The 72,089-nt window shown below is 36.3% G+C and overlaps 1 protein-coding gene and 1 pseudogene across 1 annotated transcript in view; both read left to right on the top strand.

Annotated features, from left to right (window-relative positions):
• Nucleotides 1-30,986: 30,986 nt before the first annotated feature.
• On the top strand, nt 30,987-54,056 carry LOC132502495 (elongation factor 2-like; annotated as a pseudogene).
• Nucleotides 54,057-59,354: 5,298 nt separating this feature from the next.
• CCDC178 (coiled-coil domain containing 178) overlaps nt 59,355-72,089 on the top strand; it is a 394,667-nt gene continuing 381,932 nt past the window's right edge. Inside the window, 3 exon segments of the mRNA XM_060118365.1 lie at nt 59,355-59,412; nt 59,931-60,020; nt 68,910-69,049. Coding sequence (XP_059974348.1) covers nt 59,355-59,412; nt 59,931-60,020; nt 68,910-69,049 — 288 coding nt within the window.

Here is a 72,089-nt window from a genome sequence, read left to right as displayed (position 1 = left end):
TTGAATTTCTATGTTAACTTTGGGTGAACTGAAATGAAATATATTAAAAATGCAATCCATAAACATGGTATATTTACTCATTTCTTTAGCAACATTTTACAGTTTACAGTGTGGATTTCTGAGTTATAGATTCCTTAGGATTTTCTACATAAAAGATCATGTCATGAATAAAGATAGTTTTATTCTCATCTTTGTTATGTATTATATTTTTCTTGCCCTTTTGTTCTATTTTCTCTAGTACACTTTTGAAAAGAAGTGGTAAGAGCCTTGTTCTCAATTATGGGGAAAGTACTCAATATTCACTTTTGTGTATGATGCTATCTGTAGATACTCTGTAAATGTCTTTATCAGATTAAGGAAGCTTCCTTCTCCAACATTTTTGCTGAGATGTTTTCATTTTAAAAATGTTAATAGATATTGAATTTTATCAAATGCTTTTTCAACATCTATTGAGATGGTAAAAGATGGTTTTTTGTTAAGTTGAGGAATCATAGTCTTGATTTTCTAATGTTGAACTGACCTTGCATTTCTGAGATAAAACCTACCTGGTTATGATTTATTAATATTATAGAATTTTTATTTGTTGCTAGATTTACCCTGTTTATATTTTGTTCAATATTTTATATGATTATGAGATTTATTGGTATATCAGTCTATTTTGATGTATTTGTTTTTGGTATCAGGTTAGTGCTGCCCTCACAAAATGAGTTGAGATGTATTTCTGTTTTTTCTATTTTCTAAAAGTATTTGTGCCAATTATTATTATTTTTTTAAGTTTCACAGAATTCACCAGTGAAACCATCTGGATCTCAAGTTTTCTTCTGGGGAAAGTTTTTTATTATGAAGTCAACTTTTAAAATAGATACAGGCTATTTGGATTATCTGTTACGTTTTCTGTCAGTTTTGCTAAGACTTAACCTTCTCCCCCAGAATTTTCCCATTTGAACCATGTCGTCAGATTTATTAGCATAAAGTTGTTTATAAATTCCATGACTATCCTATTAGTATCTATAGGATGTCTAACAATGTGAATTTTTCAATTCTGATACTGGTAATTTGTATTTTCTCTTTTTTCTTGATCAGACTTGCTAGAGATTCATAAATTTCATAACTCTTAGGAGGACCAAATTCTGGCTTTGTTAATCTTATTATTTGATGTAACTTTATAATGACTTTAATAGAGGCTAGCTTATAGTCATGTAAATATGAACTAGTAAAACTGGAGGTACAGAGATTCAAACACAGTTCTGATTCCAACGTCTGATCTCTTTCCATTTCTCTATTAGATCTCCTATTTCTCAACTAGATTTTAGTTGTAGAAATTGCAGCTCTGTACTTTTTATTTACAGCATAAAGATTGTTATATAGAATTATTTTCTGAATAGGTGTAGCACAGCTTCACTTTAAAGAATTCATACAATTATCATTGTAGCTCATCATTCAGCATGAATAAACAAAAGAATAATAAGAGAAAAATCACAAGACTCTTCCCTAATACCATCTACCATTTATTCTCCTAGAGCCATTGGTTGTCAACCTGCTTATGTAAAACAATTTAAAATTTCTATTCTCACATGGAGACAGCTAGGGAAAAGAAGTGGTTCTCAACCAGATAAGGCTATCAAGCTCAATTTAGGAAGTTTTAATCTGATGTCTGCTATTCAATCCATATCTGCTAAATCAAAATAATAAGGGGTGAGCCCCTGACATGTATGTTTCGGAAAAGTTTCCCTGGTGAGTATAATGTACTCCTCTGGTGAAGAATCTGCCTAATTAGTTAAAAAGTTATGTTACGCATGAGGTAAATTATATGTGCCATAGGCTATTATATGTTATTAATAGTATTTATTCCTTTGAGTTTTTGGTAATATGCACTGGGTGGGCTAGCTAATCTAGGTTATTTGTAGGGCAATGAAGGACTAATTAGTTAAATTCTTTGGTTAATACATATATCTTCTATTATTCTACAAAGTATGTCAGAATTGTTGATATTTTATGTTTTTTAACTTGATTTTTGCTGTAAAAATGTGCATATTTCTGTGAGAGAATAAAAGCTCCAGGAACCAGGGGCCTGAGTGTGATGATATGAACAAGACTGGATGCAAGATTTAGAAGAGGCACAAAACTGGCTGGTCTAGCACAGGGGTTCTAACGCTGGGACTATTCTAGAATATTGATTAATATTGATTCTGATTCACCAAGAGGTTACTAAACAAAATGGAACACCCAAACTAATCTTAAGAGTGGCCCAGATAGAACCATAGAGTGAACGTACACTTACCAACTTCTCCAAATGTAAGATAGTACAGGTATACAGTACTGTACACCTGAGATCACCCTTGAGCTGACTTTACTACAAGATGGGGATTTTTAGACCAGTATTGTAAAATTTCCTTCAGGCAACACTTTACCTGGCAAGCCTTTCAACATGTTATCCTCTAAAAGCCACCACTAAAAGTCTCCACATTAGAGTTACTGCTTATAACTTAGAAAACAAATAGTGTTTTAATTAAGAGTACACAAGCTTGCATTATAATTAGTGATACTTCTATTGACTTCATCATAGTTGCAAATGTGAACAACATACTCATATTGAATTACCTGTAGAGTATATCAAACTGTGTTAGAAGGGAATTTTTTTAATATTTATTTATTTATTTGGCTGTGCCAGGTCTTTAGTTGTGGCATGAGGGATCCTTTGGTTGTGGCATGTGAACTCTTAGTTGTGGCATGTAGGATCTAGTTCCCTGACTAGGGATCAAACCTGGGTTCCCTGCATTGGGAGCACAGTCTTAACCACTGGATCACCAGGGGAGACCCTAGAAGGGAAATTTTAAACAATTAATTTCTTTTTAAACATTTAATTTCTTCTTCTTTTTTTTTTTTTTTGCGGTACGCGGGCCTCTCACTGTTGTGGCCTCTTCCATTGCGGAGCACAGGCTCCAGATGCCCAGGCTCAGCGGCCATGGCTCACGGGCCCAGCCGCTCCGCGGCATGTGGGATCCTCCCGGACCGGGGCACGAACCCGTGTCCCCTGCATCGGCAGGCGGACTCTCAACCACTGCGCCACCAGGGAAGCCCTAAACATTTAATTTCTTACTTTCCATAGTCATATAACTTTCAGTAAGTCTTGATAATAAAGACAAATGTAACTGAGGAATAAAAATATAAATGAGGGCAATGTATATAAGATTATAATATTTATGGTTTTAAGTACATATACAACCAAAATAAAAGGGATTATGATTTTTTTTGCTCCCTAAAAATAGAGTTGCCAGTAAAATAAAGGACACCAGTTAAATTTAAATTTCAGATAAACAACAAGTAACATTTTAGTAAGTATCTCCCAAATATTGCCCTGGACACACTTATGTTAAAAACATATCCCTTGTTTATCCGATATTTAAATCTTATTCAGCGTCCTGTTTTTCCCTTCTAAAAACGGGAACCCAGTTGAAAAAGAAAATACCTCATCTTCAAGGGTTACTAAGGATATTTCACAAAGTTTGTTTTAAACTAAAGATTTTAGGTAACTTATTTGAATTATAGTCTTCTTTACCTTACTAATTTGTTCCTCTTTAAATAGGTCTCACTTGTGTTAACATGAAAATTGCTGTCTAAGAGAAAAAAACTTCACAGACTTCTTATTTTCAAGATCTAATTCATCAAGGGCACTCACACTTACAAAAATGTTTCCAAGTGATTAAAACAGATGGGGAAAGGTGCCAACATTCAAAGAGTTACCTTGACACAATTTATAACTTCTGATAAGCTTTTTCTTTGGTTGCTCTCTCTATGTGAGTTTGTTTAGCCATAGTCTAGATGTTAAATGCCAGAGTTCTCTGACATTTTGAGCCAGCCAAGGGAATTCTCTTCCTTTCTCCTATAAAAAGGTTCTGTTGGTGCAAATTTAAGCCCAGTTGAGATGTTTGCAATTAACTGTAGAATGCAGGCAAAAAAGCAGCAAACTAGAATAAAAATTCCTCCTTATACCCCAGTCATAAACTTCCCACAGTGAAATCATTCAACAATTAAATTATGCTCTATACATGCTCCATCTCAGATCATATTTTAGATTTTAGATTTCTTATTCAATATATGGGTAGGAAGTTGAAAGTTAAACAAATTATCTACAAAACAATATTTTCTATGCTAAGCATAGGAGCTTTTCTTTGTAACCCACATAGTGTCTTTGTGATTTGGCTGTAAAAACAACTCATTTTTTTCTATAGATGCAGAGAATATAGCCTCCAGTTCTTTTTCATCCTTCTAATTAAATACTATCTGAATAAACTGGAATCTTACTTGAAACCAAATTATAGTATTAACATTCAAAGTAAAATTAAAGAGCATAATTTAATCACTGCTTGTTGCAAATTTGGTCATCATTCCAAAACTAGGAATCTGTCTAAGGCTGAACTATTTTAATGTTTTGATGTAATCAAAACTGAAAACTCATGAAGTTCAAAAACTGCTTTATTCTTGGGCTTATTTTGGTCATAACCAGCTAAAGCAAAGCATCTAGACTTTAGTAGTACCTCTGTTGACAGAAGTTAGAAGTGCTATGCAAGTGGCATTTCTCTCTCTCAATCTAAGATGGAATTTAAGAATCTTTCAATATAGAATAATATTGACAGTTATCTTTATTATAATGGACCCAGCATAAATTTTGCTTAATAAAATTCTAAGCATCACATCAGAGATCACCCTTCTTACTATACCTCCCTCCTCCTTCTAGAATCACTCTCTATCCAGTCCTAGTTAGATGCACATACCCCTCACATTTATCACATGTATGTCTCTACATTCTAAGTTTTGGTATATTTCTCTATTTCCTACATCAACTCCTAGCTCATACAAGGAAGTGTGTCTTTCATCTACAGTGAAAGAAAAATACATGTTTATGAACCAATCACAAATGTCATTAGCTAATTAATAAGAACAGCTCAATGATAAGTTCAACAGAGTAGGAAAAACAGTATACTGTTAAATCAGAATGAAAAAAGATAACAGATACTTTATGTGAGTATAAAAACAATTATTAGGTCATAATTCTGGCAATTAAAGAAATAAAATCTGGGGAATGAGAATTAAGTTTGGTTTTAATAAAGGGCAGAAAGATTATTTCGAGTTGTAATTATGTTGAAAATTGAGAAAAATATATGTACTTATACATACATATTTACAGATATTAAATATATATTTAATGAGAAACTATTTTTCTTTGTATGTATGTATACATGCATATTTACTCTGTATACATACAGAGGATACAGATATACAGGAGAAACATACAGCTTCTCATTAAACTTGTCTTTCTACATATCCCTCTTTCTATCTCTTATCTCTAAATCCAATGAATTCATGGCATTTTCACAAATTTGTCTAAAAAATTCTATATAATTCTATTAAAATATATTTTAATGCTAATATTTTTCATGGTAGAAAATTTGGAAAGTACTGAAAAATGAAACACAGAATAAATATGGTTTTGACTGATAGAAAGTGATAGCAAAGTGGGCAGACACAGTTATTTGAAGCTCAAAAATGTGTGATCCTTTTACAGTATTTTGATCTAAGTATATTGGACGCTGGGCATGTGTGCTAATCTGGACTAGGGAGTTAAGAGAAACAGTGAAGAGGAAAGTTCACGGCTGGCTCTACAGCCTTTTCTCAAGTTTCATCTGATGACTCCAGGCAAATTCTCTTGCAACATCAGCTAAAGGTATTGTTAGTAGATTACCTATACTTGATCCAAGATAAAAGACTCTTAGGTTAAGTCCTGTATATTAGAACACGCTTTTTTACTTCTTCATTGAGGTTAATGATCAGTGGTACTGATGAGATAAAGCTGCCCAGATAATTGGGACTAGTGAAATACAGCTGAGGAGAAATGCCTGGGAAACTGGAAGCTATGTCTGGGTGTCATGAGACTTCTGCTCTGTTCTTGCTGTGCATGCTCCACCATTTCCTGTCCTTTATCTTTTTTCTAAGTCAAGTGAAGTTGGTGCTGGGTGAAGCTTATTATGCCTCATTAGTTTAATTATGGAAAATTTCAAAAGACTGGCAGGTAATGGTTATCTCTTAATGATTTTTAGCAATGCCCTATAAGTAGATAAACTCAGGACACAGGTAAACTGTCCAGCCTGTTGGAAAACAGAAAGGTCAGAAAATAAAGCCTTTTTTAGTTTCCTGAGTATGTACATTGAAACTGTAAATGTTAGGGAAAACAACAAACAACAACAACCACATTTTCTACTCCAGGCAGAAATTGACACTACCAGAGGTAGCAAAGTCTCAGCCTTAGCAGAATATTAGATTGGGGTCCCAAGTAGCAAAAAATGAGATTAAAGTATTGCCTTCCCACTAAATACTACACTTTAAAAGTGCATCTAGTTAATGGCTATTAAGCAAACGAAGCAGATTATAGATAGGTATAATGGTCTGCTGATTAAAGATTAGATTCTTCAGGTTTATTGACTATGTTTAGACCATGTTTGTAGGTACTTAAAAATGACAAGGCACAAATAAAATAAAAACCTAATACTTTTTTGAAGAGACCATATTGCCCAAAATCGTCAGGCCAGGCTAGCCACAGCTGTGACTTTTAAAAGTTCAGGCATTTCTTAAGGATGAGTTCAGTTTTGGAAGGGATGAGTTTGAATACTTAAGTATCGTAAGTGTACATGTCCCATAAGAGCTATATTTGCTACTTTTATACAAGTTCAAATTTGCTTAAAGACAGAAGTTTGTAAATGTCAAACAATAGATAATTGTTAAAGTATATATAATGTATATATTTCAGTGAGAGTCTGGTCTTTGGAAGGAGTGGTAATGGCAGAACAGAAATATAAAACAAAAACTTAAGGGTCAAGTAGAGGGGGCTATGAAGAAAAAAAGCACGCAGAGGTGGAAGACATAAGAAGAATTGAGCATATTGCATCAAAAGCCACTCAAAGGCATGCCCTCACTTGTGTAAAAAGTTACTAAATTTCCTGAAGTCTTCCAAGATCTTATTAGGGAAGCGGCACTAGGCTCTGCTGTAAAAAGATTGTTTTACATTGATGTTATTTTTGCAGTATAGTTTTAAATTTTTATTTTAAGACATGTATGTATTACTTTTTCCATAAGAATAAAATTATTTATAAAAATAAAAGAAAACCCAACTGGAGGAATTGCTCTAGAATAGGAAGAATACTCATGGTCATATATAAGAAGGAAGAGAGGGAGAAGTGTGTGTGTGGACAATTTTCTGGAAGAAATGGCAGACATTTGAGAATGTGCTGGCAATCTCACTTTTTATTTCAATTAATTACTAAGGAAGTTAAGGAATAACAAGTTATGTAGGTGACTTTAGGTGAGTAGTGGTGATATTCATGAGAAAGGGAGCTAAAATTGGATAAATGAAATGGTTGTTGAGTGGTGTGGAGTGCTCAGCTAACATGAACACCATGACGGGAATTAGCACCTATCCAAGTATGACTTGCTCTTAAAAAGATTTCTATCTCTTACATTGTTCCAAAAAGTTAAATAGAAATGTAGCTATTTTTCTATCTCATTCTCCTCTCCTTCTCTTTTAATTTAACATGGAACACTAATGAAGGGTGACTTTACAACTGTAATATTAAAAATATATATTATAGTTCTGATGAATTAACATTTTTATCATACACAGAAAAACCCTTTTATCCCAAATGGATTTGCCTGGTAATATATGCTCTGTCCTCTTAAATCAAAGTATTTTTGTTAGTGAGCATTGCTGTGAACAGAATAGATTACTAAAGATAAATGAAATTCTTTCTCCTTCTCTTTTTCTCCACACACACATGCACACACAGAGGCATACACACACAATTTCCATATATCTTTGATGATTTTGAGAACAGACAACCAGAAACCAAAGTCTGCTGGGAGCAAAATTTACTATTACATTTTAAATAGCCTGCCATTATTTATACTACTGCCGTTTTGTGCTGTAACTAAATTTGTCTACTGTACTTCATTAGTGGCTTAATAGTACTCAATGCTTTCCTGAACCTAAGTGCTGTGATAATTCAAGGTTCTTGCAACATTACTACCTTTGCTATATTTAGGATTATAAATTTACTATATGAGGCTATTTATTTTTTCAAAGCTCCTCTTCAATTAAAGTAATGTGCACTAGGTGAGGAGTGGTTTGGGAGCAGGGAAATGATGTGGTTAGAGCTGTGCTTTGGGAACATTAATCTGTCAGTATTATGGAGTATGGAATGGCATCTACATGACTTGGCAACCAATTGGATGCTGAGCAGGGTAGGGTGGGAGGTGATGAAGCAAGAAGTCTTCAAAAGTGGCTCCAAGTCTTTTAGATTTTGACTTTTTGGTGTCTTCAAACGTGACTCCAAGGCCTTGAGTTGTATGTACTATGAATATTAATTTGTATTAATCACAAAAGGAAGCAGAGGAATATCAGGTTTAGGGAGGATGTTCAATGTGTTTTGAATATATTCAACTTATGAGTTTGTGGAGATAGAGTATTAGACAGTTCGGATCTGAGTTCAAGAGGGAGACTGGGGGGATACATAGGAGTTGCTTCACTGAAGTTCATAACTTCATGGTATATTTTCAACAAATGTTAATATAATATGTTGCATGGATGGATAACATAGTAAATAGACAATAAAGGAAAAACCATAAAACATGAGATGCAAACATTAGTGTCAGACCATGAAGACTTACAGAAAATGAAATCAGTGTATTAGCTTCCCCACTAATCAACTAAAGGTTATTCTCCCTTTGAATGACAGGTACTACTTGTCCTTCAAAATAAACATTTTTAATATCTAGGAACTCTCTATCAGGGTCTATCAAGGTTCATTCTTTACTCTCTTGCTTCCACCCTATAGTTTTCCTAATTCTTCCCTGGCTAAGCCCTTACTGCTTAGGGACCACTAGTACCTCTACTGTATGAACTCTGAATAATGACTTTTGTGTGTGGCAGTGAGTCTTCTTGGTCCGTTACATTATAATAATCTCTCTCGATGGATTTTCCCAGTACCTCCAACACCTATCGATACCCTGGTGGAAGTACAGGCTTCTGCCCACTTCATGTAGCTTTTTATTTTCTATTACCTTGATCAGCAGATTTAACTGCTCAGTAGCCTTGAACAAGTTCTTGCTTCTCAGCCCAATCACACTTGAGCTTCTGACCCCTGTACCACTACCACTAGAAGGAAAGATCTCTTAGGCAGAGAACTGGGCAAATGTGCAGTTCACCTCCTATTTCTTCCTTCTTTCATGAATTATGATCCTGCTTTGCCTGTTTTCTAATGCTCAAAAAGTGAGATGCTTTATATATTTTGTTCAATTTACAGTTGTATATGGTGGGAAGGAAATTCCTTTAGTGTAGATATGCCATCGTGGCTGGACATAACACTCCCCAAGGTTACACAATTTCAATAAATAAATGTTTCTTAAAATATCCAAATTCATTTGTGTGTGGTGGTTCTCGAGACTACCTGCAGATTCAGCAATCCACCAGGAGGACTCATCATATAGTCATCTCATGGTTGTGGTTTATTGACATTACAGCAAAAGGATACAAAGCAGAATTGGCACAGGGAAAAGGCTGTAGGGTGAAGTCTGCAGGAAACCAGGCACAAGCATCCAAGAGCCCTCTCCCAGTGGAGTCACGAAGGATCACTTAATTCCTCCAGCAATGAGTTCTAACAACAGTAGTGAAATGTCTACCAAGGAGGCTCATTAGAAATTCAATGCCCAGGTATTTTGGATTCAGTTTCCTAGGCCTAGCATGTATCAAAGTTCCAGATTCCCATAAAGAAAGTGTTTAGTATAAACTGCCTTGTTTGCACAAAAACTTTGGGCCCAGTGGGCCACGATATCATTTAGGAAATGGTCGGAACCCTCCTAAAACAGTAGTTCCTCGACGTCAGCCAAGGGTAAACCTTGCAAGTATCTAAGAATAGCAGTCTCAGACTTATGACAACTCTTTTCTGCACAATTTGATATCTCTTTTTCACCGAGATATAGAACTTAACATGATCTACTTATTTTATGAATCATGTCCCTCTATCTTGTTTTTCTGCCTGAAATTTTAGGCTTATGTTTTTCAAGAACAAAATAAACCACATATTTGTTTTTCAAGTAATAGTAAAATATACTGATGTAATTGACTATATATATAGATAGGTATACAGTCCATCTTCATTGTTTCCAGATTCCATATTCGCCTACTCATTAAAATTTATTTGTAACCCCAAAATCCATACCCTTGGCTTTCATGATTATTTGTGGACGTGCACTTAGTGGTGAGAAATTTGAGTCCACCAATACACATATTTGTAGCTGAGGTCACACAAGGCTGGGTTCTGCATTCTTGCTTCAGCTCTCCTGCGAAGATGACCAGAGGATTAAGGGAGTAGGGGGCAGTGCAGCATAGGGCAGGAAGCTCTAGCTCCGAGCAGGTTGGATGGTGTTTAAGTCCCCAGTCTGGCACCTGACAGAGGTGGTGGCCTCAGGCAAGTCACTTAAAACTTTTGAACTTTGTTTTCTTTTTTGTAAAATAAAGAAAATAGAATGTACCGGAATGAGTGATTTTTAGGATTTAAGATTATAATCTATGTGAGAGATATGTGTATTTCCCCTAGGAGCAATTGTTCAGTATTCACGAATTGAGTGTTCCCAGTGACTTTCTAGAATATAACTATTGTGAATGAGAATCAACGATATCTTTTTATCCCATTCCTTCATCCTGTATTGGATTTTCTTCTTGCTGAAGTTCAGGCTTTATAGATTTTATTGTGTGCCCAATACTGGCAAGCTATCTTAACCTTTTTCAACATAGAGTGAGTTAATTTGCCCTCCTTCTAGAGTAATAATTAGTAGGGTATCAAGTTTTAGATTTAGGTTGACAATTTGCATACATTATTCCATTTTTTCCTGGCATGATTGAGCTGATAAGAAAACTGCTGTAGGTATAATTATTGTTCCTTTGTAAGTCATCAGTTTTTTTCCGCAGGTGGCTTTTAAGATTCTTCTCTTTATCTTTGAGATTCTGCAATCATCCTACAATGTATCTATATGTTGATTTATTTTTATTACTCCTGCTTAGCTCTCAGAGTCCTTCTGGGGTACTAATTAATTTATTTATTCCTACAAAGTTCTTTACCTTTACCTCTCAAAATATTGCTTTCTCACTAATTCCTCTATTTTTCTTCCAAATCTCATATGCTAAATCTCTTAACTGACTTCATATTTTTAAATGATGTTGCATTTCTGTATGCGTTCTTGGTTTTCCAATATATTGATTCTTTTAAAGTTTCCAATCTAGAGCTTATTTCTTTTTGCATTTAAAAAATGCTAATGACTATATTCTTATTTCCAGTATTTCGATTAAATAATCTCATAGACTCATTCCTTTTTAATCTATTTCAGAGTTTCTTGCCTACTTTTATGGGTATTATTTCTTCAATTATTCTTACCCACTGAAATGTATGCTCCATGAAGGTAATGATTTTTGTGTGTCTTGTTTTATCTGCTCTATTCCAAGCACCTAGGATTGTGTCTGCCACTGAATAGGAATTTCACAGATATTTAATGAATATCATTTAGGATTCTAAAATATTTAAAGTATTTTGCCCAAACCATTCTAATTTTTTAATGTCACCTGAAATAAAGTCACTTCCAAACTGTTGATGTTTTTTTTCTTATTGTTATTTTTCTTATGTGTTTTGATTTGCAGATTTTTTTTTTTTAATGAAATGTTCATATATTCCTCTCTCTCTCCTGGCAGTTGAGGATCAAGCTATCTTACTTCTTCTATTGCCACTTCAGGCTTTAGGTTGCATGACAATACTGCAGATACCTTCAAGAGCGTCTCCAAGCTAAATGGTGTCTTGGTTCAATTTCTGGGCAAGTGGTCACACTTATGTCCTCTCATTCTCTCTAAAAACAGTTTCATATAAGCCATAGACCCAACCAGTGGTCAACAGCTTTTTTTTTTTTTTCCCAGCACCTGCTCAAAAGTTGAAAAGGTGGTAGGCAGCATTTTAGAAGTAAGCTTGGCTCTGGACACTCTTTTTTTTTAAATTGAAGTACAGGTGATTTACAATGTTGTGTTAATTTCTGCTGTACAGCAAAGTGACTCAGTTATACATATATATATATATATATATATATATATATATATATATATATATATATAATATGTTCTTTTTTATATCCTTTTCCATTATGGTTTATCCCAGGACACTGAATATAGTTCCCTGTGCTATACAGTATGACCTTGTTGTCCATCCATTCTAAATGTAATAGTTTGCATCTAGTAACCCTAAACTCCCAGTCCATCTCTCCCCTATCCCCCATTCCCCCACCCCCTTGGCAACCACAAGTCTGTTCTCTATGAGTTTGTTTCTGCTTAGTAGATATGTTTATTTGTGTCATATTTTAGATTCCACATATAAGTGATATCATATGGTATTTGTCTTTCTTTTTCTGACTTACTTCACGTAGTATGATAATCTCTAGTTGCAGGGTCACTGACTCTTCCTCACCTCTTGGCATGTGGGATCTTAGGCCCCCAACCAGGACCAGGGATGGAACCCGCACCCCTTGGAAGTGGAAGCACGGAGTCTTAACCACTGGACCACCAGGGACGTCCTGGTCACTGACTCTTAAAGAGCACTTTTAGTCCCCATTATTAATTAATATAATTTAATTTCCAGGTGTTTCTGTTGGCTTTTGGAGCCCAGGAAGCTTACACCTTCTGCTCCTAGAAGCATTTTGTATTTCTGTTTTGTTCCATGTCCTAAGGAATATCTAGCTTGTTTATGAGACCAGAAATATTTAAATATTTTTTCTCTTTTTATAGGCTTGGTTTTAGCCTAGTAGTTCTCTAAATGTAAATATATCATGAATTTTACCCTAGTTCTTTATTTTTTCTCCATCCACATTCATTTCCTTCCTCTCTTGCATGTTAAGTGCTCTCTGTGCTGGACTATTTCCATTACCACATATACATGCTGTAAAATTTTCCATCTTACTAAAACCCTCCTTTATCTCACATCTCCCTCCAGCTACAGTTCACACTTTAATTTGGCTTTACATCACACACCTCACAATGGTTGTCTATACTGGCCAACTCCATTTCTTCTCCTATTCTGTTCTCAATGCACTCTACTGCCTCACTGAAACCATGCAGCCCTGCACATCCCCAAGTCACGGATTGTCAGTCTCATGTGGCATATAGAAAGCATTTGACACAGTTGATCACATCTCCCTTCTTAAAACTTTTTCTTTACTTCAGTTCTCCTGAGTGTCCTTTGCCTCACTTTTCACTCATTCTCAGGCTTTTTGCAGCACCCTTATCAAGTTTTTGGATATTTTTATTAATGTCTGTTTGACCCAGGAATCACATTCAGACATCTTCTGTATTTATATTTACTCCCTAGGTGATCTCATGCAGTCCCATGCTTTCAAATGCTATACATATGATCATAATGCAATTATTTATAGTTTTAGGCCTACTTTTCTTCTTCAGTTGGGACTTCACATCCCTTCTTGGATTTCTATTAGGTATTTTAACCTTAATATGTCTAAAATGAGATTGTTGATTCCTTTTTGAGCCCCTGTTAAAATTACTCCTTTCCCCATGTCTACCATCTCAGTAAATGGGACCTATATTCAGTTGGATTAGGCAAAAATACCTTGTAATCTATTGACTTCTCTCTTTTTCTCAGAAACTACATCTAGTCCATCAGAAAATCCTGTTGGCTTTATCTTTAAAAACATATTCACAATCTGACCATTTATTACAATCACCATAGCTCAATGATGTTTAATTCTCCATAATCTCTCACCTGGATAGCTACTTAATTCATTTTCAGTTTTCCCTTTTTGTTCCCTAGATCCTATTCTCCACACAACTGCCAGAATGTTCCTTCTAAAATAGAAGACAGATTACTTTACTCCCCTGCTCATAACCTTCCAATTGCTTCTTATCACACACAAAAATCCGAAGTCCTAAGGTCTGTATGATTAGGATCTGTCTGCCCTTCTAAGCTCTATAGGATTTGGTCCTGGCTACTTAACTACTTATTTGATGTTATTTCCTAGAACTCCTGCTCACTCACTGACTTCTGGACACACTGCCCTAATTTTTCTTCCAATAATACATCAAATTTTGTCTTTTCTCTACATGTGTTAGCAATGCATATTAGCTTCTATTTTATTGGTGAACAGGGTAATGAAGCCAGCACAATGCACTGGGTCTATATGTGATTTTTCTTAGCCAAAGGGAGCCAAAATATCAAGAGGTTACTTCAGCAGGAAAGCTTTGCTTTGCTCAGCTGGTACATTAGAGGTAAGAACCTACGCTAAGAGAGAAAAAGGCTCCTTTCCCAGCATCCCTCACCTAGCCAGATGCACCCCCAGCCTTGGGTAGCTCTCAGCCATGTGGGTTGGACCCACTCTCAAGCCCATCGAATGACTGGCCCATGCTCTTAGAAACTTATTGTCTTCTGCACTCTCTCAGCTCTTGACAGCCCTGTTCTGATATTAAGCATTGCCAACTGATTTTCAACCTATTGTTTTTGTGAACTTTAAATATTCACTATGGTTACCTTCATTCAAACTTAGCTACCTGCCTGGGTGACCCAGTTTGTGGTACCAATGACTTCTACATTCTCTGATTTCACATTTGTACAGATTTTGCATGATCTGCTCTTAATCTTAATTCCCCTTTAAGGCCATATTTTTGCAGAAAGCAGTTCTACCCTCCACCACAAGTATAAATACAGTAAAAATAGCAGAAACACCTCATTTTCCTGCCTCTGAGACTTGGAATATGTGGTTTCCTCAGTCAATGATACTCTTCCAAGTATTTATTCATGATTTATTTCCTCACTTCATTCAGCCTCTTTTCAAACTTCCCCAAAAGACCTTCCTGTATAATACATCTCAATAACACCCACCCTCATTACTCTATCTCCTTAACCTTTCTTAACTTTCTTTCGGCTCCTGACTTTATATGTATTCATTTGTGTATGGAGTAACTGACTGTCTCCTGCAGTAAAATGTAAGCTCCATCAGGGCAGTACCTCTGTGTGTTTTGTTCACTGCAATAAAAATATTTGGCAAATAGCTAAGTGCTCAATAAGCATTTGTTGAATTAATGAAGAAAGACTCAATGCATGGATAGTTTCTTCTTATAATAAACACTTTTTTTCACAAAGAGCTTTTGATGCAGACTACTTTGGGAAAATCATTTCTCATTTTCAACTGCATATTAAATAAAAGAAATAATTTTAGACCTAAAAGTTAAAGTAATTTCATGAGCTAATACATTTAGCCATAAACCAATGCTAATAACTTAAATATAATTGCTAAAATTCTTTTAACTAAAAAGAATTGCTTGAGGATGCTTATTGTTGTCATTAATAATTTCAAGAGAGTAAGTTAAAGTTCTGTGGCATGGTAGGAATGCTGGATCTTTAAATCAGAAAAATTAAGTCTAACTGACTATAGTAATACCCATACATTTGTTTAGTTACATTCTTTATTTTCCAGTGAGATACAAACATTTAATCTCTTCAGTTATTTGTTCCTTTTAAGTTTGGATTTCACAGCCTATTTTTGACAGCTCCCTATTAATCTGCCTTATTTCTCATGTATTAAGTGGAATAGTGAGCTCTCATTTCCCATTGTTTAAAACTCTGGGAAATAACAGGTTTGACCTTTACCAAGCAGAATTGAGCCATCCTGGAAAGGCTTCTATGGAAAGTGTGTGGGAGTGGAGACACAAGCAAGCTTACAGTAGAAACTAAGTAGAGGTAGGTGAGGGAGGTCATAGGACTTGATTACAAAAATTGTACTTAAAATATAAAAGACAGTGATTTTATAGTGAACAGTCTGTATTTTCCTATGTTTTCTCATATGTGAGGTGGTGCAGCAAAGTGGCTAAGAGTATATCTGTAACTTAGCTGCCTGCATTTGACTGCTTTCTCCATCACCTACTGATTTTGTGATATCTTAGGGAAGTGTACCTTTGTTTATTCACCTATAATAGTAAGTACCCCAGAGAATCACTGTGATAATTAAATAAATTAATGAATGTAAAGCATTTACATCAGTGTCTGGTATGTAATAAATATTCAGTAAGTGTAATTAAGTGTTTGCCATATTTCATTCTTTTTCCTAAATGAGGTTGGAAGTCAATGGGATGAGCAGTAAAGCATTTAAGAATGCCAAAAAGAACAATAGCTAAATACAAGCTACTTACTAAATAAGTAAATGGAGAGATCCTTTATTTTTAATAATAAATTAAGGAGAATTTTAATCTTTCTGATGTAAATGTTTCCTGAATGAAGCCTGTAGACCACCATGTAGCCTTAGAAGCACTACTTTTGTTAGTGTGTGTTTCTAGCTAGGTGTATAAATCTCTCAGTGAAAAATACATCTTGAAGCAGATAAATTTAATAAGATAGAAAATATAAAACAACATTTTAGGGCTTCCCTGGTGGCGCAGTGGTTGAGAGTCCGCCTGCCGATTCAGGGGACATGGGTTCGTGCCCCAGTCCGGGAAGATCCCACATGCCACGGAGCGGCTAGGCCCGTGAGCCATAGCCGCTGAGCCTGTGCGTCCGGAGCCTGTGCTCCGCAATGGGAGACGCCACAGCAGTGAGAGGCCCGCATACCGCAAAAAAAAAAAAAAAAAAAAAAAAAAAAAAAGAACATTTTAACAGAGAGCATGGCATTAAAATCAAGAATCATTTTTGAGCCTCTAGATTATTAAAAAAAATAATTAGTGACAAAAGCCTTGAAATTACTGTGTGTATATTAAAGAAGTGACATTTCTACCATAAAAATTTCTTTTTTAGGATCTGGTGACTTGGTCATAAAAACTGTCTTGGGGCTGAAACCTGGCATATGTTGTGTTCATTTGAAGCATAAATGGTTTTTCATTAGTTAGACATTTTCACTGTTAAATTTTGAAAAGCAGGAAAAAACATTACTTTTATATTTCTAATTTATTAAACTCTAATGGAAAGTACAGTTTTCTTAAAATGGAAATTTTTGTTTCAGAAGTCATGATTAAATTTTGAAGACTGCAAGGCAACACATGCACATAAACTTAATGGGAATTCTAGATTATAATTAGCTTAGCAATAGCATGTTGTGTCAGAGGAAGAATTTGAAGACCAAATAAGACATGTGGTAAATAGTCACTGGTTGGGCTGACACACCACAGGGGCTTCATTAAGGCTAATAACTGTACTATTCCTTTTGTAAAATTTGTAAATTTTAAGTACACTCAATTAGAATTAATCTCACATTCAAGTAAGGAAAATAACTGCAAATGTATCGCTGCTTTAAAAACATAACTTCCTGATGATACTGAGTTATAGAAATATGTGTTGAAGAGAAAATTTATATAGCTTAAGCTGAATGGTGTTGATTAACCCTGTGTGCCATTTGGGTAAAATATTTTTTTGAAATTATACACTGAAATGCCTGTTGGTAATCAGAACAGAATTATGGATATTGAAAATTACTTCTGTTCCCCCTAATCTAAACTTTTGCTCAAATTGCCCTTAGTGCAGCACATTATGTGAATATACTATATATAAGTGTGTGTTTACAGGTTTTGGGGTAGGATTTCTCAAGTCAAATATTCAAGGGGCAAATGTAACTTTTTACTTGTTTATTGAACAACCTCTGTTTTTTGAACATGTATTCTGACTGATGGCTGATAACTGACTCTAATCAGCTTCAGGTAAGCTCTGACATCTCATTATTTTTCATTTCAATTGTAATCAGTCAAATCAGAGACATCCAAAACTTCTTCTCATGATGGTTCGTCCAACTGTCGATGATGGGTGTGGCATATCCTCTGTCCTATGCTGCCAAACTGAGACAGGGCTCATTCTAAGGTCTCTGATTGTTAGCATTTTGTCTCACTGGCATCTGAAGCCATGTTTAAGGTCCCACTGTGCCTTTTGTTGGTTGGCTGTGGACTCTCATGACTATTTGGAGGGCTTTTTCAATTCCTCCAGCTATCTCAGACTTTCCACAATCCTCTCGAGGAGGGTGGTGAGTTAGGAAAATTTCATTTATGCTTTCTTCCTCTTCTATGGCTGTAGGAGACTTGAGCACGTGCAGGTTAAGGGACTTTCTCAGATTATCTCCGTGTGGCATTTCTCGGTCACAATTTCAATTTACTGTCATTAAACCATGCTGGTTTTAGAGACTTCCCTCTGAGGCTTGGCATCTTTAACCAGAAAGTGAGGCTCATGTATCCTTCTGCTTTAGATCCTTATCCAAAATATCTGGAATTTCTGCTATTTCCTATTATCTGTTACCATGAGGTTAGGTCCACATTGAGTCATGTGGGTTCAGGGTGCCTTCTTAGATATCATAAGAGCATTTAAAACTCTGCTGGATACTTCTTATTTGCTCCTTTGGATCCATTTCTGTACCATTTACCACTCTGTGCACTAGAAGGCTGAATTATTTGGATTAAGTCCATGGGAACCCTTGCTCTCTAGGTTCTATCTCTTAATGGGGACACCAGTGAGAGACTGGAGGGGTAAGAAGAGAGTACTACTAGGGTAATCATTCTCCCATTTCACTCCTACCAGGTTGCTGAAGGTCAGAACTCTTGTCAGACATCCTCTTCTAGGATTACATCTCAGTTTTCTTCATTCTGCTAACCTCTGTTTCCCATTACATCATCAGGCTGTGGTGGTAACAGCTCCCCTTTTTGTTATTCCAAGGAATTTTCACTAATAATTTGGTTTCCCTTAAACCTACTTACATGTTGTGAATTGTCCCTTTATTTAGCTCTCCACATTAACATTTTAGAATGCCTTCTTTTTGCTGATCATACTTTGTTAGAGTTGACCTTTGAACACCATGGGTTTTATTCAATATATAGGGCACTACAGTCCTACACAATCTAATTTGAGGGTGGTTGAATCTGCATTCAGGGACCATGGATACAGGGGTCTACTGTGAAGTTATAGTGGATTTTTGACTTTGCCAAGGTTGGCACCCCTAACTTCTGAGCTGCTCAAGGATCAACTGGATTTGATAGCAGAAGTGACTGTGGTCCCAGAAAACAGAACTTCAAATTGAACTTCTGAAATTGGTTTTCTCACCTAGCTAAGGAGCACTAGTGAATACTGCTCACTAGAGAGAAATGTAACAGTAATATGAGTCATGTGATGGCATTATCGATATTCAAATTGTTACTAGTGGTAGCATAAGATGAAGTCTATGTGGAAAGTAAGGTATTGGGAGATAAAGTGGATTTTTTAACTAGTCCTGTGGAAACAGTAATGATTATAAAGGCTAGGTGATCACTTGACTTTTCATATGATCCTGTATAGCATATACAGAGAAATGACAAACTGAGGGCCTTGAATGCTAATTCAGAACATGAGTGGAAAATCAGAAAGCTTCTATGTTAGCTTTCAAGGAACTCCTCATCTCCTGAAGCCTCAGGGAAAATATGGCTAAGGATCAAGCCTATGGCTTGACTCTAATGAAGGCAGAGATCCAGCACCAATTAAGAGCAGGACATTTTCAGGGCTCTTATGTTAACCCAAGGGCATTGATGGAGAAAGGATTAACTGAGCAGTAAAAAGGAAAACACTGGACACAGGTGAATCCTCAATCTCCATGAACCTCCCTTCATGTCAGTCATTCCTTTGCTTATAGCACTTTCCTGTCAGATAAAAGGTGAAAACAATGACCATAATGAACAGCACAGGTAGAGTGACAATCAAATGAAGTGTCCCTTAGGAAACTGTGTTGTAGTCCTGTTGTTTTGGGGGTCTCTAGGAATAAAACAGTTGGGCAGCCTATAAGGTGCTGTTTTACAGATATAGGCAGAAAGTCTCTAGATTTATTGGGCAAAAACCAAAATCATGTCTATTAAGGGATTCATATAATCTTACCTACTTTCAGACCTCAGCCAGTTCCCAGAAATAAAATACCTTAACTGAGCAATTGCTAGTACAGACTGACTCTTTCTCTAAACCTTGCACACAAGGACCAATGGTCATTACCACATGCACTGGGTTAAGGAATTTACCCAGAACTTCTGTACATTACTAGGCCCTGCTATCTCTGGAGACCCAAAATGCCATAAAGTATAACAGTCAGAGTGAGGACTACAGAAATTCTAGGTGATACATGGAACTTGTCCTCCTTTCTCCTTCCACTAGTTTCATTGTGACCATATACCAATCACGTGGTTATTATCCTAATCCAAAAATGTATAGTGCAAATGGGATATATTTAGCATTTAGTAGAATCTCAGCAGTGATACTGTGGCCCATGAAGTGGTAGTTATTATGGTGTAAAAGCCAAGTGGAAGCCCCTTTACCTAATCCTATCTCTCAGCAAGAAAATAAACCACAAGTAATAATGCCACATCTCCAGAGGAATTTCACAAAGTAGTTCTTTGATTGAAGACTTGAAGAAACCAAGATACTGATTCCTAACATATCCTCACTTTACCTCCCCGTTTGGTGCAAAAGTCACTTGGGTCTTGAGAATTATTGTAGAATTGCTGAAAATTCAGTTGGTGATTTGCAGCTGTGGTTCCAGATGTGTTATTTTAATGCAGCAAATCAACAGATCCCTTGGTCCATGCTATACAATTATAGGCTTAGCAAATGCCCCCCTTTTCGGTTCCTATCAGCAGATACAATCAGAAACAAGTTAGATTCATTTGGAAGACAGTAATATGCCTTCACTTCCTGCCATAACAATATGACAAATCTTCACCTCTCTTTCCTAATGTAGTCTGGATGACCCTCGTTTGAGAACTTCAGAGCATATAATACAACTTCTTTGTGTAAATGAAATAAGGCTAATTTTACTGGTGATTAAGAAAATGAACTTTCCCTAGATGCCTTGGTAAAACACATGAATTCCAGAGAATGGAAGATATCTTGCAAATACTCAAGGTTTTGCCACAAATATGAAGCTTCTTAGGGTCTGGTGGTCTTAAGCATGTCAAGATACTTTCTACAGAGAGATACAAATGGTGGCACCTCTTATCACTAATCAGAGAAGCAAAACACTTGGTGGACCTCTTTGGATATTGAAGGCAACATATACTGATTTTGTGTGTGCTGCTTTGACCTGTTTACCAGTAACCCTAATGCTGTCAGTTTCCAATTGCACCTGGAGTTGTAAAGTGCTGTGCAGCATCTTCAGGGTGTAAACTATCCTGCTTCTCACCTTTTGTCTTGGTAAATGCAATAGTATTAAGGGAGTTTGTCACAACTTGAGATGTTTTACAGAGCCTCTAGGAAGCTGCACTAGAGCTCATATTGCATTTTGTCAAAGTTCATGATCTACTCTGCTGAAAATTATTACCTATTGGAGTAACTGTTCCTGGATTGTTAAATGGACTTCTTTGAGGATGTACATCTGAACTAGAACACCAAATAATTACTCAAAACTGCTTTGAAAGCCATGGAAATGCCCAGCTCAGATGTCCCTGTGAGAAAGGATATAATGTAGTTAATGTAATTAGCTGGCAGCCTCTTGCTGATGCAACTTTGGGATGCCTCATAGCATTCACACTGAGGCCATGCTCTCCCCAGGATCCAGTCAATGACTCTGTACGACAGTGGTACCACGGTAGCGATACCAGAACCAGGCCATTGCTGCCCAACACAGGACTCCTATAGTGGACAGGTGTTGCCCTGGAGCTCCCCCTTGGCTTGGGTGAGACATTCTTAGGACTGCACTATCGCCTGGGCCTCATCTTACCACCCTCTTTTCACAAATATCAGACCTGAATCATAAGGTGTCTGTTCAGATCTTTGGGCCATAAAAAAAAAGAGCTGCTTGTTGTTGAGTTTTAAGAGTTTTAAAACATATTCTGGATACAAGCCCTTTATAAGATATAAGTTTTGAAAATATTTTCCCCCAGTCTATGGCTTGACTTTTCATTCTCTTAACAGCATCTTTCAAAGAGCAGATAGTTTTAATTTTAATGAAGTCCAATTTATCAATTTTTTCTTTCATGGATTGTGCTTTTTTGGTGTTGTATCTAAAAAGTCATCCCCAAACCCAAAGTTACTTAGATTTTCTCCTATGTTATTTTCTAGAAGTTTTAAAGGTTTGCATTCTGCATTTAGGTTTATGATCAATTTCGACCTAATTTTTTGTGAAGTGTCTAAGATTGCTGTAGAGAATTTTTTTTTTTTTTTTTTTGCTTGTGGATATCTAGTAGTTCCAGAACCATTTGTTGAAAAGACTATCTTTCTCCATTGAATTGTCTTTGCTCGTTTGCAAAAGATTAATTGACGTTGTTTGAGTCTATGTCTGGGCTTTCTATTTTGTTCCATTGATTGGTTTGTGTATTCTTCCACTAAAACCACACTGCTTGATTACTGCAGTTTTATAGTAGTCTTGAAGTTAGGTAGTATCAATTTGTTGAATTTGTTTCTTTTTTTAATCTTCCCCTTTGTTTCTGCCTTTTTGGGGGTTTTAATTGGGCATTTTGTATTATTCCACTCTCCTTTTTTATGATATTAAATATACTTCTTAAAGAATCTTTTTAGGGATTTCCATAGAGTTTGCAGTATACATTTACAACTAATCTAAGACTGCTTTCAACTAATTCTATATTGCTTCCTGGGTAGCACACTGTAAATAGTGCCTTTATTAAGTTTTCCTCTGTGTCCTTACTTGAGTATTCCATCTATTTCCTGACAGGATCTCAACTAAAGAAAACAGGTTCTTTTCTTTCTGACTCTCATCCTCATTTCTCTCTTGATTATCATGACCATATTGTCTGGTTCATGTTTCACAGGAAATAAGAAGAGTAAACAATAATTAAACACCTATTTGGGGATGAGCTTTTATATTTTCCTGTAAAACAGGCTCCGTGAGTAGTGTGTTGTGAAGAGCACAGATTTTAGTCACAGTTCTGTGTGAATATTACTCTACTAATTACTGGGCCAGTAATATTACTCTACTAATGACTGGTCTCTGGGCCAGTCATTTAACTTATTCCAAATGACAATTTCATTTAAAAAAAGGGGGGGGATGATATCTATCCAAGAGGTAGATCTGAGTATAGGAAAGTGCACAGGCTGGCATGTGCCACTGTTCAATAAATAAATGATAGCATAAATATTACAATTTATTATTCAGAACTTTCTCAGGAAAAGCAAAACACAAATGAGTAAACTTAGAAATTATAAATGATCCTTCTCATTGATCATAGATACAGAGGCTTGAGCAAAGATGGGAGATTCTTTTTTTTTCCTTTCACAAGTGTTTTTAGTGAAAGGTACTTCATGAGACCTGCTCGTGTTATGTATATATGTATGTATGTACTTATTTATTCAATTCACCTATATTTTTAAGTGACTTGCTTTGAGGAAGGAACAAAGTTTCCCACCAGAAGATTAGGACTCTACCCTTTGAAAGAGGAAAAGAAAAACCAAAAGAGGGAAAGATGATCAAATCTAAGATGGTGCTTGCTACTAAAAGGACTGCTTTGCACAGGTACTTGAGATAGGGATTCTGGCATAGGTAATATGCCCAAACCACCAGAATAATTCCTCACTATACTGCTTAGGTTGGAGATGCGAGTACTATGTCTTTAGCAAACTGCAAGTCTGCTACTTTTCACTATCAAGATTAATTCTAAGGCACTAGATTCTGCTTTAGTCAATGCTGTCTTATAGGCAATACCTAAGTGTGCTATGACAGTGTTATGGACCAGATGACATAATGACTGTCTTAGAAAATAGCAACTTATTTTCCCTCAATAATGCAGAAATTAATATCTATAGGTTACTGAATGATAGGAATTTCACACGTTATATCTTTATTGAGCATTACTCTTCATAATCACTTTTGATTTATGTTTATATAAATCACTTTTTCTCACAACAAATGTAATGTCCTATACAACAAAAATATATAATGAAAACAAATGCAATGTTAATTGCAATAGAAAATAAACACCAAAGGGCTAACACGGTTGCTAAAATTAAGCTTAGTGTCTGGCAGATAAGATTAAAGGATAAACTCAGATATCTATAAAAATCTCATAATTTATACATGGTTTACACCGATTTCTTGAGTTAACTGCCAGTTTGATCTCACCTAATACTCAATCTCCTCAACTTCTCTCTTTCCCTCCCTCCCTCCCTCTCTCTCTCTCTCTCTCTCTCACACACACACACACACACACACACACCCCAATTTCTTACACAGAATTTTGTACGGGTCCATTGAGTGATATGAAGGACATTATCATCCACCATTAATGTAGTGGTACACTTCATTTGTCTTTTTAATCAGAGGTCCCTTCGATAAAAGTTGAAAGAGTAACGTAACAGTAAAAATGATCCCATTATGTGGGATGCTAATAATGTTCAAATAGGTATTTTCATGTTGGTTCTATCTGATTCAGGAAAAGAGCTTTAAGCATATAGAAAAGGCATACAACTTTACATCTTTAAAACAACAAATATTCTGCATATAGTGTCCTTTTAGGCAAGCTTTTGATAAAACTGCCCAGAGAGAATTTAAGGTTATGTACTCTGATGAAGTACTGGATTGTAGGTATTTTATAAGGCATATGGATTGAAAGCAGATCCATATGCTTTATGAAAAGCAGATGAGATGGATGTAATCTTATGATGAAAACTCAGTGGCACTTGCTTGAATAAATGACTACAACTTACAGAAGGTGGCAACAGAGATATCTGTAAGAATGTGTAGTATTTAGAATCATTGAAAATTTAATTTAGAAAGCATAAATGGTCATCTTTAGCACATGAATAGGTATAAGATTGTGTCTGAATTACATAGCATTGATGATAGAGCAAAATGGTTCTGATCTTGAAATATTTTGAATCATATACCATTAAGGAAAAACATCAGTAATGCTCTTTTTGAATGTCTTATTTTCTCCTTGTACATTAGTGTGTTACAACATAAAAATAAGCTAAGTTGCTATAAGAAGTATTATATTATAATTGGATGTAAGAAAACTGAAATTTGGAGAATGTCTACCAAAGACAATAATTTTTAATTTAGAAAAATTTATATCAAGCCACTCTTTCAGATATAATTATATGCCAGTTCCAGCTGTCTACTGAGGATCCTTCTGGTCCATCTTAATAAAACATTATTATTAATAAATAGGAGTATTCAGCCAATTTTCTATGGCAGGTGTGGTATGCATTTAGTTAAGCTAAAAGTGGCTCTAAGTAATTCCAGTGTAAGTAAGAAAGGAGAGGCCCAGAGCGCTCTGTTGTTAAATCTAATTCTTGAAATAGTCTAGCACTGTCAGGAGATATACTAAAACAGTTGCATGCATGTCTTAAGGACAAATTGGATAGGAGATAATTAAGAAGAGAAAGACAAGAACAACTAGAAGACAGGTGGATGGTTGACTGTTTTCATATAGGCAGATTGCTTAGATTTAACCACACATCTTTCCAATAGCTTTATTATTTTCATTCTTCCTAAAGTACCTAGTTCAGTATAGCTCTGCCAATGGTAAACTTTGTTTTTGTTCCTTCAAAATATGGGTTTTTTGTTGTTGTTGTTGTTGTTCTCATTCTTGAATGATAGTTTTGCAGGGAATGTATTTTTATTTGATCATTATTTTCTCTATGTACGGCTAACATTTCATTCTATCCTTTCACTTTAATTGTTGCTACAGAAAAATCAGCTATTGCTGTTCTATTTTTGTAGGAAATCTGTTTTTCTATTTGCTAATAAGATGACCTTATCCACTGTGTTCTTTATGACAATAGATCTAGTATTGATTTCATTTTGCAGTGTCTAAGTCTGGTCTATTTGAGTTTCACCTACAATCCTGCCCTAAGTTTCCTGAGATACCCCTGTATCTTTATTAAAAAGTTGCTACTTTTGTTTATTTGAAGTAAGTTAAAAGGTATATTAGTTTTCTATTGTTACATAACAAATTGCCACAAATGTAGCAGCTTAAAACAACATCCATTTATTAGCTCACAGTTCTGTAGGTCAGACATCCAGGTGACGGTTGACTCGGTTGTTTGCTCAGGGTTCACAAGGCCAAAATCAAGGTGTTGGCAGGATGTATTTTCATTTGGAGCAAAGTGTCCTCTTCTAAGCCCATTCAGATTGTTGGTAAAATTCAGTTCCTTGAAGATTGTAGGACTGAGGTCCTCAATTTCCTTGCTAGTTGTCAGCTGGAGCCACTTTCAACTCCTGGAGGTTGACTGCATTTCTTGCTACATGGCTTCTAAACCTTCAAAGCTGACAATGAAGAATATCCCTTGTGTCAGATGCTTCTCTGAAGCTTCAGATCTCTGACTCCAGGAAGAGGCCAATCCCTTTTAATGGTTCACCCAATTAAGTCCAACTCACCCTGGATAATTTCCCTTTTTAAAGCCAATTGTATCATGCAACAAGCTAATCACCAGAATAAAATCCATCCTATTAATAGTCCGGAGGATTATGCAAGGCATGTATACCAGGGAGTTAGGGTCCTTGGGGGTTCACTTTAGAATTCTGCCTACCACAATAGGTGCATGTATAGCAATTAACAATCACTGAGTTCTAATTAAGAGAAAAATTTCAAGAATGAAGTTTCTAGTAGGTAAAGTTTTGTTTTGTGATAAAAATCTAGGTATTGCTTTGTTTTAATATACTCACTTAGATGATTTGAACCCTCATGAATATATATTTACTGGTATGCAAATGATTCATTTGGTTTAAATTTAACATTGTATTGCTAACATGTCAAATTTAAATAATTAAGGGAGGGAGATGGGAAACTGGAGAGTGCATTCTGGAATCTAATTTTTAATTACAAAAAAAGCTCTGCTTCTGCATATATGAATTTAAGATTAAGACCTCTCTCCAGGTTGCTTCCTATTGCTTCCTCTTTTACATCTTTGGCTGGAATGATCTTATTCCAGGTATGGCCCTGTGGACTTCCCTTCATTAAAACCGATTAATAATTGAATTGTCTCTTAAGATAGTAGATTTTGCTTCCTTAACCTTGGCAGGCCTTTGCCTGTATACAGTGTTGCCTGGAAATATGATTTGTCTGCATGAGGATACTAATCTTTATCCTAATCCTAAATTTTTAACCATCTTCGGTTTATCATTTAGTGTTTGATTTCATCCAAGAAATACTGAAGGTAAGCATACTGTAATTAATGCACAAGACTTTCTTGGAAGACACTTCTATTTCAGGTCACAGTATACATTCATTGAGGTGGAAACAAAGTTTTGGTATGTATTTTGTGGCACCTGATATTTCGTGAGATGAACCACGCTTCAAAAATTTGTTTTTATTATAAGTAAACCGTTAGACGGCTTGAATTCATCATTTTCCCCACCTCAACCTACAGACGCAGTTTTCCTATCCTCTCCCATAGCTTGTTCAGATTTCTCAATATCAAAGTCACCTTAGAACCGACAATCAAACCAAGCGGAGCTTATCACCTGTAGTCCTTGAATTCCTCTTAAGAGGTGATAATGAGGGTAGCATATCAGAAACCTCCATTTGTGAGTGCAGAAACAAGTCCTACTGTCTTCATATTAAAGAAGTCTGATCCCGATTCTAATCGTAACTACTGCAGTTCACTCGTCCCCACCCCTCCCTCTTCAGTAAGGAGGGAAAGGAGTTTGCCGGGGTTAAACTGGTTAGAAAGGAAATAAAAAAGAGCGGGGAGGTGGCGGCACCGAGAAGGCCTAGCGCGCTCAGAGCCCCAGCAGCACCGGTCTGCAGCGGAAACGCGGCACAGGACCCGCCCGGGAGGCCCGGGGAGCACGAGCCCAGGGACCCAGGCGGCTGCCGCCGCGGTTGCCTGGACACCGAGTAACCAAACTGAGGGCCTCGGCCGCCGGCGCCGTGGAGCCGGCGGGGTGGGCAGGCGGAGCCGGTGAGTCTGGGGCGCCCACCCCTCCAGCCGCTTGCACGGCTCCCATGGGCAGCATAGAGACCCGAGTACCCTGGGCCGCTTCCGCCTGGGTTAATATCCCTTTTGGTCAATCCCTTAGTTGTCAGTCCCTTCCTGGAGGCTGAGGCGAAGCTGTCACTCAGTGAGTATGAGAAAAATCCCCAGGGCCTAGGGAAGGGACGGAAGGTCTCCCTCCCCCGGCCGCCCAGTTGTACTTCACGTCACGTTGTCTAAAACTGCATCCCTAGGGTCTTATTCTTTTAAAATAATTATTTCTACCTTTTATTTTGCTTATAAGACCTCCTTGTGGGGGCCAAGTATTATTATTTTGAATTGTTATTTATATGTCTTCTTTTGATATTTCATCTTACAAGTGCCGGCCCGAATATTGCACGTCTTCTTAGGGAAGAGGCTGGGGATTTTGTCTTTCTTTATTTGCTCTGCAAGACCCCAAATGAGATGGTGCACAACACCTCCCTTCTGCAGATAAGGAAAATGAGGCTCAGGCTGTTACATGACTTAAGGAAGGTCAAGAATTTGCAAGCTTCAGACCGGGAAGACTAAGGGTCTCCTGACTCCCAATTCAAAGCATTTTCTATTGTTTCTATCTTGACGTTCATTGGTTGTTTAATAAATGTGAGTTGACTTGGTAGCTTCGCAGGCCTACTTACTACTGCATGATCTGTCTGGGCATCCTGACCCAAAAGTAGCATTTTGAGATATTCTCCCCCCACCCCAATATTTTTTCTTGGTCCTACCATGGCAATAGCAAATTTACCAAAGTTAGGAGCTCAGACACAAATGGATGGCTAATTGCCAGACACATCAAACAACCTGAAGGATTTTCAGCTGTTAGTTTATGTTGAACTATTACCTAGACATTTGTATGTGAGACTAGTGCATTTTTATCTCGAATATATAATACTTCTCATTTTATTGTATTCTGAAGCCTTATTAACAATATCTGGCTAGTTTTCAGAATTATTAAAAATATGAGTTTGAAGTTAATCTGCGCCTTCTCCCTCGGTGAAGTCCCATCATAGTAGTAACTGCCATAGCTCTTATCCACGACCCTGCCTTCTCTCCTCTGCTCTTGTCCAAGATTCAGCATAATCTCAGACTTAACTAACCTGTAACTACATCCTCAGAGTTAGTTCTTCCTTCTCTATTCCCTAGAGAAGTGAATGATAATATGCATACACTCTTTTTCCTTTTTCTTTTTAAATATGGACTTCATTCTCACACTGGCTTATTCCACCAGGCTAGAACCATGACTTCCAAGAGCTCTGGAAATCTCACAAATTGGAAATTTGTGAGCTCTGGACTAACAAATTCTCAGTCTTGTACCTAACAAGAAAAATCTAGAAATGCCCTAGCACAACTCTCCCTTACCCCAACTGGTTCAACGTGCCTATCCCTAGAGCAGTCATGCTGGGGATGGGGCCACTAGGATTGATAGCAATCTATCAAACCATGTGGATGGCGTGGGAAAACAGTATCTCAAAAGAAAGGAGCCCCCTTTCTGGGATAAAAAGCAAACAATATTTGTCTACCCAGATTACCTACGCATATGAGAATGTTGCTAAAATGCAACATTAGAGAATTGCTAAAACGCTAGACACCAGAGTCCAGACAAAACAGAAGAGGTAGAAGGTATGATCAGGAAGGAAAAGCAGAGAGATTAAGCACCTGAAATACTCAAAGTAGTTGAATGTGTGTTGTGGTAATGATGTAGGGAGAAAATTGGATTGATCATAAGCATTTGTATTATGTACCTGGTGGAAAAGTAGTACATCCACAAGTAGATGGTTGCATGGATGAGCCTTAATGATCATGATGTCTGTTTTCTGCACAATAATAACACTAATGAAATATATATGGCATTTTAAAATTGGCATTGAACTGAGGTTAACCTCAGTTATAATGTTGTGGAAAAAAGACCACCCAAATGAAAAGAAACAGAGAGCTTTTTATTTAGAGCTTGCTATAGCAAGGGAGTCAGACACCATCATTGCTTAGGGCAGAAACTCAAAGGCAGACAGGGGAGTGGGAAAGTTTTATAGTGGAAAAAATAAAGGTTTCAGGTATGCTCTGACCGGAGGCTGTTGACATGGGAAAACTGGAGGCAGACTAACTAGAAGTGGGGCATCCTATGGGATTGGTTTTAGGGGCTTATTTGGCTTTCTCTGGTGGGTCCCAAGTTAGAAGTGCAGGCAAATAATAGGGGAGCTGGATGTCACTGACAAAGCCCTGACTGTTCTGGGATGATTTGCTTAGAGAGGCTGTGGTTTGGCTTCCTGTGCTGTTTGGTGCAGAGACTGTGGGTTGGAATTCTATTTTTATATGTGATCTGGTCATTATCCATTTGTATATTCAGTCCCTCCACGCTCATAAAAATTTAGTCAAGTAAATTTAATTTTACTCTCCTATTAGGAAAAACTGAGATATGGAGAGATCTGGAAAGGTTTAAGTATTATATTCATGAATATATAATTTCTTAATGAACCCTCATTCACTGAATTTAAATCATTACCATTTATTAAGCACTTATTATACACTGGTCAATGGATGAAACAGTTTGCATATATATGTTACATTAATCCTCACAATAACACTATGAAGCATTATTGTTTTCATCATTTTCCAGTGGAGGAGACTGATGCTCAAATACATTAAGTACCCTTCCCTTCTCAAGGTCATATCTAGGAGCCCATCTGGAATTTAATCCCACATCTAACTGATTTAAAATATATGTTCCTTGACACTTTATTAAACTGTCTGATAATCTCCTACTTTCATCACTATATCACTCTATTTCACCTTAGTTTGTATCTATGTACATTACCATCTGGACTCCTTTCCTAGGTACTTATAGGATATTTGTGTGAACAGAGATAATTAAAACTCTTTTCTGTGTGAACTGAAGGGATTCAATCCACTGTTAAGGATGCTGGAAAAACTGTGGCTTTAATCACAAACCAAAGAAATGGATGAGATGCCTGGGCATGTAAAATTACATAGTGAAGGTGGAGGGGTAAAGAAATGGTTGAAAATACAGTGAAAGAATACAACCAAGAGGGTATGAGTACCTAAAAAAGATTGCTTCTCTTAATAAACTAGTCAAATAGTTTGCATGGAAAATCAGTTATTCAAATATCCCTGTACTGATTGTTAGTAAGATGTTTCATGGTTAACTGGACAATTATTTTTCTTTCTTTTAAACTTGTTTTGTGGAATTGAGACTATATTTCTATTTTTTTCCTTTAGGAAAAAACTAGCCTCAGAAATTGTAATTGTTGAGCCCCAAAATTACACTTGTGACAAATTCCTTGAGAGACTTAAAAACTGAGGATTTTTGCTAGTGAAATTATGTTAGCCAGTGTTAATTATGTGTTAATCACCCTTAGTATCCCACTGCTTTATGGAGCTCAGTTTACTCAGTTTATGCTCTCAGAACAACTTTTTTACAGGCAAGGATATAGCACAGACACAACAGAAGAAGACATTCATGGGGAAAGGTCCAGAGATCTCAGGCATAGATTTCTTTATTCTCCCATCTCTGGGTCACACAGCTACTCTTGGTCTGTATAGGTCTGCAACCACTACATGTGCACATCTCAAGCACCTCCTTAGCAGGAAACCCAATCTGTTCATGATGGAGATCTCATAATGAACTCCTCATAATAGGCATATTCTAGGTATGTTGCCAGCCTTTAATTTGCAAGTCCCCTCCTGCAGGCTCTACTGAAATTAAGTACAATTATAAATCCAATTATTATTACTAAACAGTGCTGGCAGGCTGATACATCCTGTTCTGCAACAATTCACAGGCCCATGGTTTCAAAACATCTTTTATCTTTAGTTAGTGCATTCCATAGCATTGGCCAAGGGTCAGTAGCTCTGTAGGTAAGCTTCAGTTAATCCACACCAGCTAAGATGAACCCATTATATGCATGGCCTACGGACACAGCAACTTTTAAACTAAATGCTCAAGCCTTTTTCCATAATATAAATAGCAAATGAGTAAACATCCCCTCTTGCATCTACATATCACTTCATGTATAGCTCTTTCCATCTCAAATCTGTTCAATTTCTGGAAAAAATGGCCTAATTACACATTTCCTTCTTCCCCACTCAATCACTCCCGGGTTTCTTGCTACCGAAATTCTGCTAGTGTCATTTAAGGTATATGTTCATGTTAAGTTCACTTATGACCTATTGGCATGGACATTTTTTTCTAGCTTTTATCTCATATAACTTCTTAAAGCTCTTTAGGTTGTTGGGTTCTTCTTGAAACTCCTTTCTCTTGGTTTCTATGATCACATTCATTTCTGTTTTTCCTGCGATTTTTGTAGAAATTCTTAATGTTAATTTTCTTGGCTTTTATTGTCAACATTCCTTTTTGTTGTTGTGTGATCTCATCCACTACCGGCTCCACAATGTTAATATCAAAAATCTCTAGTTTCAGTCTCAAATTTTCTCATAGATTTTGGACAAACATACATTATAACCATTAAAAACCACCCATATATAAAATTAAAAGGCATCTCTCCTATAAACCCTACTGGTTCTTCCTCACATAGACTCAATTTAATATAATGGTGATAACATTCTTTCATTCCCTCATGATAGAAACTTGGGAGTTATTCTAGACTCCACCTTCTCTGTTACTTACCACATCCAGTTTCTCACCAAATCATGCTATTTATGCCTCTTAGATATCTTTTGGTTCTTTCTTCTCCTCCCCATTTCTACTTCCTCTGCCTTAATTTAAAAAACATTTACCTTGATTACTTCAGTAATGAATCTTTAGTAATCTTCTCCATCATTTTTTGCCTTTCCTCCTATTAACCCTCCATGGCATGGCACTGGACTGTGGATATCAGATCACTAATATCTTCCTACGAAAGATTCTAAATGGTTAAAAAGGGGTCTTGCTTATTTTTGTATCTTCAGTGCCTAATATATAAGGTATATTCAATAAATGAATATAGAGTTTAGAAAATATGTATAGAAAATGATGATCTGCTACTGACATGCTTTAGAACAATGTTGTTCAAAAGCCTTTTCAATGATAGAACTGTTCGATAATGTAGATGCCACTAGCTATCTGTGGCTACTGAGTACTTGAAGGTAGCTAGTGTAGTTAAGGAACAGAATTTTTAATTTCAAAGTTTTATATGGCTAGTGTCTATAGTATAGGACAGCACAGCTCTAGGAAATTGCTCTTTAAAAATTTTGTATTTAATTAACTCTTAAGTGGAATAAATTAAAAGCAGTTTTCTCTTTTGCTCCATTAGTCATCATCACTTAAAACTAAAATTCTGGAGATGTTCTCTCACACAGTGTTCATTCAAGAAATATTTTTGAACACTTAAGATATGCCATACACTGTGGCTTCAAAGAGAAATAAAACACATAATTTCTTCATTCAAAGGTGCAGCAGGAAAACACCAACTGGTAATGGAATTTGATTTTGGAACTGTTGATATTTGGGGGTATTTTTAAGGGTTGGTTTAGATAACAGTGGGGAAGAATATTTTAAATTATTTTTTCTCTTCCTCCTCCCACATCTAGATTTTGAAGCAGCAAATGGGAGTGAACTTGTCAAAATTATACTTGTGATGATGCCGGGACCCATTTTGGATCCCACTGTCTACTCCTCCTGAAGGTGGTGATAAATTTTGCTGGTTTCTTTGACCTATGTAGTTTTCATTATGTCTCCTCTCTTTTCTACCCTCTATTTTATATCTGCTTGATATCTCAACTGCTTTTAGATTTATTAATTTCTTTGCATTCTATGATCTGATGTCAAAGATGACCCAATATCATCCCTTTGGCTCTAGACAATTCCATTAAACTGTGTCATTCATTACAACTGGCTGTTTGTGGTATGACAGCAAATTTTCAATCACTATGATAGCATTTATAGCCAAGATAATTTAGATTAGTTAGCAAATATTATGCCCTGAGATCATGCACAAAATGATATCACTAGGGCCCAGATATGTAGTATATAATGTATTTCTTATTTATTTATTTAACATCTTTATTGGAGTATAATTGCTTTACAATGGTGTGTTAGTTTCTGCTTTATAACAAAGTGAATCAGCTGTACATATACATATATCCCCATATCTCCTCCCTCTGTGTCTCCCTCCCACCCTCCCTATCTCCCCCATCTAGGTGGTCACAAGGCACCCAGCTGATCTCCCTGTGCTATGCGGCCACTTCCCACTAGCTATCTATTTTACATTTGGTAGTGTATATACGTCCATGCCACTCTCTCACTTCATCCCAGCTTACCATTCCCCCTCTCCGTGTCCTCAAGTCCATTCTCTACATCTGTGTCTTTATTCCAGTCCTGCCCCTAGGTTCTTCAGAACCATTATAATGTATTTCTTTACCCACTAATTTGGACACTTATTGCAGAAAAATGCAATAAGAAGCTCTTGGCATAATTTCTTTGTAATAAATTCCGGATGCTGCTTGTTACTTTTGATTTTCTTATTCTCCAGATGGCTACATATTTGCACTCTATTTTTCTGTTATTTCTCTGAGCACAGATTTCTTACTGGGTGCTATTATTTATTTATTTTTATTTATGTCTTTGGTTTGTCTTGCAGCAAACAGAAATTGTTCCTCTTAACTGATAATTTAAGAATAGGAAATTAGTGGAGAGCTTAATTTTCCAGTGTGACAATATTTTTCAAGAGCTATACCACTGGATGAATTTTGATTTCTATACTGAATGTTAACAATTTAAATCATTTAGTAGTGAAAATTATATAATTCCTAGAAAATATACGAAGTATTGCTTGTATTGAGATCTTTCCTAAATCACAGTAATTAAAAAAATCCAAACATTTATATTTTAAAATCTTTCAAAAATAGAATTATTAATGAAAGCATTACTTACTTTCTTGCCCCCCCCAGTGGCATAATGACAACCTCATAGTGACATCCACTTTGATTTTCTTTTTTAAAAGTATAGGAAGTATACCTTTCCATACAAAGAAACCACTCTTGTTGAATTATTGCCCAATCACAGAGTGGGAATCTGTTAAGGTGCATTACTGTTTAGAGTGAAACATGTAATAGGAAACCTCAGCATATTATTAAATTTTTTCAACTAATGGCTTAAAGCTATAGTTAGAGGGAAATAAATCTTCGTTGTCAAACTTCACCCTATTCTTCTTTATTTTCTTATTAGTTTTAGTCTCATATTTCTCTTCCCTTTAGATGACTTGCTGGGCTCTGGTAAAGACGGTAAGAAGAGGAACACTGAGTGAATAATGGGTGATGGGGTGTGAGTGGAGGCAGTACATTACCTGTTTTCAATTTAGTGTTTGAGGACCTCCAGGGGGATAAAATGACCTTTTGCTGAGGTCATATTCAAGGGAGAGTTAGTCTTTCCACTTTTATTAAATTTTAATTTGGTAGCTCATATGAACAAGAATTCTTTCTTATTTAGCAACATATGGTTTGTATTAATTCAGTAGCTTGCATTTGGGGGAAGATCATTTAGGGAATCTGGACGAATACAAATCAGCTATGCTCTGGAGGCTCCATGCCAAGGCACGGATATCCTTCAGCAAAAGCAGAAAAATCAGCACTAGGTAACAATTCTCAGTAGAATTTTATAAGTATCCCTTGTCGGAAAACTCAGGATTCCTCTCAGATTATCCAATCTTTAAACCCTTTGAGGAGTTTACATTAGAAGAATAAACAGCTTTTACTCAGTGTCATTAAAATCTCTAAACTAATGTTAACAAACACTGAGTAGTTTCTTCATTATTCAAATATAACCTCAGAAAAGTTGATAATATTAGAGTCTTTCTTATAAAGGCAATAAATAAACCTCTGGAAAGGTCATAGTTTATGTATCTTAATACCATATTAATCAGTGTAACTGAGTTGTCAACACTTAGTTCCTTAACACATAATAGATTTGAAATTCTTTGTTGTCGAGGGGCCTAGAGTGTATAAAATTAGCAGGAAGAGCCCTTATTGGCTTGTACACCTAGGAGTACTGTATCAGTGTGTGTGTGTGTGTGTGTGTGTGTGTGTGCGTGCGTGCATGCGCACACGTGTTTGGGGAGAGGACATGAGGGGTTAATACTGATATCTGGGCTGGAGAAATATATTACTGCCATCCTGAAGTGAAACTTATTGTTCCCTTAGAAAAACTCTGCTAAAAGGTGGTTAGATTCTACCGGCAGAATGCTTTTATTGATGTAGAAAGCATAGCTCTTAATCTACAAACTGAGCTGTGTAAAGAATACCACACTTAAAATTTTCCTCTAAATCAACTAGATTCCAGCTTGGTGGCCCCATCCCACCAGTTCAGCAGGAAATTTACTATTATTCAGTCTTGGTATCGTCTCTGTCCTGCTCCCCAAATGGAATCAAACCATTTGTGCCAAGTATCTGGGGTCTTTGGATGCACCAGAGCATCTGGAAACGTAACTATCCCACCCAGCAACCTCCTTCCATGTGTCCTCTGGTCCACTGGGAGTCCCAGGCTTTTCATGGTCCTGGTTGATTACACAGGTCTTCTGGCTAGATGCCCCCTGGGAGTGTGGAAGCTGAGCGCAACTGGAAGTCCTCATGCCTGTGATGCAGTCTCTCTGACTGCACCTAACAGTCATCCCCCCAACCCCCAGGTCTGGTCATCTCCTTGGCTGCTGCCACAGCCTTCTTGGACTCACAGACCTCCTCTATCACCAAGTCTTGGGGAATACTTCTATCTACCTTATTGATCCTACCTTCCTCTCCAGGACACTCCAAGAGCTAAAGATCAAAGTCACTCCAGGCTGCCTCTGCTTTTCTCCAGGCTAAAAACCTTACAACAAAGAACTATGAAGTCTTGTTATGAGATTAAAATGGGAGAAGGGGGTGGGGGAGCATATGGGGAGAACAGATACAAGTTAATATTTCAGTAGATTTATCGGATAGAATAATATTTTTAACAAACATAGTGTTATTTGGGGGAAAGGTGGATGTGATTTGGTCACTTGGGAACCTAATCATCCTTTACTGTAAGAGCAGTTCCTAAGAGGGGTATTTATATCACTGGTGACAACAAGATTAATTTGTGACCATCCCTGACCATACTTACAGCTAAGTGATTATTTTAATATCTAGTAGAAAATATATATTAAAATGTGAATTGGTATAAGTTACTTAAATTACAGCATAGGGAGTACATGAACCTAATAACAAAAAAACTGATGGTGGTATACAAATGATCAGGTGTAAAATAATACAGTATGACCTTGTTTCTATGGAAAAATTATGTTCCTAAATTCAAAATCAAAATTAAATTATGTTCATAATTGAGAATGTCTGTAATTCAGATATTCCAAGAAAAATGTGAAAATGCTTTACTACACAGGAAGTATTCTTAGCTTTCAACACACAGAACTTCATAAAATACAAGTGGTCTGTTTTGCATATACTATGACATTGTTAAAGGAGTAATCACTTATAGTTCACTTATGTCAACTTGATTCTTCTAGTTTTGAAGACAGTGAATCATCATTTCAGCCATTTCCATTAATATTGCTCTTTTTCATTTTTAAACAATTATGGTTTTAAACTACTGATCAATATTTTAAATCAGCTAATTGCTTTAATAATGCAACCCTCTATTAGAACAGCTTAGACTATGCTATGTAAAAATTCACAAACCACAGTGATTTAATGAAAGAAAGGCCTCTTTTTTAATGATGTCACAGTGATGTAGACAAGGAAGTTTTCCTGAGTGGGTGTTTTTTAAGAGATGGCCCAGGTACCCAGTTTCTATCACTGTAGCTCTAAGATGCAGAACACGTGGCTTCCAAGGCTGCTGTGGAAAGGAAAAGAGGGCTGGAGGAGCAAATGGAATGTTTATAAGGTCAAGGACTACTCTAATTTAGCTTTCCTATGTACCCAGGAAGAGAAAATTATGCAATGAACACATAGTGTTGACTCTACCACAATCCCCAAATATAATTCAGAATAGTTTAGATATAAAAGAATATTTAGTCAAAAGTGCTTCATTGTGCACTTAATATTTATTTCTGACAAAAAATATTATTTAAGAATGAATAAAGTCCTACACTAGGCTTATTATGGTTAGGTTTAGAAGCTATCAGAGGCCTGTTTTTATTTTTTTATTTTTTTTTGCTATATGCGGGCCTCTCACTGTTGTGGCCTCTCCCGTTGCGGAGCACAGGCTCCGGACGTACAGGCTCAGCAGCCATGGCTCACGGGCCCAGCCGCTCCGCGGCATGTGGGATCCTCCCGGACCGGGGCACGAACCCGTGTCCCCTGCATCGGCAGGCAGACTCTCAACCACTGCGCCACCAGGGAAGCCCCCAGAGGCCTGTTTTTTATTCAAGCAAGGCTGTTCTAGCATATTTCAATTTTGGAAAAACAAAGGCTAATCTTTTGGGGAGATAATTCTTTGTAGGTGCAGATATATCTGAAGTGATCAAAATAAATTCGATTTATGAACCAATACTTTTTCTTATAGTAGCTGTGCCTTATCATATCTCATAATTATCTATACATGTTCCAAAAGTGTTGAAAAATGAAAAGGTTACATTTTAGGTGGGAGAGAAATAATTTTATAAGCAGGTGCTTATCTTTTTACATGGAATGACTGGAAAACCTAGCACATTAGAACCTAACTCTCACAGTGAAGCAATCTCAAGTTCAAGCTTACTTTTGTTAACAAACAGATTCTCTGGTTCCAGGGGTTGCAAATGTGCTATATCCTCTAGTTTGAATGATTAATGAAGATAAGTGATGTACAACGTGGGTACCTGAAAAAAAAGAGTATCTAGGTGAAAGTGATTTTTCTTTTCATTTTCTAACTCATTAAGTATGGTTCCCTGAGTTAAAAGACGTCTGTTTAAAAAAATTTATGATTTCCTTTCTCAAAGAGAAATTATATTATTTATATTATATACTATTTTCTCTCCCCTACAGGATTTAGGTAATCCATTCAGAATGTAAATATGTCATTGCCTTAGGTGACATCCCTTTGCAGTTTGCATGTCTATTACTTTTTCCTACGTGATAACATGATTCTTCTATTACTTTACTGTATAATAACTCTGCAAAAAATGTTTGTTTTTTTTAATTAATGACTGATGGCTAAACACTTTTCCTATATTAATTTGCTCTCTCTCCCCCCAGTGTGTATGAGCATGAGCCTGTGTGTGTATAGGGATTGCCAGTTCCAGGTACTTTGTTAATTTTTTCTGTTTGTATGTTTCATTTCTTAAACCAATTTTTCTAACTATATATTAAGCCAGAAACTACTTTGTTACCCACGTTTTAATAATCTCTTCCTGATTTGAGTAATTTTTTTTATAGCAAGGTGGCTTTAAATTTTTGTGGAGCCATATCTTCTCTAGAACATTATGTGTTTTGCTGCTATGCTCAGAGGACTTTCTCATCTTATTTTTACATAAACAGTGTCCTCTAGCTGTTGTTTTTCTTTTACATTTAAGCTTTAAATCTATTTAATTTTGAGACTAATTCTGTAGTCTCAGAGACTTTGTAATCATTTCCCCTGATTCCAAAGTTCAACCAGGTTTACATTTCACAAATGACTGGAACATATTGCACAGTTTATTCTTATTTTAAAGTCAATAGCACATTAGAGGGTCCTGAGAACTCTTTTCTTACTTCTGTTTCACCCTAGGAACACTGGCCCTCTTTAGCAGGAGTACAGCATGGTGGTCGACTCCAGGGCTAAATCCGGTGTTGCACTGCCAGCTACAAGACACTGGCGAGTGCTTTCTCCTTTGCAAAATAGGGCCAGTAATGTTACCTAGCTCACAGGTTGTTGTGAAGAGTAAATGCATATGTGGTATGTTTTAAGTATAAGCTATCATTTTTGTTTTCCTTGGGTCAAGACCCCTCTATTTCATGAGTCAGTAATATCTCCAAATAAACTGAAACTTTGGGAGGGCCGTCAGTAATATCTCCAAATAAACTGAAACTTTGGGAGTGGTTATTCTCATACTGTTCTTGCATTCCACAAAATGTCTATCAAAAATAGGTAGAAGTGATCTATAAATAGTTATGAAAATTCTAAAAAAATAAAATCAAAAGGCACATTTCTTCAGGAGCAAAAGCTATCTCACAGTAAAATGGAATAGTATTTTCTAATTAATAAAGAATTTCTTCCATAAGAATTTTAAAAGTCAAATTTATAAGAATTTGTTATTTTACATTTGAGACAAAATAGTTATTGAATATGAACGACAAGTACTTTATATTTTGTCAGCCAGTGTTTCTCAGTACACTCACTGTAAAATCATTTGATGTGACTCAGAGGTGAGATAATAATTTAATACATGATATTGACCTATGAAATAATTTAACATCATAAAAACTGACTTGATTTGCTTGCCGTTCTTTATGTCTCAAGTAATTGCCAAAAGGTGAAAGCTCATTTCTCAGACAAATTCAGAATACAGTACGAGATATCTTTATGAATATATGTGTAGAAACTGGCTTTTTCAGTACTAATTTGATTTGTAGAAAAAGATGACATTTAATCTTTCTGAAGATGTGCTCAGCCTTAGTAAAACCATGAGATGTAATATTTAATGCATCTTAATCTGTTGAATGTAATACAGACATAAAGTCAATAGAACTCCATCAAAGAAAGAGAGAAGAGATTAGGAATCAGAGGAATAGAGTTTAAAGATTTATAAAAGAAACTATTACAGGTATGGATAGAAAAAAATGTAGAAAAACGCCTTGCCTTTTTGCAATTTTCATTATTATTTTGCAATAGCCTCAACATGTCACAAAACAATCTATTGTATAACAAAAAATAAAAGGATTAGAAAAACTATGCTGTTTGTGAAAGCAACACTCAAGGCAGAATTTATATAAGAAAGTACAGGGAGAAGGAGTAAGTAAATTTGTTTTGTGATGAGAAGTAAAAGGAGACATTATATATATTACACTATATTACATAGAGACTTAAGGAAAGGAAGAGTAAAAAGAATGTGCAAGGGATGACAGCGTGGAAGTGTAAGTAAGGCTCGTTTTTATGACTGGTGTGGCTGGAATATAAAACATGTGGTAAAGAGGCAGGGAATATTTTTATTTTCATGGACATATAATTTCTAGGCCTTGTGTTAAAATTCCTTGGTATTACTAAAAATATACAAGATATAATCAAATTGATGAATACCTTGAGGGTACAGAACATGTGCCCTAGAATATTATTTTGTACCCTAAACAAGTAGCACTGTGACACAAATAAGATACAAACTGAAAATTGTGAAACGAATCAATGAATGGATGAAATGAAATAAACTAAGAATTATCAAATATTAAAGTGAAGTGGATCTTAGAAGGTAATTCAGTCCAGTCTCTAGACATCTTCTAAGTTCTTCCTATACAATACTTAAATGGTTTTGTAGCTTCTCCTTAATCACTTTTAGTGATATAATGCTTTCTACCTCACAACATAGCTTTGCTCACTGTTGGAAAAACTGGAATTATTAGAAACATCCCTGAATGACTGACAAAATATTCTTCCTCTTGGTGTAGAACCACCACCTATGAGTTTGCCTGCCATTTTTGGAATAGGGCCTCTAGGAGGGTCTGCTTGGTCTTCCCTATCTTCTCCCCAAACCCATCACTCCCCGAATTATAGTGAGGGCATCTATGCAAATAGACAGCAATTTTACCCCAGCCATAACTGTAGCCAGGAATAGAAAGCAGGTTCAAACTAGTACAATAATAGTATCCTGACTTCCTAGGAATAAGGAAGGCCAATATTTGATTGGGTCAAATACAGGCACTTGGTCCAAGTAAGGCCAATTAAAATCCTCCCAAGATAACTGGAATCAAATCTGAGAAAAAGTCAACATTTCTTTGGTGGCTGAATCTCTACAATATAAAACTCAGGAGGTGTCAGCAGCCAAGATTTCTGAAACACAGAAAAAGTCAAGTTGTAGAAGGAAAACTAGAAAATGTATGAAAAGAATATCTGAGGCTGAGGCACAGAGACTGCTGATGGCATTTGAGTCCCTGTATTCCTGCTTCTCTTACAGATGGACTGCTGATATTTCCATTAATTAACCAGTTTCTTTTCCATAAATACTCCTTTTAATGTAGTTTTTCCTTGGTTTTTTTTTTCGTGTGTGTTTTTATGTTTTCATTTCTGCTTCATGCTGAATGAATTCATGAATTCAGAAATTCATGCTGAATTTCTCTCATCTGCAACTAAAGAAGAACCAATATAATTGGCAATCTGGTTTAGTCATTTTAGATCGTTAGTCTCAGTAGTGATTGGTCATCCTTCTGCTCAGTCAAGTTCCAAATCTCTTATTACTGGCCTTGGCCAGGATCCTGACTCTGATTCCCATTTGCTGCCTTGCTTGATGGTTTGCATTTATACTCTGTGCTCTTTACTGGCTACATTTAAACTGGTTTAGGGATTTAGAAGCTATATAGATAGAATATTTGACATAATTTTTGTTTGAACCATAATTTTAAATGAGCTTAAAAATCTCAGCTTATGGTAGGGTAAAAAGTTGGAGAAAAAAGTAATTACTTTTGAATATTATAACAGTATATGAAGTACTTCCCACTGTCAGATCTTTTTTAAAAAAATCTTCTTTGTGAAAAGAATGTAGATTTTAACATTTAGATGAGAATAAAATAAACCAGCTGAATTATAGATAAAGCCAGTGAGAGTAAACAAATAAATATAGTGTTCATAATTACTGGAAGAATATCAGTATATTTGCACAGTTTACTGCAAAGAATGTGTGAATGAATCATGGCTACTGAAATGATTTAAGGTAAAGTTGCTTAATATTTTTATGAGAATATGAAAGAACAGGAAAGTAGCACATTAACTTCATAGCCTTATCAAAGCCATTAAAATAACACAGATACAAACAAACAGCATCTTACAAAGATAAAATCTATAAATACAGACAACTTATTAGGTTTTAGAAGAGCAGATGGTACTTTCTGTCACTGACTTTAAGGCTTTAAATTTTGTAGGTGTTGGCTATGAGTCTCTAAGTTGTCTAAATGCTGACTTTTGATACTGTTTGTGGATTTGGGCAATGGGTGGCTGATTTACATGCCTAATTCCATTAAAAATATTTTTCTTCAAATAAAAACACTGGATAAACTAGGAGAAGATCTTTGTAACGCATATTAATAACAAAGGACTATATCTACAACTGTTGAGATAAAAAAAAAAAAAGCACAACCCAGCATGTATTTCCCCATGTTTATACTCTAGAGATACTCTAGTATAATTCACAAAGAAAAGTATAGAGGAATCTTATAGAAGACTTAAGTTACAATAGGGCAAATATTTGAAAAAAACTGAAATGGTCATCAACAGGAAACTGAACAGAATTCTATACAGCAGTGAAAAAGAATGAAATACAGCTATATGTAACAACAGATACATCTCAGAAACGTAATGAACAAAAAAGTTGTAGAATGATTTGTAGGGTATAATATCATTCATATAAAGATGTAAAACTCTAAACCAGTATTATAGAGTATATTGTTTTGAGATACATATGTAATAAAAATAAACTGAAACCATGGGGATTATATATTTGATGGCTGCAATTTCTGGTGAGGGAAGAAGGGAACTGTGACCACTGAGGAGTACACTGGAATCTGAATGTTACTGTTAACCACTTATTTCTTAGGCTGCATTGTAAGATGCAAAATTTTTTTTAATATTGCTATGCAATATTTCACAATAAGACTATTTAAAACAAACAATTACAAATAAAATCATGAGAGGAAATGGCTAAAATGAGAAGGGTTTCTGTCTAGAAAGATAGGTAGCTCAGAAATTTTGGTTTTTAAACAAAATTTGAGGAATATAGTGATTTGCCAAGATGCCAGCCTAAGAGTGGTGAAACAAAAGGAATTTTACATGTCATATGCTATTCAGGTTTGGAAACAAGCAAAAATTCTAAATGAAAACTGAAACAAAGCCAATGCCAAAAAGCATGACTAGAAGGAGGGGAAGGTGAAAGTCCCAAACCAAATCTGTAGGATTATAAGCTGATTGCAGGTATTTCATTCTTTCATGCATTTTTTTTCATTCATGCATCCTTTCATTTTCAACAAGATCTTTTGGAACCCCTCCAATGTGCCAGGCATTGTGATAGATCTGTGCTGTCCAACATAGTATCCACTAGCCATATATGGTGATTTAAATAGAAATTAATTAAAATGAAATACAATTAAAAATCTATTCAGCAGTTACATTAGCCACATTTCAAGTGAATAGTGATTCTAAGTGATCATGTGGCTTAGTATAATGCTTACCATTTTGGACAGCACAGATTTGGAACACTTGTCATAGTAAAAAGTTCTATTTAGTGGTACTGTTATAGATGCTAAGATGACAGCAGTGAAAAACACAGACTGAATTTTAATGGAAAAAAGAGGAAATAAAGGAAACGATTATAAACTTGTAATATATGTTAAGTAATAATGAGTCATTACAAGAAAATATAGTAGAGTAAGTGGATAGAGAGTGAAGGGGATGATCTGATGCAGGGATTTTCATAAGGAATCATAGCAATGGAAGGAAAGGCATTTCCATTTATTGGGAGGGAACTGAAAAGAAAAAAATGCGTGGCTTCACAAATGCCAACAGAAACAACTGTTTTAAGAAAAGAGCACAAGAATTTTACAATTGTAATTAGAAGCAATAAATCAGGAGGGAGAATGTTATGAGCTCCCTGGCACAAGTAGAGGGATAAGACAAACCAGTAGAGGGACACCCTGCATTGTCAGAACAGGAGGAGGCCATGAAGGGCACAGATGTGTTTGGTGATATTAAATTAGAATATAAATCTGATTCCTTCTAATTCCTCTCTGAAGCAGGGGGTGGTATTTTTCAAAAGAGACAAATTAGAAATAGAGAGTTTAAGAAGATGTAAGGTTTGAAACAACTGATGTCTAAACGTTTTTATCCTAAAATTAACTCTCCCTGATCTACCCTTCTTATGACTCTATTCCTCCTCATGACCCAATTTCTAGAACCAAATTATTCATTGTTTTCCAACTGAGTGGAACCCATTCCAGCTTTAATAACCTAGCCCAATTCAATAATCATATCTGTAATTCTTTCATCCCTTCTTCCAGTAGCCTTATAGTCTATCTAATAATGTAGCTCATGTCCCGTCTTCTCAGGAATCTGTTTTTTGGTAGTAGTGCACTGATAAATATTTAATAACCACCTCTCAAGACAAAAACAAAAACAGAAATAAGACCTGATTTGTGGCATTTGCTGATTTTCATGGTACAAATCTACTCACCATGGCTGATTTCAAACTACCACGTGGTCTCAACTGACTTGCAAAATTAATGAAAATTTAACAATCAGCCTTCTGGCAAGACCTGTGAAGGGCAAGTTAACAAGCTAGTCTGCCATGGTGAAAACAGCCTGAGGGTTTCTGGCAGCAAGGCTCAGGCCCAGGCTAATAGGATGCTTTGGATGAATGTCAGCTGGAATGCTCTAGACCTTTTTGTTGTTATTTTCTGCTCTTGCATTAGGGCTGGTTCTAGAGTTAATTATTTACAATTACTCTTTCTGGGCCATTCTTAGCTCATTCCTGCTTTACGACTTTTGCATCTCAGCTCTTCCTGGATGACTATTCCCTAAGATCTTTTGGCACATTCTCTCAGTTCATTATACTCAGCCGTCAGTTTCTCAAAGAGGACGTCTCCCTGATACCCTCTTTAAAATGGACTCCCTCCCACCTCCAACGCTGTCTCCTCCAATCACTGCTCAGCTTTGTCCCACGTGTTATGGTATGTTTATATTCATGATCATTGTCCAAAATTTTTTCTAAGTTCCATTGTGACATGTTCTTCTATATAGTTTATTTAGTTTATTTCTTAATTTCCACAAGCATGAGGATTTTCTAGGTATCATTTTTTCTTTTCTTTTATAGCTTTATATATTGTAAGCTTTTTATTTCAAGATAATTATAGATTCACAGGAAGTTACAAAGAAATATACAAGGTTTTCTGTCTGCTTCACCCACCATCCCTCAATGTTAGCATCATAAGTTACTATAGTACAAGATCAAACCACAAACCATAGAGCTTCTTCAGATTTCACCAGTAATACATGCACTTATTTGTGTGTGTATATATAGCTCTATGAAATTTTATTACATGTGTAGCTCTGTGTAAGCACCACCATGATCAAGATACTTAACTGTACATCATCATAACACTCCCTGATGTCACCCTCTTCCCACCTCTAGCCCTAGACAACCAATGATTTGGTCTCCATCTCTATAATTATGTTATTTCATGAATAAAATGGAATATGCAATACAAATCTTTTTGAGATTGGCTTTTTTTCACTCAGCATAATTAATTTGCGGTTCATCCAAGTTGTTGAGTATATACAGTCTGTTCCCTTTTACTGTGGGGTAGTATTCCACACTACAGATGTATACAATTTGTTTCACTGTGCACCACAGAAGGTCATCTGGGTAGTGTGCAGGTTTTGGGTAGTATGAACAAAGCTCCTAAGAATATTCTTGCATAAGTTTCTGAGTGAAAATAAGTTTTCCTTTCTCTGGGATATATGTTTAAGAATGCAACTGCAGGGTCATACTGACAAGTCATTTTTAGTTTTAAAAGGAACTGCTAAACTATTTTCCATAGTAGCTATATCATCTCACACTCTAACCAGTAGTGTATGAGTGACCCAGTTTCTCCACATCCTTGCTAGCATTTGGTGTTGCAACTATTTTTTTGTTTTGTTTTAGCCATTCTGATAGATGTATAGATATCTCACTGAGGTTTTAATTTCTACTTCTTATTGCTAAGAATAGGTTGTGGGTTCTAGCTCCCCACTGGATCTTCACTGACACCTCCTTCACCGGGAGAGGTAGGAGTGCCTAGACATTGTTTCAGACATGGATGCCACTGACGCCACAGAGAGGGTGTGGCCTCGTTACTGCTGGACTGCAGTACAAGTTGCGACTCACTATTAAGCTTGCTCCAAGGCCACCCCAGTGGGGAAGCCAAGAGGTACTCATTAGTGCTGTTGGGAGGTGTGGAAGTCCAGTCTCCCCACACAGTACCCACTGACGCTGAGATGGGGGAGGCTTGCCTCCAACCAGTGGGGATGGAAGTCCTGGATTCCTACAGGACATCAGTCTTCTGATGTTACCCAGCAGGAAATTGGGGGTGCCTCGTTTCCACCTAGCAACAGTGGAAATCATCTAGGCTCCTCACTCTGCCTTTGTGGGGTCAGTTTTTTCTGTGGTGTTTGGCTGGAGTGGAGAGGTTATTATCCAAATGTATTCTCTCTTGCTAAGCTGCCCCTTTCGTGGTCCCTTGGCTAGACAGAGCAGGCTTTTGTCAGAGCATTATTTGGTCTGCATGCATTGGCATATCTGGGTTTCTGGTTTCTTTAGCTTCAACTCTGGGATGTATCAGGCAAAAAAGAAAATCTTGGAAACTCACCACCTCATTGTTCCTCTGATCTCAAGGTGCCTAGCCAGTCTGCCTTCTTCTCTCCACCTTTCAGAGTCTTATGATTGTTTTATATATAATGTCCATGCTTTTTTGTTGTATGTAGACGAAGGAATAGGGATAACTACATTCCCTCCATCTTCCTGAAAGTGGAGGCTGAGCACACTGAATTTTATGCTTGCTTCTGTGTTTTCTGTATTGTTATATTCAAGGTAGTTTTTTTCCTGAACTTTTTCACTAATTCTTTCTTCAGTCTTGTCATACCTGCTTTTAAATTAAACCAGTGAGTTTAGAATTGCAGTTACATAGCAGTTTGCAGTTCATGGATTTCTAACTGGCTTCTTCTCAAATCTGCAATATCAATTTACATAATTTTTAGTTCTGAAATTTAAAATGCTGATGTTATATTTATAAACATTTTAAGCATAGTTGTTAGGTGGTTTACATCTGGTAATTTCACAATTTGGAGTAACTTTGGATCAGTTTCTGCTATCTTTCCTTTTCTGTTGACTTGTGTTATCTAGTCCTTTTGTGTGTTGGGTTCCCTTTGAGTTGTGCTGGGTAAGAATCACCTTAATTCACTTTCGTCACGTGAGATTTTGAGGCCATTATTGCAATCAAATTACATTGGTAATTCTCTCTACCTCTGTATATATTTGACTTGGTCCATAATAAAACATATTTTAAAAAAAGGAACTGAGGGAATGTAAAGAAGAGATGACAGCAAGGTTTAACTTTATCATATGAAATGAAACAATGTAGGTTCTAGAATTCCCAAAGGGCTTTGAGCCCACAGCTTCAATGATGAATACTAAATTATCTAGTACTAAGGCCCAGTGTCTGTTTAAGCTAACAGCAGAGCAGGGGATCAAAGATGCCTCTTTAATGAGAATTTTTATATTTGGTTTTCCTAAATAGGTTTATAGAAGTCCTCACAGGAAAAAGAGTATATTGTTGGTTTCCTTACATTTTAACATAATTTAGTATTGATTTTTACATATATAAATTGCATACTATTAGAAACCTATCCTGACATTATCAGTTCTTGAGTTGACAATTTTTAGTGTAATTAAAACTAATTTTGATTCATGATAGTTAAATGTTTTTCTTTTTAATTAGGTTTCAAAGGACTGTAAATAACCATGCCTGAAAATAAGATAATTTCCTATGCTTCCACTGGAGGAGAGCAAACAAAGAAAGGTAAGTTTATCCTTAAGTGATTTTCTTTGAAACTAGGTCATAGATAAATGCGACTCAGGTCACTCACAGAAGAAGACAGTTGTAAGGACAGTAGTCTTCTCCAGGACCAGGGGGGTCACAAAACCAAAATTTACTGGGATCAGGAAGGTGAGATAAGCAAAAGGAGTAAATCAGTTTAAGGAAAATCCACTGTATGGATTATAATCAATTTCTTATATAATTACTACTGAACTACAGTATAAGCAGTATCATAGGTAGGTAGTACAATGGTCTGCTGGAGTCAGCTCTTACTAGCTCATGTGAGCCAATTGTATACATCTCTTATCAATTCCACTACATTGACTGGTTGAAGTTGGTGGTATTGTGACAGGTGGTTATTAAAATTTTACCAGCACACCACTGAAGAGAAACATATAAAATTTAAAATGAAAAAAATACTTGTATAATTCTATTTTAAAAATTGTATTAGATTTTACCACGTTACTTTGCAACTTGAGCCCCTTTTGCATCTTTTATTCTGCATCATGTTAGCAATATCATGTCTTTGCCTGATATAGAACAGAGGTCAGTAAATTACAGCCCATGGGCCAAACCTGGTCAGCAGCCCTTTTTGTACAGCCCAAAAGCTAAGAATAGTTTTTACATTTTTAAAGGGTTGTAAAAAGAAACAAAAGAAACAAAACAAAGACGAATATGCAACAGAGACTGCATGTGACTCAGTAAACCAAAAATTTTTACTATCTGGACCTTTATAAAAAAAAGTCTACCAATCCTTGGTATAGAAGTTTGTCTCAAATACTTAACTGGGAACAACAGTCTTCACATGAGTTGTCCATTGCTGCCCTAAGGCCATGTAACAACCAACCACAAAAAATGCAGGTACATAGAGCATCATAAACATTCATTTTAGTTCACTTGTACTAGGTGGTTCTCAAGTGGGCCCAGGAAGGCTCACTCACGCATCTGCAGTAAGCCACAGGCCAGCTAAGCATCATTACAGATCTTGCTCATTTGAACTGGGCCTTCACAGGCCTAGGGTGTTGGCTGGGAAAACCATGCTGACTCAGCCCTGCACCATGTTGTCTCCCATACTCTTACAGCAGCCTGACCTCGTGGTTTACGAGGGGAAACAGAAGGTCACAAGGCCAAGGCTCAAAACTGGCACCCTATCATTTCTGCTATATTTTATCAGCCAAAGCAAGTCATAGGACCAGCCTAGAGTCAAAAGGCAAGGGATTAGAGTCCACCTCTTAGTGGTAGATGCTGCAAAGTTACATTGCAAAAGAAGGTGAACACTGGAAGAGAAAATTAGTGGGGCTATTACTGTAATCAAAGCACTACAGTCTTATTTGGGCTATAAAAGAAAGCAGTCATTTAGTATTCCAAACATAGTTGAAGATATCGCACAATGGATTTCATGTAGGATTATGAATCTTGCATAGGATGTTTAGTGGCTTAGCAGCACATTTACTTTCAGAATATTTCAGTAAGTTTGGTTTTTAGCTCTTTATTCATTCTATCAATATTATTTGACAAAATTGATGTTATTTCATTTTCACAGATTTTGTGTAGTGCAGTTTAAACAAAAACTTTTCATGTCTGGAAAATGACTTCAACCTCAGGTTAGCAAAATGGACTAGGTTTCTCACATAAAACAATTTTCCCAAAGATACAGTTTGGAAAGAGATAGGGTAATCAAATTATACTTGTGCCTATCTCAAGTTTAAATATTTGAAAAGAACTATTGAAAATTTTTGGATTAATTATAATGTTAATTAAAAACTAATAGTTTGTTCCAAGGCTTCAGAGAGCTGAGCTGGTGATTTCCCTTTGAATAACCTGACAAAGACTCTTTATTTTGTACTGGAACATAAAGTGACCAGTCCATACTGGATTGCAAGCAAAAGCTCTTGTGTGTGGTACATTAGGAGAAAGTTAATCATGTTAAACACGACAGCACACCTACTTTCTGTCTATGCAATGGAGAAATATACAGTCAGATAAAACCACACATCACATTATACAGTGGAATGTAAGTATTCTTTGATATAGGTTATTCCTGCAAATGCATACAAAATGGAAATACATCTGGCTGGCTAACTGTGTGGAACATAATATGGTTAATAAATTGTCTTTTGAAATGTACTCAGTAAGTTCAGGATATTTGTATTTAAATGACATTAGGACCAATATTTGTTAACGCTGGCATAAACAGTGATTATCAGTTAAAATTAATTTCTATCTCTTTGGCATCATACCATCATGAAGCGCCCTATCTTCTTTGTAAGATAACAACAAATACTATAAAGAACATTCAGCTTATCAAGCAAAGCACTGAGATGTCCATGTTCAAACTACAGAAACTTAGCAGTCTTAGCAAATTTTAAACTTTTAAGCCCAAAGCAATCTTCGCTGGATGATGTATTGAACCTAATTATGTACCAACCTTTGAAAAGGTTTGTCATTAACATCACAAGAACACAACCTCAGATCTTATTTATTAACCTCTACCAGATGATATTCAATATAATAATACTCTTCTTCACATCAAAAATAAATCCTTTCCTTATATTGTGAAATCAATATCAAAATTATATATCAAATAATTATATCAAATATATAAAAATTATATCAAAATTTATATCAAAATTCTTATTATACTATAAATAAGCTTAGCAAACTGGACGATTATTCTATGCTCTCATTTGAAATAAAAAATGAAACAAATTATTAAACTTTCCAATTGTTCTGTAGAGTCACAGCCATATCTTAAAAATGCTGACCAACAGTATTTTCACATGACTCCTGTTTACAAACAGTTAGCTCTGGGATACTAATTTCTATTACAATTAAAAGTACATTTTTACAAACTTACCGCCTGTAATATTTGGATTCTCAGGCAATATATTCACTAAAGTGCATTTCATGGCAGCATCACTTATTTACTTGTATTAAGATACTGATATTGCCTTAGTTTTTCTATGTATTGTTTTTCATAATGTATCCTTTCTACATAAAAGGCAGAGACTGTATAATATTGTTTTTTTAGAGAATAGCACCTTTCTATATTGAAATAGGAAATATTATGTATTTCCTATATACATATATGTTAAGGACAACAAACACTGATAAAATCGAATATCCATGCACTCATAATGTACATTAAGAAACAGTACACTGTGTTCTCTCATCTCTTCCAAATCACATTTAGTTTTATATATTAGATGTAAATATGCTAATATACATTTATTATATAGTTTTACATATTTAACCTAATTTTAACTGTCATTAATTCACTAATATTAGACAAACTGAAAATGAGTTAATATTTTTATTTTCTTCTATTGTTTAGTCTAGATCCTTTAGTACTCTGTTAAATGTAGGCAATAAAAATGTGCTCACTTTTCTCCCTGTTCCTGATTTTTAAGATGAGACTTTTAATGTTTCACCACTAAATATGATTTTTTTAGTTTTTTTTATAGTTTACTATAAATTGTGAACATGTATTGAATTTTATTTATTTCATTTGGCTAAACTTTACATGTATTGATACAATATTGTTAATAATGTTTTACTTTTATATCCTCTGTATGCAATATTTCTGCTTTACATTCATAAATTGTATTTGTTTCTTCTGTTTCTTCTCTTTTGTCTTGATCAATTTGCCAGATGTATTCACTGGTGCTATATTTTTCAAAGCGGTAATTTCTCACCTTTTAAATTATCTCTAGGGTTTTTTTCTTGTTGGTTTGCTTTCTGTTAATTTCAGATATTATTGATTGCCCCCTTATCTTCCTTCTACTTTCTTTGGGTTTGTTTTCCCATATATTCTTAATTTGGATGCTTAAATCACTAATTTTCAGCCTTTTTTCTTTTCTAATATAATTACTTAAACTTACAACTTTCCCTTCACATATCATAGACATAATAAAAAGGACTGGATGTCAAATCAGACTCATGAAAATTAACTCATCATGCAGAGATTCACTCACCATGTAGCATTATTCAGTGCTGATATCAATAATACTGTATTTAACTTTAAAAAATTGAACTATAATTCATACACTACCATAAAAATTCACCTCTTTCAATTGCGTATTTTCAGTATAATCACAAGGTTGTGCAACCATCACCATTATCTAATTCCAGTACACTTTCATAACCCCAAAAAGCAGCCCTATACCATTAGCTGCCACCCCCCATTCCAGCCCCTGGCAACCACAAAGCTACTTGCCTTTCGGTGACATCGTGGGCCTGGTGGGTGTCGACCAGTTCCTGGTGAAGACAGGCACTATAACGACCTTTGAGCATGCCCACTACACGCACGTGATGAAGTTCAGTGTAAGCCTGGTCTTCAGGCTCGCTGTGGAAGCCAAGAACCCAGCTAACCTGCCCAAACTGGTCAGGTGGGGGGGCTGAAGCCACAGGCCAAGTCGGATCCCAGGGAGCAGTGCATCATCAAGGAGTCGGGGAGCACATCACTGCGGGTGCTGTTGAGCTGCACCTGGTGATCTGCCTGAAGGACTACACCTGCATCCTCTATCAAGAAATCCAACCATGTCATCTGGTACCGTGAGACCATCTCCGAAAAGTTGAATGTGCTTTGCCTGTCCAAGACCTGCAACAAGCGCAATCCGTTGCACATGGAAGCGCGGCCCTTCCCCAATGGCCTGGCGGCGGACAGCAGGAGCGCAGTGTCCGCCCACCAGGAGCTCAAGTATTGGCCTGGCCAACTACCTGGAAGAGAAGTCCGAGTGGGATGTGGCCTAGGCCCGCAAGATCTCGTGCGCCGGCACCAGCCCCGATATCCCCACCCACATCACCAGGGGTGTGCAGTCCCTCAACGAGAGCAAGTACAGCGTCGTGGCCGGCCTCCAGTGGGGGCGCTGTGCCAGGAGAACACGCGGGGCGTGCGCTTCGAGGTCCTAGATGCGACGCCGCCCAGGATGCCACTCAGATCGCCCCCACCGTCCGCCCGGCGCCGCCTCTACGCCGCATGCTGACAGCCAGCGCGGGTTTGTGGAGCCCAGTACCTTGCGGAGAGCCGGCGTCAGGAACAAGTGCTTGGTGGCGTCCTGTACAGAAGCGGGGCCGCGTCTGCGAGGAGTCCCAGGTGGCCCGCACCCCCATGTCCTGAAGGCCTACCTGCCAGTCAGCGAGCCCTTTGGCATCACCAACAACCTGCGGTCCCACACGCGCGGGCGGCCAGGACTTCCCCCGTGTGTGTGTGTGTGTGTGACCATTTTCAGTCCTGCCCAGTAGCCCCTTCGCCAACACCAGCGCCCCAGCCAGGTTGTGGCGAAGACGCGCAAGCGCAGAGGCCTGAAGCAAGGCAGTCCAGCCGCACAATTTCCTGGGCAACTCACAGAGCAGGACCGGCTCTGCCCTGATTGACTGCAGCTTCGAGGCGCGAATTCTCCTCGAGACACCGCGAGAACGTCCGGACGCAGTGATGCTCCGCCTACGGGATTTTAGCGTCCACTCGGTGCCACCTCTCAGCGTTAACGCCAGATACCCTTTCTGCTGACTTTTATATCAGGACTTCTGAGGTAACAGAATTGCCCTCACAGCGGGGATTTATTTGGCGATTGGAGGGTGTGAGGAGGGAGGATGGGAGACCGTTTTGGACTTTTCATAGAAATGAATTGATAAAATAGTTGGCATTGTGTGTCTGCCTTCTTTTAAACTGGAATTTTGTCGAGATTCTTTTTTTTTTTGTAGCCGAGTAATATTCCATTGTATGTATATTCCACATATATATATATATATATATATTATATATATATATATATATATATATAATATATATATATATATATATATTTTGCTGTACGCGGGCCTCTCACTGTTGTGACCTCTCCCGTTGCGGTGCACAGGCTCCGGACGCGCAGGCTCAGTGGCCATGGCTCACGGGCCCAGCCGCTCCGCGGCATGTGGTATCTTCCCAGACCGGGGCACAAACCCGTGTCCCCTGCATCGGCAGGCGGACTCTCAACCACTGCGCCACCAGGGAAGCCCCACACATATTGTTTTATAAATTCATCAGTAGATGGGTGTTTGGGTTGTTTCCACTTTTGGACTATTATGAATAATGTTATGAATATTCAAGTACAAGTTCTTATGTGGACGTCTATTTCCATTTCTGTTGGGCCTACACTTTGGACTGGAATTGGTAGGTCATTTGGTAACTTGATATTTAACTTTCTAATTGCCAATTTTTTTCCAAAGCAGCTGCAGTGTTTTATGTTCCAAATGGCAATGTATGAGGATTCCAGTTTTTCTACCCCCTTGTCAACACTTATTAAATTTTGTTATTTTTTTAAACTTTATTACAGCCATTTTAGTGGGTGTGAAGTGGCATCTTATTGTGGTTTTGATTTGCATTTCCCTAATCACAAATGATGATCAGGATTTTTAAATATGTTTACTGTCACTTGTATGTTTTCTTTGGAGAAATGTCTCTAAATTTTTTGCCCATTTTTAAATTGGGTTATTAGTCTGTTTCTGTTCTTCAGTCATAATAATTCTTTATATGTTTTAGAAACTAGACCTTTATTAGATATGTGATTTATGAATGTTTTTGCTCATAGTAGGGGTTGTGATTTCTCTTTTTGGGGGAGTTTTTATGTGAGTTTTTAAAAATTGAGCTACAGTTGATGTAAAGTAATTCAGTTATTTTCACTTTCTTGATAGTGTCCTTTGCAGCACAAAAATTTTTATTTTCATGAAGCCAATTTAATTTTTAAAATTGCTTGTTCCTTTGATGTCATATTTACCCCTTCATTTTCTTATAAGAGTTTTATAGTTTTAGCTCTTGCATTTAAGTTTATGATCCATATGAGTTAATTTTTGTACATGGTTTGAGGTAGGAATCAAAATTCATACTTTTACATTCATATATTCAGTACTATCTGTTGATAAAAAGACTATTCTTTTCTCATTGAATAGTCTTTGCACCCTTATAAAATTCAACTGACCATAAATATGGGTTTATATCAGGAATCTCACTTCTATTTCATTGATCTACATGTTTGTCCTTATGCCAGTACCACACCATCTTGATTATTTAGATTTGTAATAATTTTTGAAATCAGGAAGTATGATTCCTCCAACCTTGCTCTTCTTTTTCAATATTATTTCAGCTAATCTGGGTCCCTGGCATTTCCATGTTATTTTTAGGGTCAGTTTGAAAATTTCTGAAAAACAACAACAACAAAAAGCTGCTGGAATTTGATAGAAATTGCATTGAACCCATAGATAATTTGAAGAGTTTTGGTGTCTTAACAAAATTGGCTTAGAATCCACTAACACAGGATATTTTTCTATTTATTTAGGTATTTAATTTTTTCAACAGTTTTGTAGATTCTAGTGAAACTTGTTTAACCAAACAAGTCTTGCACTTCTTTTGTTAATTTTATTCCTAAATATTTTATTCTTTTTGATGCCTTTATTAAATTGTATTTTGGATGCCTTTTATTTAATTTTCTTGCCTAGTGACTCTGCCTCCAATCTTCAGAAAAGTATTGAATAAAAGTGGCAAAGTGTAGCTATGATTATCTTTTTCCTGATCTTAGGGGAAAAACTTCCTGTAATATCTGATGTTAGCTGTGGATTTTTCACCTTTGTGAAGGAAGTTTCCTACTGTTCCTATTTTGATGAGTGTTTTTATCATGAATGGGATTGAATTTTGTCAAACAGTTTTTCTGCATCTATTGAAATGTGTGGTTAGTATTCCATTGATTGATTTTCATATGTTGAAACATTTCTGGAATACATCTCACTTGGACATGATGTATAATTTTTTTATATGCCACTAGTTTTGGTTTGGTAGTATTTTTGTGGATCCATGTGCATAAGGAAATATTTTGTGTATAATTTTATTTTCTTATAATATTTTGTCTGGTTTTGCTGTCAGGATAATATGGGGCTCATAGAATGAGTTGGCAAGTGTTCTCTCCTCTTCTGTATAATTTTTGGCAAAGTTAAAGAAGCATCAGTGAGGCATTCTTTAAATATTTGGTGATATTCACCAGTGAAGCCATTTGGCCAAGGCCTTTTCTTTGTGGGAGGATTTTTTATTACCGATTAATTTCTTTACTTGTTATAGTTCTGTTCAGATCTTCTGTTTTTTCTTGAGTCAATTTTGATAGCTTGTGGCTTTCTAAGAATTTGTTCATTTCATCCAGGTTATCTAATTTATTGGTAGAATCTTGTTTATAGTATTCCCTTATAAACCACTCTGTAAGATAGTAATACCCTTCTTTCATTCTTGGTTTTAGTACTTGGAGTACTGTCTTTTGTTTTTTGTTCCCTTGGTTAGTACTCATGGGAGAAATAGCTGCTCAGGTCCTTTGCCCATTTTATAATCAGATTATTTGTTTTACTGCTGTTGAATTGTATGAATTCCTTGTGTATTTTGGATATTAACCCCTTATCAGATAGATGGTGTGCAAATATTTTCTCCCATTCTATAGGCTGCCTTTTCATTATGTTGATTGTTTATTTTGCCGTACAGAAGCTTTTTTATTTATTTATATTTATTTTTATTTTTTTAACTTTTTATGTATCATTTATTTTGGTTGTGTTGGGTCTTCGTTGCTGTGTGCAAGCTTTCTGTATTTGCGTTGAACGGGAGCTACTCTTTGTTGTAGTGTGCGGGCTTCTCATTGTGGTTCCTTCTTGTTGTGGAGCATGGGCCCTAGGCGCGCGGGCTTCAGTAGTTGTGGCACGCAGGCTCAGTAGTTTGTCACACGGGCTTAGTTGCTCTGTGACATGTGAGATCTTCTCAGACCAGGGATCGAACCCATGTCCCCAGCGTTGGCAGGTGGATTCTTAAGCACTGAGCCACCAGGGAAGTCCCTGTGCAGAAGCTTTTTAGCTTGATGTAGTCCCACTTGTTGATTTTTGTTTTAGTTGGTTGTGTTTTTGGTGTCATAGCCAAAAGGTCCTTACAAGAACAACGTCAAGGAGCTTTTTCCCTGTGTTTTCTTTTAGGAATTTTATGATTTCGGGTCTTACTTTTAAGTCTTTAATCCATTTCAAGTTAATTTCTGTGAGTGATGTAAGATAGGGGTCCAGTTTCTTTCTTTTGTATGTGAATATCCAGTTTTCCCATCGACATTTATTGAAAAGATTATCCTTTCCTCATTGAGTAGTTTTGTCTCCCTTGTCAAATATTAATTGATTGTATATGCATGGGTTTATTTCTGGATTCTCTGTTTTGTTCCACTGATCTATGTGTCTGTTTTCATGCCAGTACCATATTGTTTTGACTGTTATAGCTTTGTAACACAGTTTGAAATAAGGAAGTGTGATGCCTCTAGCTTTATTCTTCTTTGTCAAGATTGCTTTGGCTATTAGGAGTCTTTTGATGTTCCAAATGAATTATAGGATTTTTAAAAAAATTTCTGTGAGAAATGCTATTGGAATTTTGATAAGAATTGAATTGAATGGACATTTTAACAATATTTACTCTTCTCATCCATGAAGAGTAACTCTTTCCATTTGTTTGCGTTCTTCAATCTCTTTCATCAATATCTTACAGTTTTTGGTATATTGATGTTTCAATTCCTTGGTGAAATTTATTCCTAAGCATTTTGTTCTTTTCATGCTATTGTAAATGAGATTGTTTTGTCTGACATAAATATATATGAGGTCATAAGATATATATATATATGATCAGCTACCTCTGATATCTTTTCGTTTCCATTTGCATGGAATATCTTTTTTCATCCCTTCACTTTGAGCCTCTATGTGTCCTTAAAGCTGAAATGAGTCTCTTGTAATAGCATATATATATATATATATAGTTGAGTCTTGTTTTTTTTTTAATTTGCTCAACTACTCTGTGCCTTTTGATTGGAGAGTTTTAATTCATTTACATTTAAAGTGATTGTTGATAGGTAAGGATTTCCTAATGGCATCTTGTTGATTGTTTTCTACCTGTTTTGTAGTTCCTTTGTTCATTTCTTCCTCTCTTGCTGTCTTCCTTATCGAATTGATGATTTTTCATAGTGGTCAATACTCTGACTCCCTACTTTGTTTCTTTTGTGTATCTGTAATACTATAGGTTTTTTCTTTGTGGTTACCTTAAGGCTTAAATGAAATATTTTATAGATATAACAGTCTGTTTGGAGCTGATAGCAACTAAATTTGAATCACATACAAAATCTCTGCCCTTTTATACCCCACCCTCCACATTTTTTGTTTTTGATGTCACAATTTGCATCTTTTATATTTGGTATCTATTAATAAATTATTGCAGTTATAGCTATTCTAGTACTTTTGCCCTTTAACTTTTATACTCGGGTTAAGTGATTAATATATGCCATAGTACTGGAGTATTCTGTATTTGAATATATACTTACTTTTACTGATGTGTTTTATATTTTCATGTTTGTGTGTTGCTAATTAGTGTTCTTTTAACTTGAAGAACTCCTTTCAGCATATCTTGTAAAGAAAGTCAAATGTTGATGAACTCCCTCAGCTCTTGTTTGGGAAACTCTTTCTCCTTCATTTCTGAAGGACAACTTTGCCAGCAAAGAAGCTGAGGTCCTCTGCAGAGCAGGCCACTGTAAAGCATGATCACTGCTGCTGCATGACTGATACTGGTAGTGTCTGCCATTCTTCCTTGTGCCAAGCCATCTTTATACTTCTCAGCTTTGCTGATCTCTGGGTGGGATGAAACCAAAGATGGTCCTTTGTGCAGTGCCCCAAAAGGGTGGGGAAGCTGGTTGCTCACCCTTTCCTAGTGAGAGGAACTATTTTCAGACCAGAGAGTTCCCTCTTGGCACTGAGCAGTGTGGACCTAGGGGGTGGGATTATTCAGACAAAATGAAGCTGTCTTCCTTTCCTTTTTGTGTGGTTATTCTCTGTTGTTGTTGTTGTTCCACTATGTTGGTGAAGTTTTTTAAGTGGACTCTTGAGCTCTCCCAGAGCTATTTTTGTTTGTGGATAGCTGTCTAATTGTTGAAGTTTGTTGGATGGAGTCTAGGGTCTCCTACCCCACCATTTTGGTGATGTCACTCTGGATGATCTCTCTGCTTTTAATTAGCTGCATGCTATTTTGAATACCTTCTTGTGAGAGTTAAGCCAAATGAAAAACACAGAAAACATCTAAAGATATTCTACTGTGGGATTTGTTTAATATCGATATTTTAGTTGCTTTTTCAAAGACAGCACTTTCACAACATAGTTTTGTACATTATTTTGCTTATTTTAAAAATGAATATTAACTGTTTCCTGAAATTTTTGTTTTCTTTTAAAAAGACAGTGCCACATCACAAGCTTTGGTTTTATTTGGTGCCCCCAAGGAAGCTGTTGAGATTATTCATGAAAATAAAATGAGAAATACTGAAGGTGAGGACTGAATCTAAATTGTATAGTAACCTATATAAGCTATATTTATATTCACTCATTAGTTTGTGATGTCAGTGTTAAATTTTTATTAAGAAATACACTGTAAATATCATTAATAGTTAACAGAGTAATGATATATAATATTAGAATATAATATTTTAATAAATTTTATTAATAGTATATTGTTAATTAAAATTTGGTTCATAAGAATTGTTTACAATTTCAGAAATGTATGAATTTTTAAAATAAACATTTTCTTTATCCTTCATGCCAGGACTGGCAAGTGCTAGAAGCTTTCTAGTTCATTGAGGATATGTTTCTTAGAAGAAAAAGAATAAGGACTAATGTTTTTGGTGTGTGAAATCCAGAATTAAAAATTGTTCATTGAAAATCCATGAAACATTAGCTCAGAAAGTGTTTCTGGTATCTTATGTTGTAAGAAGTAGAAAGAGATGATGAAATGTATACATTTTATGTATAGAGTTTCATATTTGTTTCTTCTCAGATCATGCTGGTGGAGAACTCCATATTTATCAAAATATTTAATCTAAATTTTGGTAAATCTCTGCTCTGCAGGTTGTTTGTTTGACAGGATAAAATTGGGATAAGTTACCCTTCTGATTATTTATCTGTTTCTGTTCAATAGAAATCTTGAATAGAATTTTAATGTTCTGGCTTAGAGTTTATTGCCCAAAGTTAGTTATGGGCCATAGTTAGTTTTAGACAAATTTTTTAAAATATCAAATTATTGATTTATTAACCAATTAATTCAAGACACTGGAATATACATGTGCTATTAGGGTGCAGATATATTTAAGAAATGATTCTTATATGGAATGTATAATCTTGCAAGCCAAATAAAATATAATTATACACCAATTATTACAACACAATAGAAATGGATGGTTGTATAGAGTAACAACAAAGATGACACAAAGTATTTACAAGGTTCTGCAGCCAATTCCAACGTGTGACCATGGGGTTTCCCCACCACTAAGCCATTCTTGGACACCAGCTGGGTGTCCTACAATTCAGCTCAGTTCTAACATCAGCTACCCAGAGATAGTGTCAGATCCCATAGGTTAAGGGCTTAGTCCTACAAGTCTACCCCTTGCCCCACTTCAGATGCCAGTCAGAAGCCCAGTTTGTCACCTGTGCTTCTGACCAACCACTATAGATTGGTGGTTCCAATTACACCCCTCCCTGCCTTGGTTTTGACTAATCTGCTAGAGTGGCTCACAGAACTCAGAGAAACATTTTATTTAGTAGATCACTGGTTTATTATAAAAGGATATAACTCAGCAACAGCAGATGGAAGAGATGCGTAAGGGGAGATATGGAGGAAGGGCACAGAGCTTACATGTCCTCTCGAAGTGTGCTGGTCTCCCCAAATCTTCATGTGTTCACCAGCCCAGAAGCTCTCCAATCCCTGTCCTTTTGAGTTTTTATGGAGTCTACGTTACATGGGCAAGATTGATTAAATCATTGGCCATTGGCTATTGATGCACCCTCCAACCACTCTCCCCTCCCCAGAGGTCGGGGGCGGGACTGAAAGTTCCAACTCTGTAATCACAAGATTGGTTCTCCTGAGTCCCCATCCTTAGGTGGGGTCCAGAAGTCACCTCATTAACATAACAAAGGACACTTTCATTGCTCTCATCAGTTAGGAAATTACAAGGGTTTTAGGAACTCTGTGCTAGAAACAGATGAAGACCAAATACATATTGCTTATTCTAAATCACAGTATCACAGTAGTGTATGACAAATGAATACTGTGGACAAGAATCTTTAGTGTTTTGAGTAACACCAGTTTGTATGGCCTCTAAGAATTAAGAGGATTGTTAATGGATAAGGACAGATTTGAACTGAATCTTGAAGGATGTATTTGTATATGAAAAGAAATGTGAGGAGGGAAATTAAGCAAGAACCACAGAATGAGTCAAATAATGTGATGAAATAACACATACGGAAAAAAATAGATTTTGACTACATCATAAGAAAGATTCAGAAATTTAAAGATAATTTGTTAAAATAAAGCTAGAAATGATTGAGGGACAGTCAAGAAACATTTTAAATTTCAGGCTCAAAAGTGTGAACTTCATTATTGCTCAGTCTCTGGTCCTATATAGATTCGATTGGAGATATTATGTTACCAAATCCTTTGCTTGGAAGTATGAGTCTGAGTGCACTATGCAGAATTATTTGGTTACAGAAGGAAATACGGAAACTATTCACCTAAACAAATAAGCTGCTGGATAGTTCTCCAGAAAAGATAGGTTTATTTGGGATCAGCAGATTTGGAGTGTGAAACCAGTGAGCCATGTGCAAGTTCCCCCACGGTAAGAGAAGGAGAACTCTTTTATATAAGGGAAAAGGAAGTTGGGAGGCTATAGTAAACAAAGAGCCCATGGCTTTTCATTGGCTGAGTCCTTGCTAGGAAGGAAGAGGAGTCCTTCTTGTTGGACTCTGTTATCATCACAGGGTGTGAGAGCTCCCCCTGCTGGTCTCCTGACTCTAATTGAGGTTTCTGTTTATTAATTGCTATAAAAATGATTATCTTATTATGGTTTGTGCTTAAGGTAATAAGGGTTTGATCTATGAATGATAAACGGATATGAAAGATAGGAATTAAAGAGATTACAAAGGAATTGTTAAGATTTGGTAAACCGACTGGGTATATTGTTACAGGAACTTGAAAAGGAGGATTCAACAATGGTTTAACTGTTGCAACCTTTGATAATGGGAAGAGAAGTAAGAAAGGAAAGGAGGTTGAATGGAATGAAGATGAGTTTAGTTTTAGAAATACTGGCTTTGCGAATGGGCTTGGTCCTTTTAAGACTACCTCTGGCTTGCTGTCCTTGACAAAGTCCAAATGTTTAATACCAAATATATTGGGGATGGGCCTGAAACCGAAATTTTCATCTTGATATGTCTTTACTCTCTCATCATTCTTTTATTTGCCAAATAGTTCCTGATTATCGACTCTGTGCCAGACACCATGCTTACTGCTTGGAATGTATCAGAACCCTGCCACCCTGCCACCTCCCTCTGTACATCTCCTTAATCTTTTCCAGCTCTATATCTGATCATATAAATGTGCTCATTTTCCTCTGTAGCCTTTCTGACTTTGGCATTTTCGTTTACTGATGTCCTGAATTTATTTCCTTATTTGTGGTATATCAACTTCTCAAAGAGTACATTCTAATTTTAATTCTCTTCCCCCATACTGCATAGGATCTAGCAAGTCCATCCTTCCCTTCCCTACATTCAGTGCTAGGCTTGGGCTCTAGGAAGGACAGGTTTTGGAATACATTTGGCAAGGAGTTCAGTGTAAAGTTAAGTCTAAAGATGTTTACTTAGGAGTCAAGCACTCAGAGGAGATGACTAAGGGAGAGAATATAAAACAGAAAGATTATTTCTTACCAAGTAGTCATGATTAAGGAATATGAGGAGAAATAGGCAATGAGGAAGTAAAAGAAAGCTATTAAAGAAGAACATTTCAAAGAAGTATTTTCTACTATATTCTGTATAATGAGTTAAAAGAGAAGGAGAGTGGTACAAGGTTATTGAATTCTGTCACTAGGGAATGGCTGGTGGTCTTTTTAATCAAACAAATTTGTTGAGGTAAAATTTAAGTATAAAAAATCTACTCATTTTAAGTATACAGTTCAATGACTTTTGACAAATGTATACATCCATTTAACCACCGTCTTAAACAGGATATAGATACTCTTTTCAGAAAGTTCATTCATGTTCTTTGTGGTCACTGTCTCTTCACTCCACCCCTCATATCCACTGATATGATTTTAGTTTTAACATTTAAAAATTTTAAATAAGTGAAATCATTCCGTTTGTACTCTTTTGTGTCCAGTTTCTTTCAAAGACTCAGAAAGAGGTCTGTGAGATTCATCCATGTTGTTGAATATATTAGTAGTTTCAATGTTGCATATATTAGTAGTTGTTCATTTTATTACTCAGTAGTATTCCCTTGCATGAGTGCTGTATAGTTTATCTATTCAACCATTGATGGAAATTTGGGATTTTCTAATTTGGGGCTATTATAAATAAAGCTGTTATGAATATTTACACACAAGTCTTTTTATAGATGGATTTTTATTTATCTTGGGTAAATACATAGAAGTGGAATGCTGAGTCATATGATAAGTGTATGCTTAACTTTTATAAGAAATTGCCAAACTATTTTCCAAAAGTCATTTACAGTTCCACCAGCAATATATGAGTTATAGTTGTTCTATATCCTCACTAATATTGGCTTTGCCAGTCTTTTCAATTTTAGGCATTCTAGTGATTATGAAGTTGTACTGCACTGTTAATTAAATTTGCATTTTTCTGATGATTAATGAAGCTGAGCATCTCTTTACATGCTTATTAGTCATTTGTGTATTGTCTTTTGGAAGATTCCAAGTCTTATGCCCATTCTTTATTGGGTTGTCTTCCTATATAGGAAGTTGTAAATTTTCTCCGCACATTCCAGATATGTCATTTGTTGGATATATACATGTTTTCTACCACTCTCTTGCTTGTCATTTCATATTGTAATATCTTTTTGAGGCATGATGAATGTCTTGACTTTGAAAAAATTTATTTTATTTTATTTTATTTTATTATTTTATTTTTTTTTGTGGTACGCGGGCTTCTCACTGCTGTGGCCTCTCCCGTTGTGGAGCACAGGCTCCGGACGCGCAGGCTCAGCGGCCATGGCGCACGGACCCAGCCGCTCCGCGGCATGTGGGATCCTCCCAAACCGGGGCACGAACCCGTGTCCCCTGCATCGGCAGGCGGACTCCCAACCACTGCGCCACCAGGGAAGCCCTGAAAAAATTTATTTTTTTTAATGTTTCTCTCTCCTCTCCCTTCCTTCCTTCTTTCTTGCCTGTATTTTAAAGATATTTTTCTATTATGTCCTGGCCTATATTGTTTCTATGGGAAATGTAGCAGTTATTCATATCCATGTCCCCTATATGTAATGTGTCCTTTTGTTATCTGGCTTCTTTAAAGATTTCCTCTTCAATTGGTTTTCAGCAGTTTGGCTATGATGTTCCCAGACATAGTTCTCTTTATATTTTAATTGTATGAGATTTGTTGAGCTTCTTGGATGTGTGAATTGATGTTTTTCATCAAATTTTGAAATTTTTTTGGCTGTTATTCTGTTATTTTTCACTCCAAATTTCATTCTCCTCTTCTTCCAGAACCTCAACTTCACATGTGTTGGACTGATGGATTTTTTCCTACAATTCCTTGAGGATCTGTTCTTTTTTGTTCATTTTTCTTTCTCTTCTTCAGATTGGATAATTTTTTTTCAATTTATTTTATTTTTTTATTTTTGACTGCGTTGGGTCTTCGTTGCTGCACCTGGGCTTTCTCTAGTTGTGGCGAGCAGGGGCTTCTCGTTGTAGAACGCAAGCTCTGGGCATGCAGGCTTCAGTAGTTGTGGCACACGGGCTCAGTAGTTGTGGCTCGCGGGCTCTAGAGCATAAGCTCAGTAGTTGTGGTGCACAGGCTTCGTTGCTCTGCGGTATGTGAGATCTTCCTGGAGCAGGGCTCAAACCTGTGTCCTCTGCACTTGCAGGCGGACCCTCAACCACTGCACCACAAGGGAAGTCTCTAGATTGGATAATTTTATCAATTAATCAGCCCATTCATTCTTTACTTAGGGAAAGGTCTCCTTCTCCCTTCTCCCACCCCCAGTGTATAACAAAACTAAAAGGAACTTTGTTTTTCACAAAAAAAGTTAAAGGTACTTTCTGTTTATCACACAGAGGCTTTGCAAGGAGAAGAAATTATTGCTAAACTTAAGAGCACTAGCTTATTCTACATTTTGGGAAGAAAATCAAGATGTTAAAAGGGATAATCAAATGTGGAAAAGAAATCTGTGTTCAGATAAGTTTTTTACTCAGAGTGCTGAGGTCAGATAAAGGAATGATACAGTAACTGGGATGATGGATGTAAAGGAATTACATATTAAAATCAGAAGAGAAGGAAGGATGGTAGTGATAAAATCTTAAATTATTGGGCCTGTGTGAGTAAATTATGTAAGGATCAAATTCATTGAGCAAGAAGAGTTGACAGTTAATGAACATAAACTGCCATTTGCCCACACAATCAGGCTGTCCATATTTTTTCTCAAACGAAAGTTTCATGTTGCAGTCTCAACAAACCTCATCTCTGGCCTAGGTCCAGGAGGATCTTGCTCTTATGCATTGATTCTGAGCAAGGAAATTGGAGTTGGGCAGATTTTTTAGAGCGAGTGAGTGTCCTGCCTGAGCTTAATTCTTGAAATACTCACCCTGATCCTTTGTGCACAGGCTTCATGAGGAGGAGCTCTATCCATTTATTTTTAACTAAAACTGTGGCTTCATTGTATCATAGCATTTTAGGTGAAAATGATCTTATATAACACCCTGCCAACTAGTTCATTTATTCAGTGAGAAATCTGAGGTTAGCAACTGAGTAGTTTTAGCTTAAAAAAGCACAGTTACTTATCAGTCAAGTTGAAAAATGAGTGACCATGGACACCTAGTTTAGTGACCTAAGTGTATCTATAATGTGGGCAAAATTAAAAAGAAGTGGAAAGGAAAGTTTTAACTTACACTGTGCATGTATTAGAATAAAGCAGTAATAAGAACTCCTGAATTCTTGTTCTTTCTTGTGCTGCTTGTGATGCCATGAGTTCTATAGACTTTCAGTGCAAAATTTAACTTCACAGTATTTCATTTTCCCCACTTAACCATATGTAAAATGTTAATCCTAAACCATGGAGTGTTATGGAAATTAATTAATACTCACCTAGTAGGTTGAGAATGGCACACGTAGAAAAATGTTAAATGAGTCATTGCTATCCTTGCTTTCTCCACATTTAATGAAGCAAAACAATGCTTTTGAGTATAAGGGCAACTGCCTGGTTGCTAAATGTGCTATATTAAAACCTTATTTCTTGGGGAAGGGTAACATGCCCTATCAGGACGTTTGGATAAGAGATCAGTATGTACTTTCTACCAGCTTGTTTTTTGGTCCTTAGACTGTTACAGAGATGAATATATATATATATATCTGTGTATGAACTAAAGAGGTAAAATGGAATATAACACACAAAAATAGTCATACTGAGTATATGTGTTCACTGTGGTCAAAGCATAATAAAATACATTAGAATATCAGCATTGATATCTTGAAGGAACATTTGAATTTCAAAAACAAGTGATATGTGAAATTTTTGAGAGATACCCTGAAATATATTTTAAGAACTGCTTCTCTTTATTCTGCCACATTTTAAAAAATATAAAAACAACCTTCATGGTATTGCTTACACTCTAAAGCCAGAGAGATATAGTTCAAGTCCCAGCTCTCTCACATCCCAGCTCTGTGGAATAGGGCAACTTTATATAACTTCTCTAAGCTTTGATTTCCTCACATTTGAAATCAAGAGAATAATCCCATTTCATAAGATTGTTGTGAGGACTAAATAATATGCGACATCAAAAATACTTAGCACAGGGCTTCCCTGGTGGTGCAGTGGTTGAGAGTCCACCTGCCGATGCAGGGGACGCGGGTTCGTGTCCTGGTCCGGGAGGATCCCACGTGCCACAGAGCGGCTGGGCCCGTGAGCCATGGCCACTGAGCCTGCGCGTCCGGAGCCTGTGCTCCGCAACCGGAGAGGCCACAGTGGTGGGAGGCCCGCATACAGCAAAAAAAAAAAAAAAAAAATACTTAGCACAGTTCCATGTTTGGCACATATTTTAGTGCTCAAAAATGTTTATATATATATATATATTTCTATATGGGCTATTATTTTATATATGGGATATGAATATATATGGGATAGAGTAAACACTTATAAATTAAACACATTTTGACAGAGATTGCATTTTTGGAGGAGAATATTATGAGATATCATTTAAAGATATTTAAAAGATTGCAGTTTAAATGAAGCTATCTAAAATATTTACCATCTCTATGTGTTGACATTGAAACAAAAGGCACAGACTGGAGGCATTACTTCTGTGTTCCTCAAGGTTAACTGCAATGAGGACATCAGACTGTTCTCATTGAGGCACCGAGCCTATTCTGTGGCTTACATTTAAGATCAGTGATTGCAGCTGTAATCCAGACCAGTAGAGTCCTTAGAGGCAAAAAGACTGCAAGTAAGCAGTTTGGTGGAGTCTTCACGGACAACTTTGCTGTGCTTCTGCAACCTTCAGTTGATTGGGAACATGCCAGGATTAGAATCACTGAGGCACATCAGACTGAGTGGATTTTATGATGAATACAACTTGAATGCCATAGTGAGAACATGAGTCACTCTTCGCATGAGACTTCAATTTTTAGAGATGGAAGGTAGAAAATGAGGTTATTATGAGGATGATAGGGACCCGCTTTTATTTTTTTTTTCAGCAAGAGAAACCATGCTGGATTTAAGGAAGAACTTCTTCAATGCCTGAGTGGTTAGATATTATTTACATTGGAACATGTGGGGTCTCTTTAAGGGGAGAATTTAAAATACATGTCAAAGTCATTTTTTAAGTGATTCAGGATCTATTTAGAAAAATGGATTAACTGGTTTCTACCTTTTTTCTTTATTTTTTCATGATACTATGGAACACTTTAGCTTTTTAACTTTCTTGAAGTTTTATTCTTCTTAGATTTATTTTTATTTGTTACAGTTTAAGTTATAAATGATCATTTTATTTTAGCTTTCAGATTATTTGAAGGTTAATTCTATAATTCTCTGACATTTATCAATCTGTTGATTAAAGAAAGGTTGAGTGTTGGTACTAGTAAAGCAGAATACTTTTTGTACATTCTGAACATCGGGGTTTACTATTCTGTATATGACTGTGAACTGATGTCCTCTGTCTGCTTTATCTATAGGGGTGAATGAAGGCATTTACTTTAGCCACCCATGCCGACGTAAAAGCTGTGCTTTAGTAAACATCCCAGCACCATGTGTCAACAAAATAATTTCACACATTGAAGATGTGGAGTCTAAAATACAGGAGCATCTGAAACAGGTAAGTGATAATTAACATGCTAACATTTTTGTAAGCTCTATAGGGCCTATAAGCATCTGTTACTTAAAGAACCTGGGGAATTATTATTTTTTTAATGATTCTTGGACTACTTTATAGAATCTTGGCTCAGTTACATAATTTACTAATCTAGACATGTTTTTGATAGTGTCATTTCAGAAGGGTGAAATGACCTTATTAAATAGATTTTTTTCCCTACGTGTTTGTTCTTTATCCACAGGCAATCATGCTAAGTAATAATTTCCATAGCCAACTTGACTAGTAAATTAAATAGCATTTACATCCTTTTTAGGGACACTAAACTGATTAGATGATTAGCTGAGTACATTGGTGTATAAAAGGATAGAATGCCCTCTTTAATGAGTTATTTTGTTCTAAAGAAATACTCAACAGGTCTGTTAAAAGAGAATATAATGATTCTTCCTTTGTCTTTTTTTTTTTTTTTTTTTTTTTTGCGGTATGCGGGCCTCTCACTGTTGTGGCCTCCCCCGTTGCGGAGCACAGGCTCCGGACGCGCAGGCTCCGGACGCGCAGGCTCAGCGGCCATGGCTCACGGGCCCAGCCGCTCCGCGGCATATGGGATCCTCCCAGACCGGGGCACGAACCCGTATCCCCTGCATCGGCAGGCGGACTCTCAACCACTTGCGCCACCAGGGAGGCCCCCTTTGTCTTTTTAAACTGATAAAGTTTGCCTTTATTAGTCTGAAGGGAGTTCAATCTTGAAATCACTGAAACTTTCAGTTATTTTCAAAGGATGATTTAGGAATGATTAAAAAACCTTCTCATACATTTTACTAATATTATGTTTCTAAGCAATTAATGCACAACTACACTGCCCAGACAGGAAGATAAGTTTGTCAGAGATTTGTGCTATTTCCCTTCCTTCACCACTGTTACTGGATCTGGCTCTGAGAGTGTTCTGATGGGCCCTCATCATGCTTGATCTAGGGTGTAGTTTCCTTCCAGAGTCATTAGAGTGCCGTCTTTAAGATCACAGCCCTTAGAGCCACATATCTGTGAACTTAGATGGGAATCGTCATAATAATATTGTGTTAGATAAAGTGCTAGCATATATTAGCTATGTGTATTGTTATTTCTACAATATTATTTATATCATTCTGTATTAGTATTATATTTATCTCTGTTGCTTTTTTATTTCCCCAAACCAGAATACCCCTTCACAGAATGCTTTGCAGGTCACAGGTCTAATAGTGGCCTGGGCCTTGAAGAGTATATTAAATAGATAGAAGAGAATTAATATTAATTAATATGATATGCTGTACATGTCACATGTGTTTTAATTAACAATTATGCATGTTGTTAAAAATGATGAAAATAGATTCATAGGTATTTTAATAAACAATTATAGTAACTGTACTATAATAGCTATTATAAACCATTGTAATAACTCAAAACTGTTGTTGAATTGTTAATGTTATGTCTAACTGATAGATGGGGAAATAATAATTTAAAGTAGTTGAGAATCTTGTTCAAGGTCACGACAGAACTGGGATTTGAACACACTCCTTCTTTTATCAAAGCCCATGTTCATTACCCAATCCTGATTGGGATTCTGAGCAGTTAATGAACTATTAAACACTATGGATAATGCGCCAGCTAAAATATTACCTTAGATAAAAGTAATTCACAAAATAAGCTAAGATATTTCATAGTTTATCTTCAGGAAAACTGAAAAACCAGCCTTTTTGTGTAAATATGTTATGTAAATGAGCCAGCTGCTGTTAAGTTTGTCCATCCACTCATAGACGTTTAACTGCAATTCTGAATTTTGAAAAGAAAATTTTTCAGAGTAGAGTTACTGTGAACATTTTATCTATACTTGTTTTTGCAAAGAATGAGAAGACATGGAAAAATGATGGAAATAATCACCTGGATAACTTCCTATACAAATAAGAGTTTTTGTTTTATTTTTCTTCCACCTGATTCTCCCAGACTGCCTAAGAATAGAGATAGTTTTATTTAATTTGGAATGATCTCTACTAAATTGAAAATTTCTTCTTCATTTAATCAATACAAATCATTAAGATGCTACTATGATTTAAAAGAATGGCTTAGAGAGAAGGTATTTAGAAATGATTCTTTAAAATATAAAGAATATATTGTACAAAAATAATAACTGTATCATTAATAACAATGATAATAAAGCTAATGTTTATTAAGTGCTTACTGTATATCATGGGCTGTATTAAACACTTTAATATGCATGATTTTATTGAATCTCTATGGAAACCTTGTGAGGTAGAAAGTGCCATTATCCCCAATTATGGATGAGGAAAATGACTGCAAAGGTTGATTTCTCCTTTCTCCCAGAGCTAGCATCCAGACCAGGTGTGTCTGAGACCTATGACCACTCTGTTCACCACTGTACTGAGTCATCTCTATGTCTGAAGGTATGTCAGCTATGAGGACCCAATAACATGAATGTTCAAATGCTTACACTTGGAAAACATTGCTTTGCTTACACCATTTTGTATCCTTTTTTAACTCCGAAACCTAGTGTTTGATCATCTGACCCTCTTGACCAAATACTTTGAGTTCTCTCATTCTGTTAATTCTATTTCATTTGAAACTTCAAACTTGACACATCCACCATTTCCCATTCTATCATACCCATTTTCTTTTACTTCCCTGCCTAACCAACTCATCTCTTAAAACACTCACCAATTGGTATATTTGGTCCTTTACTTCTTTATCCTGCTGTCCTTTTAGTCTGACAAAGTGCCAAATCTAATGAGCTCTCTCTGATGGTAAGCCATCTTCACTCCTACAGCCAGGCGGCTGAATAGTGATGGAGAACATTACACAATAATCCAAATCTGAGATATTATGCATTCATGATTTCCAACCTCAATGGGACCTTTCATAGTGCTCTGAAATTATTCTATTTGTCAATCAGAACTTTCCCTAGTATTCTTTGGTGGCTACTCTAGTCCTCTCTTTTGTTCAGGTTTCCAAATCCTCCACCTCACTACTCAGTCATCTATTACTTCCCAAAGAAAAC

Source organism: Mesoplodon densirostris, chromosome 15 (genome assembly GCF_025265405.1).
Source record: "Mesoplodon densirostris isolate mMesDen1 chromosome 15, mMesDen1 primary haplotype, whole genome shotgun sequence".
Lineage (NCBI taxonomy): Eukaryota > Metazoa > Chordata > Mammalia > Artiodactyla > Ziphiidae > Mesoplodon > Mesoplodon densirostris.
The sequence above is the reverse complement of the archived record's forward strand: the minus strand, read 5'-3'. Positions and strand labels throughout refer to the sequence as shown.